At 40.6% G+C, this 72,089-nt stretch overlaps 3 protein-coding genes and 2 long non-coding RNA genes across 5 annotated transcripts in view; all 5 read right to left on the reverse strand.

The window, feature by feature from the left end:
• Positions 1-4,878, reverse strand: part of LOC138975941 (uncharacterized) — an 18,418-nt gene extending 13,540 nt beyond the window's left edge. Inside the window, exon 1 of the mRNA XM_070348746.1 lies at positions 4,719-4,878. Coding sequence (XP_070204847.1) covers positions 4,719-4,731 — 13 coding nt within the window. The 5' untranslated portion in view covers positions 4,732-4,878. The remainder of the gene's footprint in view (positions 1-4,718) is intronic.
• A 6,304-nt stretch (positions 4,879-11,182) lies between these two features.
• On the reverse strand, positions 11,183-15,597 carry LOC138970954 (uncharacterized). Its single transcript, XR_011457123.1, has 3 exons — positions 14,605-15,597; positions 13,722-13,812; positions 11,183-12,728 (listed from the first exon to the last, which is right to left on the reverse strand). It is a non-coding gene; the product is annotated as an uncharacterized lncRNA (long non-coding RNA).
• A 2,634-nt stretch (positions 15,598-18,231) lies between these two features.
• On the reverse strand, positions 18,232-34,602 carry LOC138970967 (uncharacterized). The gene is made up of 6 exons (XM_070343556.1): positions 34,498-34,602; positions 29,229-29,352; positions 27,456-27,567; positions 26,928-27,108; positions 23,030-24,904; positions 18,232-20,456 (listed from the first exon to the last, which is right to left on the reverse strand). Exons 1-6 carry the CDS (start codon positions 34,508-34,510, stop codon positions 20,194-20,196), a joined length of 2,568 nt encoding a protein of 855 aa, XP_070199657.1. The 5' UTR covers positions 34,511-34,602; the 3' UTR covers positions 18,232-20,193.
• An 8,732-nt stretch (positions 34,603-43,334) lies between these two features.
• LOC138970961 (uncharacterized) lies at positions 43,335-45,624 on the reverse strand. The gene is made up of 3 exons (XR_011457125.1): positions 45,265-45,624; positions 44,546-44,721; positions 43,335-43,983 (listed from the first exon to the last, which is right to left on the reverse strand). It is a non-coding gene; the product is annotated as an uncharacterized lncRNA (long non-coding RNA).
• A 12,642-nt stretch (positions 45,625-58,266) lies between these two features.
• On the reverse strand, positions 58,267-65,817 carry LOC138970976 (uncharacterized). The gene is made up of 4 exons (XM_070343564.1): positions 65,704-65,817; positions 65,175-65,355; positions 61,230-63,128; positions 58,267-60,605 (listed from the first exon to the last, which is right to left on the reverse strand). The coding sequence occupies exons 3-4, from the start codon at positions 62,965-62,967 to the stop codon at positions 60,343-60,345; spliced, it is 2,001 nt and encodes a 666-aa protein (XP_070199665.1). The 5' UTR covers positions 62,968-63,128; positions 65,175-65,355; positions 65,704-65,817; the 3' UTR covers positions 58,267-60,342.
• Positions 65,818-72,089: the final 6,272 nt, after the last annotated feature.

Genomic DNA, 72,089 nt, shown 5'->3' on the forward strand with positions numbered 1-72,089 from the left:
GCTACGACCGGTATCGATGAAGACTCCTCTCGTCTAGTCATCTGCGCCGAGGTGGTCCCTTGCTTCCACCGTCGTCTAGCGCTTCTCTCGTGTAAGGTCCCTCCCTTATACGCCATGGAAATCCCTCATGGAAACTCCTAAAGAATTTAACCAAGTCTTAATACAACATTCTCTAAAACCATCTCTTCTTCCAAACGTTCATGTACCACTCATACATTCTCGTTCATTCCACGTTCACATTCCGTACAGATTCAATATCCAAACTAACACTTAATCAATGAATAACACTCCCCATACAAAGCATGACCGTCTTAAACATAACATAAATGCGTAGCAATTATGTTCAAGAAATTCCCCATGAAAAACCGTGAAACAATTACATCAAGAATTCTCTCAACGCTTCACACTAAGATTGGGTGCACTTTATACACACTAACCTTTACGCTCCAGCTATGTATTCCAACGTCAATAATATACAACATAGTAAATCATTTACCTTAAGAGACCCGTCTCTTGAAAGAGTACTTGTTCCCAGAACAAGTCTGACACACGCTGAACAACCTTCCCGGTTGGAAATCTCACACGCTGTGTCGTTATTTACCCCAGACCAGCTACATGTCTCAAACACAACTCACATCAAGCTAAGCCAGTTTTGCGTGCAACACCCGAAACACGTGAATAACGCCAGTCCGGTCAGCTACCCTCGCCTGTACAACATTTAGGGAGGTTAAAAACACGACGTGGTTTCACCTCACAAGTATGCTACTCACATCTTTGTGACACTGACCGAGTAAAACTTTCTCACTGGCACCTTTGAAGCATTGGCGAGCAAGGCAAAAGCTAACTGATGTGCAGCTTTTAATTGCCATCATTCTTGAAAAAAAAAAGGATTCCGATTTTGTTCTTTTCACGGGGATGAAGATTGTACTGTTCACTTTATTTTATATACCAATCATTAAATGCATTAATTGAAATGTATAAATGAATGTTTGAGGAATACGGTTTGTCTTGTACCACACCAAACCAGCGCAATTTAATTCGTTGTGGTTTTGAGCAAGGGGTTAACACTGAGAGAGACAACAAAATAAAACAAGACAAACAAACATAGAGCTAGAGCAACTGAGACACAGAAAGAGAGAGAGAGAGAGAGAGAGAGAGAGAGAGAGAGAGAGAGAGAGAGAAAGAGAAAGACAGAGAGTGTGTGTGTGTATTTGAAAGAGAGAGAGGGAGAGAGAGAGAGAGGGAGAGAGAGAGAGAGAGAAACAGACAGATAGACTGACAGACAGACGACCGACAGAGAGAGACAGAAAGACAGACAGACAGAATACAGACGACCGAGAGAGAGAGAGAGAGAGAGAGAGAGAGAGAGAGAGAGAGAGAGAGAGAGAGAGAGAGAGATAATTAAATTAATTAAGTTGAATATGAAATTTCATTTTGAAGCGAAATTTCATTTTGAAGTGAAATTAATTTTTCGGGGATGACGGAATAAGCAAAGTATACATGGTTTTTTTTTCTCCATCCGGCCCTCGCCCATTGAGAGGTAACACCATTACAAGAAGAAATAGAAGTTAAATACAGTACAAATGACAGAAATAAAATGTCCAGCAACCAATAAGGTATTTCAAGATGCATTCAGATTTTGTTTTAGCAATGTTTGAACATTATATATATCACAGAAATATATATATGTTATATTTATAATAGAAAAAGAGAGAGAGAGAGAGAGAGAGAGAGAGAGAGAGAGAGAGAGAGAGAGAGAGAGAGAACTGATTTTCATTGCTGTAAAGAATGTGTAGAGAACTGACAAATCCCATTACTTTTAATAGATTCACTACTAATATGTTCATAAAGCAAATGTATGAAGATAAGTCTGTGAGTTTCTGTCTGCATGTATAGTCTTTTTTGCTGTCTGTATCTCTTCAAATACTGCATGAGCGCCTGTGAAATAGTTTTCACATGCCGGAAACAGTACGACCAGTCTGTTATCTTAACAAAAACAAATATAACAGTCATTTTGATAGTTATCTTAGCAGCCGAAAACAAAAACCGTCCATCACTCTTCTATTCCTCCTTGCTCCGGGGTAACGTTTACTCGGTCAAGCCGTATAGAGCTACTGTATGGGCGGGGCCGGCAGCTGGCTTCACTATCGCGAGTAATGCAAAGAAGGCAGTGCTTCCTCTTTCCGTAGGGATACACTCTTTGGTCACATGATGGTTCACATGTTGGTTTACATGATGGTTCACATGATGGTCACATGATGGTTCATGCTTCACTCGGGAAGAAGGTTGACGGTTGCCTTCAGAAGGTCCTTTAAGGGGACACCAACCCAAATCATCGTTCAACATCGTTATAAAATCACAAATAATTGTAATTGCCTATTTTCTTTATGAAAATTGGTATGTCTGTGTGAAATTGAAAGCTCTTTTTCATGGAATTGTCATAAAGTGCTTTAATTGTAAACAATTAATTATCTAATAAAATACAGGTTTTAAAGGGTGTCAAAGGTTACTACACTTTTTTTTTTACAATGTTGAATCCACCTCTGGCATGATGTTTTTGATATTTGGTGTTCATGATAAACAATGTCTGGCGTCTGAACCTCCAGATTTGATATTGCTTTAGTTTTTTGGAAATCATGATTTTTTTGTTCTTTGCAAATAAGGGAAAGTCCCCAAATACCGAACACTTAAAGAAATCTGCCATTTTCTCAAAAACAACAAATTTTTGTGAATGTGAATTGTAATAAAGAAAATAATCAGCAACATTCATACCACTTTTTGTGGAAAGAAATCAACATAAAAGAAAGTTATCTCAATTTCAAAAAATCTAAAATATGTTCGGATTTACAACACCTGTTACCTAAATCCGAACAAAGAGGTTCAAAATCCAAACAGCACAAACCAAAGTTACTTTGACTGAAAAACAGCGCAAAAGTATGCTCGAGCTCTTTGGCTTTCTGTTATTCCAGCACAATCCACATGTACCCATTTTGAGCACATCTAACACATCATGTCCTCACAGGTGTATTCTCGGCACACACAAAAACAGAACCAGTTAGCATCCTGTTGATGACTGACATTTCTAACCCTCTTGGTTTTAGCTTTCTGTTTCTCTGTTCTCTGTGTTTTGCTTTGATTTGCTTGTTTTCTTTGTTTTTGTTTTTTTGTGCCTGCGACACTTCAAGTTTACGTGTGTAGGGCCTTGACGTGATAATGTCAGCTTCTGTATATATAGTTCGGTATTTGAACCATAGGGGTGTTCGGTAATTGAAATCTTCCTAACAGTTTTAAAACCACATGGTGCTCAGGCACGATTAAGACGAATGCTTTGAAACAAACATATTTGGTCAGCAGATAGATCACACTGTTCATTTCAACCATAACTTTTCACTAAAAGCAACTCAAATTCATGCTATGATTAGTCTTCTATCGGTCGAAAATAGCTTTGAGGGTCATACAATCCTAAAATCACTCATTGTTTTCTTGTGCAGCCTTTCGAAGCCATAATTGTTCGTACAGGATAATAAGGGACGGTACTTTATCACCTCGTGCAGTCAAATGTGAGCAGTCGTCTCTTGTTTTCGAGAAATCAGATGTTCGGTATTAGTCGCCTGTTCGACATTTGGGGACTTTCCCCTTTTATTTTTATTTCCAAAATCAGTTTTTCAGAACAAAAAATCATAATTTCAAGAAAACTAAAGCAATATCAAATGTTCAAAGCAATATATTTCATCCTGACAAGTACGCTTTCTTTTCTATTCTTGTTTATTCTATCGATTACAGGGGCGCATCAGTTCATTTTATGGGGGGGTTTCCAAAAGTATATTGTGAAGATATGGGTGTGAAGGCGCGAAGCGCCGAGCCGACGGCGCGAAGCGCCTAGCTTGTTAGGGGGGTCCGGGGGCATGCCCCCCCGGAAAATGTTGAAAAAAAGGACGCAAAATGGTGCAATCTGGTGCATTCTGAGGATGATCATTACCAGTTTCAGACAGCAGATTTTGTCACTGATTAATTAATACCCCCAAAATTGAAACTCAATGTAAAATAAAGAAATGCACCATACACATTTTTAATTTTTTTTGGCTGGGGGGGGGGGGGGGGTCCGGAAACCCCAGAACCCCCCCCCCCCCCCCTCCCCTCGTCCGCCCCTGGATTATGTTTACCTGACGTCCTAACCGACTTTTCCTACGTGTTCTCTTCTCTGAACAGATGGCCGAGTTTTTCTTTTTCTCTGTGTATCTCTTTTAACGTTAAATTGTAAGATTTGCATAATCGAAACCGAAGAGAGAAAGAAAGAGAGAGTGTGAGAGAGAGAGAGAATGAGAGAGAGAGAGAGAGAGAGAGAGAGAGAGAGAGGGAGAGAGAGAGAGGGAGAGAGGGAGAGAACGAGAAAGAGAGAGAATTGAATTGAAGTGGGGGTGGATTTGGGGAGGGGTATTCGAACACTCAATGGAAGAGAGAGAGAGAGAGAGAGAGAGAGAGAGAGAGAGAGAGAGAGAGAGAGAGAGAGAGAGAGAGAGAGAGAGTATGTATACAATTCTAGTTAACCCTATTTTGTTATCATGTTACTCCATTCCAACATGTTCTTCTTTTTCTTTTTTTATATTTAGTCAAGTTTTTCTTTCTTAGGAAAAGGTTTCGTGAAGTAGTACAGACGTTTTGTAACGTAGCAGACAAAACAAAACATATATACCGTGCAACGAGCTAGAACTACCAACCTTCAGATTGCATCGTGCCTTTACTTGATCAGCAACACACGCATACACAGACTGTTGTGCTAGGTGTCAATGTTTTTCCAGTGCTAAAGAACGCTCCCAGTTTTATACCAATCTCAAAGTAAAAGTACACCGGCACTGGCGAAGAACCAAAACCGAAAACAGTTTCGTGGAAGTCCTGGTGGACTAAAAATCGGCCAGGGTCATTGAATCATTCCGGACACCTTAAAAGTTGGCTGACATGCAGAGGGAAATGGGTTATATGAATTAGACTGAAAACAGGCCTGGCTTGTGTCTGGCTGTTTCTCTCTATCTCTCTCTGTCTCTGTTTCTGTCTATGTCTTTCTGTCTCAGTCTGTCTCTGTCTCTCTGTCTCTCTATCTCTCTGCCTCTGTCTCTGTCTCTCTGTCTCTCTCTCTCTCTGTCTCTCTCTCTCTCTGTCTCTCTCTCTCAGTCTCTCTCTAAAATAAATTAGTGATCGGTTTGTATTGTACAGTTCCTTTGAACATTTTATTGTGCGAGAAAAAATATGTTAATTATATAACCTCAGTTGTGTTGACATGTGCCTTCATTCTTCTTCTTCTTCTTCTTCTTCTTCTTCTTTTTCTTCAGCGTTCCAGAATTTTCTGGTTACGTGTGAGCTCGTTTGCCCATTTGGGTTCCCCAAACTATACTCTGAGAGCATAGTCAGCTTCACTCCGCTTTTGTTCAGTTGGCATGCTGAGTATTTTCGTGTTTCCATAACCCACCGAACTCCGACATGGATTACAGGATCTTTTCCGTGCGCACTTGGTCTTGTGCTTGCGTGTACACACGAAGGGAATTAAGTCACTAGCAGGTCTGCACATAAGTTGACCTGGGAGATCAGAAAAATCTCCACTCTTAACCCACCAGGCGGCAGCGATCGGGAATCGAACTCACGACCTCCCGATTAGGAGGCCGACGTCTTACCACCACGCCACTGCGCCACTGCGCCCGCCTTCATTCGCTTCTGATAAGGCGTTTCCCCAATCAACAGTCAATAATTCCGTTATGCTCGGCCAGCACAAGGAAGTGCATTTTACCATTTTGTAAATATAAAGAAGAAGACAAAAATCATTTTCTATAGGCCCATTGCAGAAACTCAAGTTAACAACAGCATTTCTACTCGGCGCGCGCGGTATGAGAATCACGGGTCGTAACTCTCTGGAATTGGTCATCCGCCGCCATGTTGGATGCCTTGCACGATCTCTGACAGTGCTTGAGCGTTGGGTGGCGACTCGCCAAAAGTGAAAATGACACGTTGTGTGGCCAAAAACTGCAGTCAGCAGGCACACTTTAGGATCCCTAAAGTTGTTTACCATCAGGGTGACAACTGGAAGGAAGTTACTGAGCGGAGAAGACGATTATAACTGGTTATTTTTTGCTGTGTGCAGTGCGCTAATCAACAATTGTCCATCGGTTGTGCCTTTAGAGTGAACACTGTGATAGGATGCTTTGAAAATTATACTTTGCAGTAGTTACCTGAGCTGCATTGTACCTCATTTGCCTGTCTTGAGAGCTTTATCTTGTGAATTTTGGTGCACTGTCTGCATGGTAATTTGAGATAAAGACTGAATAAATCAATGAATATAATAATGTATTCTTGCTTTACTTTTTATTTGTGCTGTTGTGTTAAAAAGGCAGATCCCCTTTGGACTCATGCATGCACAGTTTTCTTCATTTTGTCTGCATACACAGTGAAATACGCAAAAAGAACAAGAGTGCAATGAAGAAAACTAACAAAGACGGCATCCAATATGGCGGCGCGAAGAGAGTATGAGCGGAGTTGTGCCCCTTAGGGCTAAAGCTAGCCGATCCATTTGATAACGTCACGCCGAGTAAGAAGAATGAATTGGACCTATATGACACGTACCGGCCCATACTACAGTTTCATATATATATATATATTGTCTTACAGTTAAGGGCTTTACGCTTCCCATACTTTTTTTCTTTACTTGGCAATCCTTGAACTTAAATAAAAACTATCTTTTAAAAACACTATGTCCCGTTTGATTACTTGTTTTCTAGCGTAGACTAAAAGCATGTTTTCAGTCAAAATGGGTAGGGGTTGTCAGCACCACAGTTCGATAAATCGAGGTTCTTGTGAATTTTTCGTTTTCTAGATCATTTACACGTTCTATCACATAGTAAATGTTTAAGTTTAAAGTTGTTTGATGGTATCTTATAAGAGATTGATTTGGAAATACTGATTTAACTATATCTTTGAACACGAAAATATTCTCTGTTGTACAAGACTATGTTATGTTAACTAATCGCTTCGGCTGATATTATATTAACTGTGCAATTGATGTAGCCAGGCATTCTCTCCCTCCCTCTCTCTCTCTCTCTCTCTCTCTCTCTCTCTCTCTCTCTCTCTCTCTCTCTCTCTCTCTCTCTCTCTCTCTCTCTCTCTCTCTCTCTCTCTCTATCTTTACCCTATTTGTATAAAATATAATTAAAGATTATCAAGATAAGTGTTGAAGCTATCACATGTTCGTCATGTTTTGCTATCTGAATGTGTATTGATTATAAGTTCAAGAACGTGTCCATAAGCAATCTGCTTGTTAACGTTCTCAATGTTGTTATTGTTTGAAACGTGTGTATCAGAATTTGAATAAACACGCTTAAACCAGAAGAGCTGTTGAAATATAAAATCAAAACTTGACTAAATATAAAAAGGAGACAGAAGTCATTTAGTACATTACATTTTGTGGGAGGTAAAGTTGAATAATAGCATTAGTAGAATTTACGATAGCGACAGTTATAAAATATCAAATAATAACTCCAACTATCTGTGTCTATTAGTACAACAAATGTCAGATGATAACACCCACTCTCTTTGTTCATTTATACAATAAAATGTCAAATGATCAGCAGATTGTGAACAGTTTAGAACAGCCCTTACATATCACTCAACAAGTGTATTTTTCTGACTATGATCAATGTTACCTCTTGTGATGCCATTTTTCAGAATAGGGGGAATGGTAGTATTAGGTAATGGTTCATTTTGCAGGTCGGTTTGTTTCAATGTTTGTTTGTTTAACGCCCAGCCGACCACGAAGGGCGATATCAGGGCGGTGCTGCTTTGACATTTAACGTGCGCCACACACAAGACAGAAGTCGCAGCACAGGCTGCATGTCTCACCCAGTCACATTATTCTGACACCGGACCAACCAGTCCTAGCACTAACCCCATAATGCCAAACGCCAGGCGGAGCAGCCACTAGATTGCCAATTTTAAAGTCTTAGGTATGACCCGGCCGGGGTTCGAACCCACGACCTCCCGCTCACTGGGCGGACGCCTTACCACTAGGCCACCGCGTTGCGGTTTGCAGGTCGGTGTAAAAATGACACGGTCAATTATTTTAATTTGTTGATACAGTGGAACCCGCTTATAAGAAAGTCCAGGGGAAATTATGGTTTTTTTATATCCAAGTTTTTTTTTATCGGGAGACTCCGGATATAAGAAATAATTTTTCTTATCCGAGAAAATTCCTGAAACATGAACATCTAACATATGTATGTACATTTATTGATTTCTCTAATTCTCTGGTTGTGCACTTTATTGGCGGTTCGCACGGCATCATATTCGAACGAGTTTCAACCCTAATTTGCAGTAATGTAACATCCGCTTTGTTTTCTGAAGAGAACTTACTACTGCAGGGAGACATCAATATAAAACTTTTGCAAGTAGTGAAATATTAGGAGGTAAGGCCTGGCGCTCAACTATGTAACTTCAGCAGGACCGACGACGCACTGCAGATTATCCCAGCCTGCTACACGCTGCATGAAAGGTACTCGTCTTAATCCCTATCGCAGCAACAATAATGTGCAGTGCGTCGTCTGCGCAGGTATATTCTACCCTTAATGAGTCTCGTAATAAACTGTGCATGTTCATATTTTTACCGCGCCGGTAGTACCCTAGTTTCTTGCAAGAGCTCAAAAAAGGTTGTTTGGAGGCACTGGGGGTATAAGGATCTGCTGTTGAAGTAAACCTTTTCAAAGGAACAAGTTCTTTTCAGAATCAGCTAGGCGTGTCAGCTTACAACACACCCTGCACGTTTCTTTCAAATCAGTAACTCAATGCCGTCTTCAGTCTGACATGCGTCATGTGATGTAATTCAAGATCCTATCTTTTCATCTGCAGTAATGCGAGTCAAGCTCATTTTAAGCTGAACAGAATCTCTCCTTTTAAACTTGTACCGCAGGATGTAGAGCAGACTGTAATCAACGAGGGGTCTCGCAAAAGAAAGATGTCTTGTGTGTGCACTGATAATTAATTACGTATGTATACGACATTGCTTGGTAGCCACCAGTTTTCTGTACACTTCTTCATATGCTATGATAGTAGGAAGCAATAAGCAGTTTTCAATCACACAAGGAAAACCCAGAGATTCCAACCAATGTGTTCTGTTAGTTGATTGAAGATACATTCGCGACTTATTACAAAGCATCAATTTCAATCACAATGTTGCAAGAAATGCACTGCATACCTCGAATTCACAATGGAAATTTGTCTCCATCAAAAGATATCTGGCAGGCACAAAATGTACGGGTCTGTTTGCATCACATGCAATTAAGCTATACCTTTCTTGTTCTCAGGCGCTTTAGACGTACTGCAAAGATGACGGGAACTTGATATTTTGAGGAAATCATAAAGAGAGAGAGAGAGGGACGTAATCACTTCTCAGTTTTTTTCCCAAGCTGAACTGAGTGACTGGGAGTCTGTCGCTGTCTCTGCGAGAAAAATAATCAGAAATGGTGAAACATGTTTCCCACGCGTTTTAGCATGTGAGAATCATATGCGAGGACGTTTCACTGAGGAAATACTTTTGCAAAGTGAGTGGCTGTAGCTGGGTTATGGTGTACATGGGTTCTGTGTGCTGATCAGTCTTACAAAGCAAGCCATGTGTAAAGTTCCACGTGTTTTTCCCACGTGTTTTCTAAACGGAAGTTCTGGTACCCCCCCACAAACCGAATGGCCTTTACCTTCGGTCTGTCAATCATTGCTGGGTCAAGCGGTGCTGCAAGTCGTGAATCGAGAGATTGAATGAACAACAAACTACAACAATCGAACAGGAGGCTGAGTTGCTCATGTACAACAAAGAATCATGCACGCACAAGGACGAGCACACAACCCCGAACATGCACGCATTGGGAAGGCAAGTAGGGCCTACTTTGGAATGTATTTTTGTGAATGCATAAGCAGCCAGCGAAGCACCCTCCCCCCCCCCCCCCCCCCCAGGAGCACAAATGCATGCACGAACGCACTCACCGACACATACTCAAACCAGCCAGCGAAACACCTCGATCCTCTTTACCAACACCCACCCCAACCCCCCATCAATCACACCCACACCCTCACACACACACACACACACACACACACACACACACACATACACAAACACACATACACACACACATATACACACACATACACACACACACACATACACATACACACACAGACCAGACACACACACATACACACACACATGTATACACAAACACACACACACACACACAAACACAAACATACTTAACTCAAATGGGGTATAGCCTTGTTAGTCGGCAAGCGATACACCGAGCACCGTACATTTGTCGGTGCGTCAGTGTCTGTGTGTTCTCGAAAACATTTCTCAAGATCTGTAAAATATCTGTAGATGGTTGGCAAACCTTTGGGATAAATCCCATCGCATTGACATCTGCAGTTTAGAAGAGTGTTATGTCTTCCAAGGAAGAAAGGATGGAGTGTGAGGATCAGAAGCACCGAGACCGGAGGATATCTAATCACGATTTCACTTCACTTGTTACATTGTCGAGCTTGAAATTAAATTATTAAGTTGTATTGTATTGTATTGTGCATGTATGGTATTGTATTGTAATGGATGGCCCTATTAGTATTATCCAGAAACTTTAACCTGAACATTAGTGGATCTAACTTTTGCACTGAGAAACATGTGATACAGATCTAAAAGTGTTCTTCATTGAGACAAGTGAAAGACTGGAAGACTTGTGGACAAATGTCATGATATTAACTGTGTTAGAATGTACTCACCAGAAAACCACTGCACAGTTCGTAGCAGGGTACTTTTGTTGACCAGTTCATGTAGTTTTTATTCGAAATAGTGTTCGTATCATGATAACGCGATCGATACGAACACAATGGAACCAAAGAAACTACAATGGGAAGAAGGATAACTTCCTCATTGGGCATGCTTAGAAAAGAGAATGGCTAAATACGAGTTATTCCCCTTTTCTACATGCTGACCTGGCTGTCGCCTGCTTTGTCATGACTAGTACAGTCGATCTTTCTCATGCTGTGACTTGCTTTATTTTCACATTTTCGGTATTTAAAACAGCAAACACACACACACACACACACACACACACACACACACACACACACACACACACACACACATACACTGAAGAAGTTTCCATTCTGATTCGGTTATTTTATTTGGTGCTATATGTTTGCTTCACATTGTTTCTTCTTTTACATTGGCTTTAGGTATCCCAATTCGCTAAACACATCCATAATGCATGCATGGCTCATTCGAAAGAGGGCAACTGAACAACTGATGCCCAATAGCAATAAATACTGAACAACTGAACAATAAATAGCAATAAATGATGACAGTGCCAAGTTTTTAAGTACAAAGTGAAATCATGTGACTGGACAAAGGCACAATTACAAAATACAAATAAAAAAATCGAGGCCCATTTTAAATTAAGTTCTCAGCTCATGGGGAAGCATAAGGTGACCCTAGAAACCGAAATTAGGAGACCTCCCGCCCCCAGGGCAGACTACAAACAAAAAAAGGGGGGGGGGGCTAATTTGTGAAAAAGTATAAAAGGAATCAAAAACTGTATACATGTATTTAGTTAATACCCCAAAAATTGTATAGTATATACAATGTCAGACCCTAAAGAAAGTTTGTTAGTCATTGCTTAGGCAAAACAAAGCAAAATAGTCTGTTTACGGTATCCCGACCAACCCTATTTTCCCCCCGCCAACCCTAGACTTTTTTATTGGCATTTGGAGAAAAAGAAAAAGAGAAAAAAATCAATTTTGTTCCTGTTTTTTTGCAAAATAATTTAAAAAGATGGTTATAAAAAAAAATTAAGAAAAGCCGACCTACCGACTCTCTTTTTGTGTGCCTATGCTACTGTAAACAGACTAAAAGGTACATCACAAACAACACACCAGGGATGCTACTCCCCCCTTAAAAATAGCCATGAGTCATAGGTGTGACGTTTGAATCTTTTAGCTAAATAAAACCATAGGCAATTGATCGGAAATATCAGGAAAAATCTTAACAAGTTTATTATTTGTTTGCTTGGACCAATCCTCTTGCCGAAGAGTTTTACAGTAAAAATTGATTTTAAAAAAATATCACAGGAATAGCCAAGTTCAAGAATAACGGAAGGTGACTGTTGAATATTTTTGAAATGTATAAAAAAAATTAGATGGTAGGCAATTCAAAATTAAAAAAAGGACTCTCGGAGCATGGACTTAATGAGTCAAAAATTAAAGAAGGCTCTATGAGCCGAAGTACATGTTTTGTCTATTGTCTTTTTTTATTTTGAATTCTCTACCATCTATATTTTGATACAATTTTGGACCCTCTTTGTACGGAGAGAGTTGGCAATTGTTAATCACATTCTCTCATCTCATTGACTCTCCTTCGGCTCCTTGGTAACATGCGTTCTGCCAGGATTGGACACAGCAGCAGATAACCGGTAAATATGTAACAGGCATAAATGGCAAAATAGCTCGCCTCGCCTGATAATATATGAGACAACTGTTCTATTACAAAGTCTTTCTTGGGAGGCTTGGCTAATTTACTCGCTCGTTTTCTAATCGGAAAACCTTGCTCCTCAGTTTGTTGACCTTCTGCCAAAGTTCCGCTTCACGAGGGGATGGGGAGGATGACGACTTTGATGCTTTACATCCTATGTCCTCCAGGATCGCCTGAATGTCATCTAAAAAAGAAAACACACACACAAAACACACATAAAATAACATAACCATAACAAGCTACAACCTGGAAGAAATTAAAACACGTGTAATTAAATCACAAAATGAAAATAAACAATAGCGTAGGAAGGCAGGCCAGAAATGAAGTGTATTAGCAACTATGGATACGATGTGGAACAATGATGGGATTGACCTTGTTTGGTACTGAATGGGTGAGGCCATTAGAACTGTACCCACGGAATACGCGCTATATAAGCTTCATATTGATTGATTGATTGATTGATTGATTAGGACAACAGTACCAGGTAAACTCCTCACACACCATGCCTCTTTCTTTCTTTCTTTATTTGGTGTTTAACGTCGTTTTCAACCACGAAGCTTATATCGGGGAAAGGGGGGGGAGATGGGAATAGAGCCACTTAATTGTTTCTTGTTACACCATGCCTCTAACAGGATATGTTTCCCATCTTTACGTGTGGGAACTACAGGTACAATTTCATCCATCCATGCATCCGCCCTATACAGCTTCTTCTTCTGCGTTCGTGGGCTGAAACTCCCACGTGCACTCATTTTTTTTTGCACAAGTGGAATTTTACGTGTATGACCGTTTTTACCCCGCCATTTAGGCAGCCATACGCCGCTTTCGGAGGAAGCATGCGGGGTATTTTTGTGTTTCTAAAACCCACCGAACTCTGACATGGATTACAGGATCTTTTTCAAGTGTACTTGGTCTTGTGCTTGCGTGTACACATGAAGGGGGATAAGTCACTAGCAGGTCTGCACATAAGTAGACCTGGGAGATCGGAAACATCTCCACACTTAACCCACCAGGCGGCCGCGACCGGGATTCGAACCCTCGACCTTCCGAGTTAATAGACCGACGTCTTACCACCCCGCCACAGCTCCCGTCACCCTATACAGCAATTATCAACTATGTAATGGATGGGTTTAAACATTTTTTGATGTCAGGGTGTTCTTCATGGTTAAAAATCTCTTACCTGGTTGAACAATTTGTGCATCAGGCGACAGGTCGGTGCTGGCTTCATTTGTAGCTACCCTTTGCGATGGTGGCTTCCTCCCACTAGCAACCTGCAAATGCACAGCTCTTTAACTGACAAACTCACAACCAACACCCAGTCACAATGAAACAATTCTCCCAATTTCATGGCATTGGTCTTAGGCCACACAAAAAAGTGTATGTTTCTGGTAAGGCAAAACAAAAAATAATCTGTTTACAGTATCCGGACCGACCCTATTTTTTTCCCACCGGCCCTAGACTTTTTTGGGGCATTAAAAAATAAAATTAAAATATTCAGATGGCTAAAATACAAAAATAAAAAGCCGACCTACCGACGCTATTTTTGGGGGGCCTACGTTACCTTAAACAGACTTTTTTTGTGGCCTAACATGACTAAAGGTGGAGATTTTTTATCTAAACTTTTTTTTTCAAAACCATCTTTTTAACTTATTTTGTTGAAAAACAGGAAAACAATTGATTTTCGAATACCCCTTTTATTTTTGAAAATGCAAAAAAGAAAGTCTAGGGTCGTCGGGAAAACATAGGTAGGGTCAGGTGACCAGAAGAAACATACAACTTTTTTGTTGTTGACACCGACCCTATACTTTTTTTGCCATTTGGGGCTGTTTTTTGGCAAAATAAGTTCATCATATCATCATAATCAAGACGTCGATCCAAAATAAGTAACTTTTTTTTGTTGGCCTTATCATTTTTTTGCGCTAAATGCAAACAGGCATTATTTGATGGGAACAATGCTGTTTTTTTTCAATTCTTACATCAGCCTCAAACTTGTCATTACTCAACCTGCATTTAATAGTGTGCTTCTTTGGTTTGCAAAAACCTAAAACCAATAAATAAATAACCTTCGGTGGTGGATTGGGCACTGCAAACAATGTCGGGACAGCATTCCACACAAGTGATCCTCTCTGCAGGATTGTTTTACTGGTTGGCCTCAAAGTGATCAGTACAAAGCTTGAGACCTTGAACATCAGCTGGCTGCAGCTTTTCAAAGTCCTCTCGCCTTGTGAATTGCACCCATATTCTGCACCTAGTTTGACAATAAAAACAACAATGTTATTGTTAAACTAAGCAAAAAGGAAAGACAAAAAAAGCTAAATCAGATCTTCAGTCTAAATCTAACGCTCTGCCTGAACGCAAAACGGATGAGTGATGTACCTTTGTACTGTAGTTTTCCCGTAAGCAAGGTTTGATAAAGGATTCGGCAAATATGCCCACGGGTAGTTTGTCATCAAGTGTAAACTGTTGTTTTGTACTGACTGCTGACTCACACTCACAGTCGTAAGTACTCGCTGACGCTGTAGTCTACTGAGTGAGTTGACTCGAGCCATTGCATTCTCATTCTGAAGAAGGTAAACCTGATGAAATAATCACTGCACAACCCACCTTTTTATATTTAGTCAAGTTTTGACTAAATATTTTAACGTAGAGGGGGGAATCGAGACGAGGGTCATGGTGTATGTGTGTGTGTCCGTCTGTCTGTCTGTCTGTGTGTGTGTGTAGAGCGATTCAGACTAAACTACTGGACCGATCTTTATGAAATTTGACATGAGAGTTCCTGGGTATGAAATCCCCGAACGTTTTTTTCATTTTTTTGATAAATGTCTCTGATGACGTCATATCCGGCTTTTCGTAAAAGTTGAGGCGGCACTGTCACGCCCTCATTTTTCAACCAAATTGGTTGAAATTTTGGTCAAGTACTCTTCAACGAAGCCCGGGGTTCGGTATTGCATTTCAGCTTGGTGGCTTAAAAATTAATTAATGACTTTGGTCATTAAAAATCTGAAAATTGTAAAAAAAAATAAAAATTTATAAAACGATCCAAATTTACGTTTATCTTATTCTCCATCATTTGCTGATTCCAAAAACATATAAATATGTTATATTCGGATTAAATCAAGCTCTGAAAATTAAATATATAAAAATTATTATCAATTTTTGTTTTCGAAATCAATTTAAAAACACTTTCATCTTATTCCTTGTCGGTTCCTGATTCCAAAAATATATAGATATGATATGTTTGGATTAAAAACACGCTCAGAAAGTTAAAACAAAGAGAGGTACAGAAAAGCGTGCTATCCTTCTCAGCGCAACGAATACCCCGCTCTTCTTGTCAATTCCACGTGTTCTGTGAGTTCGACAGCTACTTGACTAAATATTGTATTTTCGCCTTACGCGACTTGTTTCTTCTTTAGGGAACTTGTGGAAAGTTTTCCCGAAGCAGCTCTGTTTGTAACGGGCGTTCTTGCAACAAAAAGCCGAGCACAATTTACCACCACCTCGCACGCGATCGGTACCTACGCGATCCGCCATTTTGTTTTCGCCGCCAGCATGTGACTAGGGACGATAACCCACAAACACTTTTTCGCATTTTCTTCGCAAGTTCCACGTCTTCCTTTTGTACAGTGTTTGATGGAACATAGTTTTCTCTTTGATGACGCCATTTTGGATGACGTGTTATTCGAGATCTCATCGAAGAAGAACGATAAGAGAATATTATGTTATGAAATGTGCATGTGAATATTACTGCATGCATTTTAGAATTGATTCATTATTGATAAGATAATGATTGAGTGAAAGGAAACAGAGATTTAGTTTAGTTAGATAAATTGTTTGTATGTTGTTAGAGGTTACCTAGAGAAACGTAAACAAACACTTTTTGGTCGCTTTGACTTGAGAAGGTGTTATACGAGATCTCATCGAAGCAGAACGATGAGAGAATATTATGTTATGAAATGTGCATGTAAATATGGTTATGCATTTTAGAATTGATTCATTATTGATAGGATAATGATTGAGTGAAAGTAAAATGGAGATTTAGTTCGGTAGGATAGGTTGTTTGAGCATTGTTAGAAGTTACCTAGAGAAACGTAAACAAACATCCTCGATCGCCTTGACTCTAAGACGATCGAGAGTGTCGGTTCGTTGCTAAAGGTACGAAACAACTAAAGAAAGGAAGGAGAGACAAGGTATGTTGTTTATGTTGTTAGGACATGGATTGGGGTAACGTAGACAGTCAGGGGAGATCGTTATAGACGATCGAAACGTTAGTGGTAGCTAGAGGTAACAGGTAAACAAACAAGGAAGGGGATAAATAGACAAGGGAAAGGAGAAAACGGGGTTCTTTTGGCTTATGCGATGTGGTTCTAAGGCGATGTTGTTCTAGTCGGGTTCTACGGAAGGGGTTCTAGTATGCTTCTTCGAGACGGGGCTTTTGAGGTTATTTGACAGGAGAAAGTGGGGCTATTCGACAGGAGAAATCGGGGTCTTTCTACGCCAGGATCTTGAAGGTTGTTCTACGCTATGAAATCGGGGCGGCTTCTTCGAGACTGGACGAGGAGGGATATAATATTGAGTTAGAGAACACTAGGTTCTAAGCTACACGAAGGAATAGCAGTCTACAAGAAGAGAGGGGAAAAAGAGAAATCAGAACCAGTCTACGGGAGAAATCGAGGTCTGCAGTAAAGAAGATAGTCCGGAACAAAGTTATCATATGTCATGCCTATTTTCATATGTCATGAATGAACGATACACTGATATATTGAAATTCGATACGAATTTGTTCAGATGAATAAATCTGAACATTGAATCCCGGAACAATTTGTGTCTGTTTTATTCTTCATTAACATTCACACACACAACAATCAACAACGAGAGAGAAACAGCGATACGTTACAATATTGTATTGTATTGTATTGCATGGCATGGCATTGTATTGTATTGCATTGAGTTGTGTTGTGTTGTGTTGTGTTGTGTTGTGGTGTTGTGAGGTGGTGTGGTGTTGTGTTGCGTTGCGTTGCGTTGCGTTGCGTTGCGTTGCGTTGGTTGCGTTGCGTTGCGTTGCGTTGCGTTGGGTTGCGTTGCGTTCCATTGGATTTGATTTGATTTGATTTGAAAGTTTCTGAAATGTACCACCCATGTAGGGGCACAATCATTCCTTAAGCGTGCAAAGTTTCATGCATGTCACATTTGTCTCTGTGGCGTTACGCACCTTCACAACATTGTATCGGAAGACCATTACTGCGTTCAATTTCAGGTTCTGTTTGTTTTAAGTAATGACATGTATACGAGAAAGAAGTAAGTTGGAGATGCTGATCCGTGTAGTTTTAGATTTATCGCACATCTACATCAGCTACCCAGGACAAACATCTTCAAGAACCAGTATTTCTTGCTTAAGGTCTTTCACGCTCTATAACAGCCTGACTACGCGGCAGATTTAAACGAAATAGGTATGCCCTGTAAAACAAGACTCTAAAACAATCCTCTCTGATGTGAAACATGTAAAATATCGTTCAGTTTCAGTGACCAATACCACTGAAAAATGTCTACTTTTTGTGTTCAGTGTATGTACAGTATGCATTAAACAAAAGCACAAAATGCTAAACAACTGAGTAAAAACTTATTTACAAAACGGATACAACAACTCAGAGGTAAGTGTCTCATTCAAACGTCCGTGAGATATTTCCTGAAAGCACAGCTGAATGGTTTATTTACTCCATAACAAACGTTAACAAAATCCCCCGGGCTTGTATTTCCAATCAGATTAAAAAGAAAACAAAATCTGATTATCTTATAAAGGAGACATTAAACAGAAAAACATGTCAATAAGCATGTTATAAAAAAGACACTTTCACAATCATAGTTGTAAACGTTGTTCCATAAAATTAAAACAATAAAATACAAATGATAACACCCACTCACTGTGTCTATTAGAACAATAAAATGTCAAATGATAACACCCACTCTCTGTGTCTATTAGTACAATACAATGTCAAATGATAACACCCACTTTCTCTGTTAATTAGTACAATAAAATGTCAAATGATAACACCCACTCTCTGTGTCTATTAGTACAATACAATGTCAAATGATAACACCCACTTTCTTTGTTAATTAGTACAATAAAATGTCAAATGATAACACCCACTCTCTTTGTTCATTAGTACAATAAAATGTCAAATGATAACTCCCACTCTCTTTGTTACTAAGTAAAATAAAATGTCAAATGATAACTCCCACACTCTTTGTTAATTAGTGCAATAAAATATAAAATGATAACTCCCATTCTATGTGTCTATTAGTACAATAAAAATGTCAAATGATAACACCCACTCTCTTTGTTAATTAGTACAATAAAATGTCAAATGATAACACCCACTCTTTGTTAATTAGTACAATAAAATGTCAAATGATAACACCCACTCTCTTGTTTAATTAGCACAATAAAATGTCAAATGATAACACCCACTCTCTGTGTCTATTAGTACAATAAAATGTCAAATGATAACACCCACTCTTTGTTAATTAGTACAATAAAATGTCAAATGATAACACCCACTCTCTTGTTTAATTAGCACAATAAAATGTCAAATGATAGCTCCCACTCTCTGTGTCTATTAGTACAATAAAAATGTCAAATGATAACTCCCACTCTCTTTGTTAATTAGTACAATAAAATGTCAAATGATAACACCCATTCTCTTTGTTCATTAGTACAATAAAATGTAAAATGATAACACCCATTCTCTTTATTCATTAGTACAATAAAATGTCAAATGATAACACCCATTCTCTTTGTTGATTAGTACAATAAAATGTCAAATGATTAGCAGATTGGGAACAGTTTAAAACAGCGCTTACACATCACTCAACATGCATATTTTTCAGAATAGGGGTAATGGTACCTTTTGCAGGTCGGTGTAAAAATGACATGGTCAATTGTTTTAAGTTGTTCATATGTGATTGTGTGGACTCTGCACGGCATTGTGTCATTTTGTTGGTTACAATTGCTCGGTTGCTCCAGGAAATATGTTTATACGAATCGAGAAACTGATATACTTTTAGCCTACGTCATAAAATTACGCTATTTCCAGCCATATCGGAAAGACACGTTACAATAATTCAAATAGAAACACATCATCACAACAAACGTAAACCAGGGATTAATACCACTTCCAAAATACGACCTGTGGTTGTAATTGATTGGAGAGATACCCCATTCAATTAATCAACCCTCGTTTTTATGATTCTTGGCATGTCATCATATTCACAATTCTGTATCATAAAGTCTGTCTGATTGATTTCTAATATTTTTCACATTTGTTTCAACCCACTCTGAAAATACCACAGGCAACATATTATTGAAATCAATTCTATTGCTCAATCGCTGACCGATCTTTTTAAGTGAAAATAAGGCTTGTTTGTACAGGGCATTTTTAAAGGGAAGTAACCCCTTGTATAAAGAAAGCAGATGACGTCAAAAAGCAAGGGAAGTAACTTGAATTCACTAGTAGGCCCTTGATTGACCTTCAATCGAAGACTTCCGTAGCGAAGCAGGTGACGGTGGTAGTGCTGGTATGGTAGCGTGGGTGGTGGTGATGGTCGTACTTGTGGTTCATGGCGGTGATGACGTCATCACGAATATACCTCCTCACTCAAATCTCACCACTGCCCGACTCCATGGGAAGACCCACCAGGCTACAGAAAAGCTCGAAGACGGCGCGCACCCTGTCCTCTGAACTTGACCCCTGCTGACCTTGACCCAGCAGCTGCGAAGAACAGGTAGAAGAACGATGACCTCGAAGAGTTTCAGGCAGAGTGGCGGAGTTAAGGGTCAGTGAGAGTAGGTGGATGGGACGTGGTCCAGAGGCTTGGCGCCGGGCTTGGTCAATCAGCGCTGAAAACTCCTGTGAGATACCTGTAAACAGCAAGAGAGACTGTTGTATCGTGATGTGGTGGTGGGTTGGTGTTATGGTGGTGTGAGTAAACAGAGGTATGGGGTTGTTGGGGTCGTGGGAGGCGGGGTTGGGAAGGTGGTGGTGGTGGTGGTGCGTGTGTGTTATTGTGTCTGTGTTGGGAGGGACGCAGACGCAGACGCAGACGCAGACGCAGATAATTTATTCAATAGGCCATAGCCCCTTATGAAGGATCGGAGTGTGAACAAATGATTAACGTTGCAAATAATTTAACTCATCAGGTGCAAAAAAGGTACAACATAATAATCGCACAACACTACGGATTAAAACATACATTACACGTTATTTAACTCGTCGCGATATAACCTTCGTGGTTGAAAACGACGTTAAACACCAAATAAAGGAAAGGAACGTTATTTAACTAAGTGGTTAAAACATCTCTTAATTTAAAGGCTTTATACAAATACAAGGATACATTTCTAACAACAGTTTCTTGAGGGGAAGCCAGGAGCAAGCTGAGTCTAAAAGTGCTTGGGTTTTTATAATATTTAAATGGGATAAATTTTTCTCTTAATCTGTTTAAGTATGGACAACACAAAACAAAATGGACTTCATCTTCTTGCTTTACTTTACAAAGGGGACACATTAACTGATCGGCATCATGCTGTTTATATCGGTTAGCATGCACATTTATTTCTGAAATACCGAATCGAAACCTAGTCATAATAAACTTTAGATGTCTATCCACATTCAACAAAAGGTAGGGTTTAATATACGTTATTTGCGTGTTTGACCAAAATATGACATTTTACACAGATCGAGACAGTCATTGTTCTCCGAGACCGCGCTAGCGGTCGAGGTGAACAATGACTGTCGAGATCTTTGTAAAATGTCATATTTTGGTCAAACACGCAAATAACATTTATGTATCGATCGAATTCCTTTCAGGTACTATGACTTTGTTGTTGTTTTGACGATTGAACGAGCACACACACACTCCTGTGCACACACACATGCAATCAAACACATCAGCTTCATATTTGGGCGTTTCAGGTTGACCGAAACTTCAAAAGAACTACAAAACACACGTCATGTACTGACTTTGTTGTTGTTTTGACATTGAACAGCACACACACATGCAATCAAACACGCATTATGACGTGTGTTTTGAAGTTCCTTTAAAGTTTCGGTCAACCTGAAACACCAAATTATAAAGTTTTGTCGGCCTCTGACGTCACATGGCTCAAAGAAGGGAAATCCAATCTCCAATCGATACATTATGTCATGTACAGTACAAAATGTCCGATAAACAGCAAATCTATCACTATTTTGAATATGATAATCCCACTCTTGCCATCTGCAATCGACCAACCTTTCCCTAAAAACACGCAAAAACTCTTTTTCATTAACAACGCCCTGATTCAACCACACAAAACCAAAACCGTACTCATACAATTTACAACGGACACTTGAGGCCCAGTTCTTTTTACCACTCTCATCCATTTTATACAACATATCATATGATTTACGAGGAAGTCTGTGCGCCTCCATCTTTAACAATTTCATCCAGTAGCTAACGCATCTTAAAATAGAATTCAAATATATCGGATATCTGTATGTTTGTCTCACCATATACCAGGTCATTAGGTGTTCGCATACGAACTCCCAAGAACTTCTTCAATGCAAATAAATGGACTTTTTCACACTGCAGAGTAGCTTTATCAAATCCCCATATCTCAGCACCATACTGTACTATTGGTTGTACTTGGGAATCAAACAACTTCAAAAAGACATGCAAACTATTATTATTAAGCACAGAATAATAATCTTTGTATAATACACATCAGAGCATTTTTGGCCCGGCTTGAGAGATCACTACAGGCAGCAGTGAAACTGAGTCGAGTTGAAAACAATATTCCTAAATACTTATACACGTTTACAACAGGTAAAATATCAACCCCATATGTCCATCTTTCCCTTGCACTCAAATATCCACCTTTCCTAAACACAATAATGTTACTTTTACTCATGTTTACCTTTAAATGAAGTGTTGGGAGGGAGAGAGAGAGAGAGAGAGAGAGAGAGAGAGAGAGAGAGAGAGAGACAGACTGACAGACAGACAGACAGAGAGACAGACAGAGAGACAGACAGAGAGACACAGAGAGACACAGAGAGAGAGAGAGAGAGAGAGAGAGAGAGAGAGCGCATATGTGTACACATTGAATACAAACGCGAGCAGAACAGGGCCGAAACAAAAAGAAAGAACACATGACTTATCAAACGCACAGAAGAGCTGAATGAAAATATATCTATTGGATGATACTGATAGCTAGATCCTTTATTTGCACAACCAACAAATCTGCGGGTCATACAAGCTATTTACAAGTCGATTCATCCGAAAAATGACTATACTTCTGTTTTCTCCGATCCTAATCCAACAGACCCTTAAGATAAGAAAGCGCTATAGTTAAACACGTCAGAAAGTATTTTTCAACTTCACACATAACAGAAATTCACAGATTTAATCTGTTTTATTGACAGGTAAACGGGAAAATAAGTATGAGCTGAACCTCACCTTTGTTTCCCACAACGACTAGCATCAGCTGTGCTCCCTCGTCTGACGACAGCAGAGCCTCGTCTGTAACGACTGACGTCATCAGGCCGCAGATCTGCTGCAGTATGTCACGGAGAGTTGTGACGTCACGCGCCGCTTCTTCGTCATGATGATCATGCAGTAAACGTATTTTCACCGTCTGACTGACGTCATCATCCAGCTCTGGAGACGAAGGATCGTAGGGAATGTTCTCGGGCGGAGGAGACAACAGCAGAGAGGAGAAGGGAAGACCATCCACCTCTTGCACAGCATGGTCTTCGGTGGTCGATGCAACTCTTGGACTGAAGACGTTGTCAAAGACTCGCTCAAACAGCATTTTTGCCGCAAATGTGTTCATGTCCTCTCCCTTAGGGTCCTCTCCGACGCATTTCGTCAGACGATCTTGAGCCAGTAGCAAGTGCGCTCGAAGGTCCAGGTCGGCCATGACCCTGTCATCCAGCTGGGGGCTCTGCTGTGTCAGCTTCAGCAGGCTCAGGAACAACATGGCGTCTGCGTAACGTCGGTCTCTCACGTATCCCTCCACTATTGCCTTCAGCTTCCCAGCGTCCTCGGCTTGACTCTCGGTGAGGTGCGACAGGTCTCGGAGGACTGGGAGAGAATCCATGTTTTTCTTTATGATCAACAGCAACACGCGTTCGTCGCTGAAAGTCTTCGATTTCAGGCTTTGGAAAGGTTCGCGTTTTACAGTTGTGTACAGGGAGTGCAGGGAGAACCAGAAATCCGCATTGAGTCTGGTTGTATCTTTCGTTTGCATCAAGAAATAGCAACGGTTGATCAGGGTCAGGCTCAGACAGAAGTCGCTCAGCTCCTGAAGATTTCTGCGTTTACTGCTGTTCTCCTCCGTCTCTGCCATATTCTTCCAGGCTAGACTGGCGTGCTCCGTGGCCTGGCTGATGTTAAGCACGGTGACAGGAGAAAGGGGTAGGATCTGTAAAGATCTTGACAGCGCCTCATCGTACTCACCAAGAGCAATGTGAAGCAAGGCAAGGTCATTGAGAGCAGGAAAGTTCTCCCCGACTGAAAGCTCTAGCGCCTTGTGAAAGTGATTCATGGCTTCCTGGACGTACCTGTCGTCCCTGGAAAGGCTGGGACCGCCTGTTGCTGAGGTTGACACGTTCCTCCAATTCCTGCCTCCATTGCTCCAGTTGCCTTGGTTACTTCCCCATCCTCCCCCTCTGCCTCCACCTCTGTTAACACTTCTGGAAGGTTGTCGCCAGTCGCCATGTCCATGCGGGCTAGCTTCACTTGCCCGGTCAGACTGCGGACTGCTTCTCTTTGCTTGCAGCGCTAGCTCTTTCAACGTGGCTCCCAGCCGGTAGTGTGCCTTGGACTCTGGACGGATGGACACAGCTTTCTCCAGAAGCTTCTTCGACCTTGGAAGATCTCCTTGAAAGCCGTAGTATTTGCCAGCTTTAACGAGAATCTCTTGGTTGCTGTCAGCCAGACGGAGAGCATCTTGGAAGCACTGTGAGGTCTCCAATCCCAGACATCGTCGCTCCTTCTCTACGACAGCCCTGAGGATTGTATTGCTCTGCCAGCTCAGGATCTCGCCTAGTTCTGCAGCCGCCTTGCCTCTGAGGTCCCCGCTGAGGGCTTCCCGGTCCTTGATCTCAACCAACAACTTCATGGCACTGCGGATGGCCGGACTGAAGTCGACCTGAGGGTGTCGGGCCATGTAGAATGGGTGAGTATAGCGTTTAAGAGTGAGAGCCAGGTAGTACTTGAAGTGCGCGTTGTCCGGCCGTCGCTGCAACAGCTTCTCGTGAAGCTTGCTTATGGCGTAGGGTTTGAACAGGTGTGCCAGCTTGGTGAACAGGTACAGCACCTCCGACTGGGCTGCGATGTGAAACTTGCATATAATATACTATAACAAAAAAGTATCATAGTTTGTTGAGAAACAATCCTTTTTGTTCTTGTTTTTATATTTAGTCAAGTTTTGACTAAATATTTTAACATCGAGGGGGAATCGAAACGAGGGTCGTGGTGTATGTGCGTCTGTGCGTGTGTGCGTGTGTGCGTGTGTGTGTGTGTGTAGAGCGATTCAGACTAAACTACTGGACCGATCTTTATGAAATTTGACATGAGAGTTCCTGGGTATAAAATCCCCATACGTTTTTTTCATTTTTTTGATAAATGTCTTTGATGACGTCATATCCGGCTTTTCGTGAAAGTTGAGGCGGCACTGTCACGCGCTCATTTTTCAACCAAATTGGTTGAAATTTTGGTCAAGTAATCTTCGACGAAGCCCGGACTTCGGTATTGCATTTCAGCTTGGTGGCTTAAAAATTAATTAATGACTTTGGTCATTAAAAATCTGAAAATTGTAAAAAAAAAATAAAAATTTATAAAACGATCCAAATTTACGTTTATCTTATTTTCCATCATTTGCTGATTCCAAAAACATATAAATATGTTATATTCGGATTAAAAACAAGCTCTGAAAATTAAATATATAAAAATTATTATCAAAATTAAATTGTCCAAAACACTTTCATCTTATTCCTTGTCGGTTCCTGATTCCAAAAAACATATAGATATGATATGTTTGGATTAAAAACACGCTCAGAAAGTTAAAACAAAGAGAGGTACAGAAAAGCGTGCTATCCTTCTTAGCGCAACTACTACCCCGCTCTTCTTGTCAATTTCACTGCCTATGCCTTGAGCGGTGGACTACGAGTATACGGTCTTGCTGCGTTGCATTGCGTTCAGTTTCATTCTGTGAGTTCGACAGCTACTTGACTAAATATTGTATTTTCGCCTTACGCGACTTGTTTGTTGTTGTAAACCACCCATTGTTTTTCACGACTTAAACTGCGTAAAGACTGATAATGAGAATACAATGTTATTTGCATATGTATATAACATGTATAACATAATATATGTGTGAATAATATTAATTATGCAATCAAATTCCATCCAAAGACGATTTGCGAATTTGCACTATAGAAAGATCTTAATTACTAGTATCAAGTAGGGAAAGGGCCCCGAATATGGACCACTTTTCTTCCATTTAGTTGTTCCATCTTTATATAACCGTTAGACCTAATTAGAGCAAATTCCCTTTGATAGACAATCAGCAAAAATAAATATAGAAAAATGCACAACTGGTCCATTTTGGGAGCCTCAGTGCCTAATAAGGACCAGTGAAGAGGCGTTCACGAATCATGGTAAAAAGCACCATACACTTCAAAATAAAATGACAAAACTAAGGGTGCGATTCAGACCAATTCAAACATGAATCAGTTTTGATGTTGTTGTTTTTTTTTGGGGGGGGGGGGGGGGGGGTTCCATAAGAACATTATTTGAAGCATAACAGTAAACTAAAGAAACTTATCAAAAACACAGAAAATAAATGAAATTATCTACTTTCGCACAAAGAATACTGTTTGGCATGTTGCTTTTCATGCTTCAGGTTATTTTTACTGAAACCAGTCTTTATGTTTTATTTTCTTGAACTTGTTGAAGGTGGTCCATATTAGGGGACATACACATACTTTGAGATTGTGCCTTTTCTTTCTTTTGGGCTAGAAAAAACGGGGCCAACTCTGCTAAAATGTGACACTTACAGTCTTAGCTTTCATGCATAGCACACTTTGTGTGTTAACAGTTGTGTCTATTGACAGAAACTAGTCCGTTTTAAGCGTCAAATTTAGAATGAAGCTGCTAAAAGTGTTAGAAAAGGGGGGGGGGGCATTACGGTTTTGTGGTTTGTATACTAGTCTGCAACTGTTTTGACATGTGTAAGTTGTCCAAGCAGGGTACATGCAGCGAATGAAATTGTTTTGAGCGCTCCAGCACTGTTAGTTTGAGGTGGTTCATATTAGAGACCCTCTCCCTACCACAATACAATAGTTGTTACCTGCTATTTCAAGATCCTCGTAGATCAGCGGATCACCACCTCTCAGTATCTCCAGCTTCTGCAGCTGTTGTGTGGCCTGATTTGTCTCCCCTCTCTGCCACAGAATGAAGGCCCAGTTGGACAGTGCCAGAAGGCTGCTGCCTTCATCTTCCACTGCTTTCACCGCACTTGTTTTTGCTTCCTGAGAAGGTGAACAAAACTGACTGGTTTGAATACAAAATTGATTTTTCTTTCCAAAGACATGCAAAACTTGTTCCGTTTTAGCTGTTCTGATTTTGTGTCGATTTTAACGCGGGGCCTTACTTTTGTGAATTTGATTTTGGATGGTGACTTTGTTGTAGGTTCCATTTGTACAGACACTACCTTATGTAAAACCAATCTGTTTTCTAAATATTATAGGGGAATGAATGGCCTTTTCAGTCATATAACTGGTTTTACAAAAAAACGGCCTCATCACAAAGATCGGCACTTAAACGTATCTGTCCATTTGTTTGTGACATGAAGTACGGTCTATGAAGAGCAAATTACCTGTGAGTCACCGAGGATCCAATGGAGCAGGGTGGCAATGTTTTGCGAGCGATGGTCGTCTGCTTCACGCCGACTCTGCTGGTCAGTGATGGTCAGTAGAGTGGCCGTCAGTCTGTGGACCACAAGGCACACCGTTGTTTCATGTCCACCAACCCCCGACCCCCTCCTCTCCCTCCATTTCCCCTAGAGTGACCCTACTCAATCAAGCATGTTAAGTTAATTAGATTAATCCTTCTCTTGTGACTACTTCTAGAGCATCGAGCAGGCGTATGCCATTTTAAATCAATAAAAGCAATATAACCTTATTTGAAATAAATTAGAGGAATGAATCTTTCTTTTGTGACTGCTTCTAGAACATCGAGCAGCCGTATGCCATTTTAGATCAATAAAAGCAATATAACCTTACTTGAAATAAATTAGAGGAATGAATCTTTCTTTCGTGACTACTTCTAGAACATCGAGCAGGCGTATGCCATTTTAGATCAATTAAAAGCAATATAACCTTACTTGAAATAATTTAGAGGAATGAATCTTTCTTTCGTGACTACTTCTACCACATCGAAAAAGCAAGTTGCAGTTCAAAATCAGTAACATTAACCCTAATTTTGTGTTCACTTCTGAAACATCGAGCAGGCGATTGTAGAAATTAAACCTTTCTTTTGTGTCTGTTTATTTCTCGTGTTTTAAAGACATACAATATCGATTAAAACAACAACAACAAGACGTCTCTTTTGACCCTCCTTTTCAAAGTGAAATCTCTGAAGTCAAAAGCAAAACAAAGTTGAGTTTGTTTAAAGGCACAGTAAGCCTCCCGTAAACCATCACAGATACTGTCAGGCTTTTGCACACAGTACAAACACCCTTCCATTTGAACGCTCACCAAACGGGATAATCCTAGGTGCCCTACGTAAAGAGCGAGCAATTTTCAAAGAATTTATTTTTGCGTGGTTTATCTTACCCCTGAGCCATCGTGAACCCGTGTGATCCAGTTTCCCTTTTACACAATGCAGTCGGCAGTTTGTAATTTGAATGCGGCTCGCTGTGAGCTTATCTGCAATAGCACGTTATTATGTACCTCTGACTGTTCACGAAACAAACGAATGTGGTTCATAAGAACTCGAGCGATGGCTTTTGACTGCATATAAACCGTCGTCTGCTACGAAAACCATACCTTGCGTGACCCTGCTTCCGGGCTTTTCTTTTTTCAAACTTTCAAAACTTCGAATTATACTGATCTTGTCTTGATGAAAAAATAATTCTTCTATGATTTAAGAATGTTTGTGTAACAAGCTGTCAATTTATTATTTAGATTTTAAAAGTTAGGTCTAGCGCCAAAACGCACAATCATTGCTCAACGGCTATCGCCAGTTGAAGGGAAGTAACTCATTTTTGACCTGAGTTCAGGATGGGTCCGATTGAGATGGTCTCAATCCGAAAAATTAATTCTTTGAAAATTGCTCGCTCTTTACGTAGGGCACCTAGGAAGTTCCCGTTCGGTGAGTGTTCAAATGGAAGGGTGTTTGTACTGTGTGTAAAAGCCTGACAGTATCTGTGATGGTTTACGGGAGGCGTACTGTGCCTTTAAGTCATAATGTAAATAATGGTGTCACGTAAACATTCTGACACTTCTTCTGCATGTCCGACTCCCGAGGAAGTGACAAGGATGTCAAGAACAAAGTTTGGCTCGGTGACTTCAACATATCAGCCGTAGAAAATTAATCGTAATGTCACTGCCAGGCTGTGCATGCATCGGTATCATTTATCATTAATCACTTTTTCTTCGACGCTCTCTTGGCGCAGTCCTGGAAGAAGAGGTTGGGGAATGTTTGCAGGCGTTCCATGAACTGCTGCTCTTCGCACGGCCCTTGGTCGGAGGCTGTCCCGCTACTTGCTTGTTCTGTTGGAGAGATTAAAGATGTTGTATAAAGGATGCCATTCTGGAGACGATTTCTGATGATTTTAACCTTATGAAGTCCAAGATAACAATGAAAATGTACTCACGAACAATAAAATACGAGTATTCTTATTCCTATTTTTATTGTTCGTGTTTTTGGACAGTACATTTTCATTGTTATCGTGTTCTTGTTCTTCTCACCTGCAGTCTCTTGTTCTTATTCTTATAAAGTCCAAAAGACATTTTCTGTCCTGTACTTTAGGCACGCAGTAAAGCAGGGATAAAGTCCGCTAATCAATGAAATCAACATAAATAGGGAAGCAAGATTTTTAAGGAAGCTCTTCTTCGCCAGTGTTCCGCTTATGTTCTTCGATTTACGGTGGTGATTTTGTTTTAGTGTTGGCAGCTATATATCCGGCTGACTGAACCCGTGCTAAAGTAGCTGCTCAAAGCTGTAATCTAGCAATGCGTGCAAGGTTCACCGCTGTCAGAGGCGGAAAAGTAGGAAAACGGGTAAACTAAGACGGAGAATTTACAGTCTGCAAAAGACTAGCCAAATACAGCGTTTTCCATTTGAATAACCATATGTTCAAACCAAACATCGGTTTTTGCAAGGTCCTGCATGGTGTGCTGTGACATAATTTCAGACCCGAAATCTAACCTGTGTAGACGGATTTGAGACGGATTTTTTTTTTCAGAGTTTAGATTAAATCGCTTTCTGTAATGGAGATTCGTTTCATAATATAATCACACGTCTGTTATGGTAGTATCTGCATGGTAATCAGGTACTGTCCGGACCCCCCCCCCCCCCCCCCGCGGGTTAGGGGGAAGAATTTACCCGATGCTCCCCAGCATGTCGTAAGAGGCGACTAACGGATTCTGTTTCTCCATTTACCCTTGTTAAGTGTTTCTTGTATAGAATATAGTCAATTTTTGTAAAGATTTTAGTCAAGCAGTATATAAGAAATGTTAAGTCCTCTGTATCACAGAGAGCAAGCTAAAAAACAAAGGCAGTTTCACGCAGAGTGTGGGCGCTGCTTGGATAAATCTCACACAACAGCAGAGTGCCCCAACCCCATCAAATGCTGCCAGTGTCTAAAAGACAATCATCAAGCTGGCGATCCCATTTGTGACATGACCCCTGACATCCCCCCCGAATTCATGCCCCCTCCATCCTCCACCTCCCCCCCCCCCCCCCCCAAACCCCGTCCAGAGCAAACACACCGACGAAGGAACCAGAGGCCCCCTGCAGACAACAAAGTCCAAGCCCTTCTACCAGTAGAGGTAGGCTAGGGCAGTCAAGTCGAAGCAAGTCTCTGAGCAGAGCACCCTGCACTTCAACAAGCGAGACAGCAGCTCAGTAAAGCGATTGCGTTCTCGATCGGTATCACCGAAACAAGACAGCAGCCCCAAACAACAGGGCAGCAAACAACCGAGACTGACAATGCCACAAACACCCGATAGCGACGGGAAAGAGAACACGTGCGACACGGAGACGCAGCAACACGGAGACACAGCAACACACACAGCTTAGGCAGTCTTTTGTGCTGAACCCTGACTGTACTTCCTGTTGACTGGTGACTTTCACGTGCTACGCGACGACGGCGATGGTAAAGGACTATGAATTGGCTTTGCGACTTAATTACACTCGGGTTTAATGAATAGCGTCTCGGTATGCTCTCTTAATGTAAGAGGATTACGTAACAAAAGAAAAAGAAGATCTATATTTGATTTATTAAAAAAAAGAAAATATGATTTGATATGCTTGCAGGAATCATATAATTATTACGGACGATGTGAAAGATCAGTGGGAGAGAGAATGGACGTTATACATTTTGAATATATTTAAACGTTTTTCCAACTTGGAAGTGAATGTTAACAAAACGGAAGCCATGTGGATAGGGTCCAAAAAGTTGTGTACAGATCAGTATTTTGGTCTTAAATGGAAACATAAAGTAAAAATTGTTGGAATTATTTTTTCAAACAATATACCCGTATCGTCTTTAGAGGAAAACTGGTCAAAGAAAACTCAACGAATACAACAAATAATCGCCAATTGGTCAAAAAGAAATTTAAGTATACAAGGTAAAATTTGTATTTTTAAAACCTTTCTTATATCTCAATTCGTTTATATTTTCCAGTCTCTGGCAGTACCTCATCATGTTTTACATCATATTAATTCCATTTTGTTCAGATTTATTTGGAAGAAAAAGTATTCAAATACGCGCGCATTTAAAAAAGTAAGACGAACAGTTATGTGTAAAGAAAAAGATTATGGTGGTTTGAATATGATAAACGTAGTAGATATGCACAACTCATTTATGATTTCCTGGCTTGTTAATTTGCAAAACTCCACACAAAAGTATTGGTCTGTTATTCCAAGATATTGTCTGGCATGTCTGGGCATTGGTTTATCGTGCTTTGACTCAAATGCATCTTCGAAAACGATAAATGGACTCAATAGTTGCAGATCATTGTTTTGGAAACAAGTGTTATTGACTTGGCTAGACAATAAAAGTGTTTTCTGTTAAAAGTATGATTTTGCACCAGTATTATTGAAGGACCAATGCATTTGGAACAATATGAATATTCAATTTAAACATAAATGCCTATTATTTAAAGATTTTATAAAACATAATATCTCATTCGTAAAGGATGTTATGAATGAAAATGGTATTATTATTTCTTTTGAAGACTTATGTCAAAAAGTGGGTTATAAACCATCCAGACAGTTTGAATACAATGCATTATGCACAGCACTTAAATCCAGACGTACAGACACATTACCATATCAATATTTTACATTGCAGGATTTCATTGTTAATGGTGGTAATATAACAGCAAAGTTTATTAGAAAATGTTTAGTTGATCTTGATATCCAGATTCCGAGTGCCTGTGATTTTTGGAAACGAAAACATAATGTAGATTTGGATAAGAGAAACTGGTTACTGGCTGTTAACAGCACAAAAGAAGAAAGATTACGTCTGCTGCACTGGAAATTATTACATAGAATATATCCAACCAATATTTTATTAAACAAAATGGGAATACGAACATCGAATAAGTGTGAAGTTTGTAATGAAGTAGACACGCTTGAACATTTCTTTTTTAGTTGCCAAGAGGTGATGAAGGGTTGGAAAATATGTTAAGATTTTGTTTATAAGAAAATACATGTTGCCATCATTTTGAATGAAGAAAATGTATTTTTGGGTTATTTTAGGGAAAGTTTGAAAAATGATTATATTTATTTTGTGAATTATTGTATTTTAATTACCAAAATGACCATTGGGAAATTTAAATATGGGAAAAAGTTAGATTTGGGTGTATTATTGGAAACTGAGCTGAACATTAGGAATAAATTTATGTTATGATAATATTTATGTATTTATCTATTTAAACATATTAGTTTACTGATAAAGTTTGTTGATTTAAAAATGTACACATTTGAATGAGAAAAGAAAAGACCTATGAAGAACAAACAAACAAACTGTGTGAAGAAGTGTGTTTTAAGGTTTGATTTGAAGGAACAAAAAGTTTGGTAGTGTCGGATTGAGTAAGGGAGAGAGTTCCACGCAACGGCTGCAGAGTGGGAGAAGGCTCTCTGGCCGTGCTGTTTGCGACTGAAAGAAGATAGACGGAACATTCTAGTGTCTACAGAGGAGCGGAGGGATCGTGAGGGTGTGTATAGAGTGTGAACAGGTCCGACAGGTAGGATGGGACTGAGCCAGATATGATTTTATAGCAGATACAGCAGCACTTGTATTGGATTCTCAGCTCTACAGGGAGCCAATGAAGTTTCTTAAGCAAGGGGGAACAGGACTGAGACCGAGGGGCTTTGCAGACAAGCCGGGCTGCAGAATTTTGAACGCGCTGCAAAGGATGGATGACAGACTGAGGACAGCCAATGAGAACAGAATTTCCGTAGTCTAATCGAGAAAGAATGTAGGAAGAAACAAGGGTCTTGGTGGCATCTTCGGGAAGGTATGGGCGGATAGAACCTATTCTCTTAAGCGGTAAGCGATGTAAGCGGACTGACAGACTTTCATAACATGGTGTTTCATGGAGAGATCGCTATCAAGAAAGATACCAAGATCACGGACGGAGTCTGAGAATTCAATAGTGCTGCTGCCTAAAGTGATAGAAGGAGGGAGAGAGAGAGAGAGGAGGAGAAGGAGGATTTGGTGAAACGAATGGCTTCTATTTTGTCACAGTTAAGTTTAAGCTTGTTAGTGGACATCCCGAGTTCAACGTCAGCAATGCAAGACTGAAGGGAGGTGGTCATCTGGGCGTATTCTGAGGGAGTCGCTGAGTTCTGAAGCTGATTGTCGTCAGCAAACATTTCGTGGGAAACGGAATGTCTGTCGACGAGGTCAGTCAGAGGGGAGGTGTACATGATGAACAGCACGGGCTCTGAGCCATCGTGAACCCGTGTGATCAAGTTTCCCTTTTTCACAATGTAGTCGTCAGTTAGTAATTTGAATGCGACTCGATGTGAGCTTATCTGCAATAGCACGTTATTATGTACCTCTGACTATGCATGAAACAAACGGCTGTGGTTCACAAGAACTCTAGCGATGGCTTTTGACTGTTCAGAGGAACTGGCGATAGGCATAAACCGTCGTCTGCTACGAGAACCACGACCTTGCGTGACCCTGCTTCCGGGCTTTTCTTTTTTCAAACTTTCAAAACTTCGAATTGTACTGATCTTGTCTTGATGAAAAAAGAATTCTTTTATGATTTAAGAATGCTTGTGTAACAAGCTGTCAATTTATTATTTAGATTTTAAAAGTTAGGTCTAGCGCCAAAACGCACCACGGTCCGATTGTCTCTGAGAAAATCTGCAAAATTAATTCTTTAAAAATTGCTCGCTTTTTACGTTGGGCACCTAGGATGATGTTCACGTTTGCAAATGATTTTTCGTCATTTTCAAATTGTCGTAAAATATGAACCAGACAAGGTACATCAAAAAGGAAGACAGATTCGTGGAGGATACGTGCTAATGTTATCATGTTACTCCATTCCAACATGTTCTTCTTTTTCTTCTTTTTTTCTTTCTTATGACAATATTTAGTTAAGAAGTACAGACGTGTTGTAACTTAGCAGATAAAATTGAACATTTTAACCGTGCAACAAGCTAGAACTACCAACCTTCAGATTGCATCGTGCCTTTACTTGATCAGCAACACACACATACACAGACTGTTGTGCTAGGTGTCAATGATTTGTTCCGTGCTAAAGAACGCTCCCAGTTACCTTATCAATGTGTTATATAGATCTCAAAGAGAAAGTACACCGGCACAGGTGAAGAACCAAAACCGAAAACAGTTTCGTTGAAGTACTGGTGGACTTGAAAATCGGCCAGGGTCATTGAATCACCGGCTCACACGTTGATACATATCCTTGTTGTCAATGTTTTGCCTTCTTCCGGACACCTTAAAATTAGGCTGACATGTAGAGGAAAACGGGTTATCTGAATTAGACTGACATCTGACATGTAGATATGTTATTTTTGGATGGAAAAACAAGCTCAGAAAGTTAAAAAGAAGAGATATACAGAAAAGCGTGCTATGCAGCTCAGCGTAACCACTAACGCGCTAAACTGGCTCGTCAATTTCACAGCCTTTTCCACGAGCGGGGGACTGACGATGCTATACTGTCTTGGTGACAAAAAAAATGCAGTGCGTTCAGTTTCATTCTGCGAGTTCGACAGCTTGACTAAATGTAGTAATTTCGCCTTACGCGACTTGTTTTTTAGTGTTGGCAGCTATATATCCGGCTGACTGAACCGGTGCTAAAGTAGCTGCTCAAAGCTGTAATCTAGCAATGCGTGCAAGGTTCACCGCTGTCAGAGGCGGAAAAGTAGGACAACGGGTAAACTAAGACGGAGAATTTACAGTCTGCAAAAGACTAGCCAAATACAGCGTTTTCCATTTGAATAACCATATGTTCAAACCAAACACCGGTTTTTGCAAGGTCCTGCATGGTGTGCTGTGACATAATTTCAAACCCGAAATCGAACCTGTGTAGACGGATTTGAGACGGATTTTTTTCAGAGTATAAATTATATTGCTTTCTGTTATGGAGATTCGTTTCATAATATAATCACACGTCTGTTGTGGTAGTATCCGCATGGTAATCAGGTACTGTCCGGACAAATGGGTCAAAAAAGTCATTTCTGCGTTTTTGCTTCTGGTTTACAAAACGATTTAAATCTTCCAATGAAAAAAGCAGTTCTAACCTTATGGAACACACGTGCAATAGCATTTAATAGCATTACTATTTAGATCGCGTAAACTACACACCAGATTTCGTGGTTTATCTAACCCGGCCCTGAGCCATCGTGAACCCATGTGATCCACTTTCCTTTTTTTCACAATTTAGTCGTCAGTTTGTGATTTCAATGCGACTCGCTGTATCTGCAATAGCACGTTATTATGTACCTCTGAATCTAAAGTGCACCAAACGACTGCGAGTCACACGAACTTATCGGCGGCGATTGGCTTCAAATAAGCAAGGGCTATGCAGAAAAAATGTCTGCTTGGGCAAACACTACCTTGCGTGACCTGCTTCCGGGCTCCCCTTTTTCAAACTTTTAAAACTTTGAATTGTACTGATGTTGCTTTGATGAAAAAAGACTTCTTTTATGATTTAAGAATGTTTGAGTACCAAGCTTTATTCCCCCCTCTGCTTCTTTCTCTCTGTAAACTTGTAGGGCTAGTTATTTTTCGGTAACTTACCCAGCAACCAAAATCACTTACCCAACAACAGGCCTGAATCCTCGATAGCACACATGTTTAGGAGCTAGACTTTGTGGGATTTGCGATTGAAAAGTTCCGAACGCTCTAATGTACGAAATGTACATCTCTGGAGCAAACAATACAAAAATACCGCATTTATTCTTGTATCAGCTCTGTGTACGCAGCCCACTTATGAATGTATTTGTCATAACTCATTGTAATCTGATGTACTTGTTTGTCTATTTTGTGTACATATGCAAGTTCTCTTCCTGCTTTTATATTCAAAAAACCACTTTATTTTCTGCCATTGTATACATAAGGTGTTTTTGTTAATGTCATAATATTCTGAATTGCCTTTCCCATACTGTGAACCTGAATGCATGCATGTAACCTTTTCTGAATAAAAAAATTGTGAAGAAAAAAAATACCGCATTTAAATTAACAACTGCAGGCTTGAACACATGAATCTCCATATAAAATCTATGAGTTCGGTTGTTTTCTGAATCCAGATCTTGCGTGCACAAACGTTCAACACAAGCAAATTCCCGAGGCAAGTAATTCTCATACTTTGTCTAGCGAAAAGACTGTAGTTCCCCTTTCAAATTTCTTTTCACTCAGTTTCTTTGACAAAAGACTGCAATCCGACGGTCAGTTTTCAACAATATTTCATTTTATAAACAGATCACACGCAACCAAATGCACACATCTCATCAATTTAAAGAACATAAAGCGTTTTCATACACTATTTTCCCCAGAAAACTGAACTTCATACAGTTTTTAACGTTGGAACACGGGTGCAAAAGTTCGTCTGCTAGTCCCATTCTACGAAAGAACATATCCCAAGCGATACCAAAACGTGAACAGAACACACGATATCTGCCGTTACCGCCACAACAGAATAACAACATTTCTGTGTACTTGATTTTAGTCCAAAACAGGGAAACTGACAAGAAGTGTCAACAGAATGGAATGATTTGCACGGAACTTTTCAACCGTGCATTAATCGATCGCCTGCGCATGTTGACTGGTTGAGTGAATAGGATTCGATCAAACTTTCGCACAAAAACTCCTCCTTTCTTTGAATAACTGAAGAAAGGAGGAATAAAGAGGTTACACACCTCGTCTCAGTCATTATTAAAAATAATGGTCTCAGTTCGCGGTCATGAAAAAGCTCGCTGAAGCTCGCATTTTTCAAGATCCGCTAACTTCGCACATTATTTTTAATAATCACTGAGACTCGGCATGTAACCTCTACGTCAATTTATTATTTAGATTTTAAAAGTTAGGTCGGGCGCCAAAACGAGGCTTCCAATTTGTCTAATGCAAATGGTAAATCCGTTCTGACTGCACGAAATAAATTCTTTGAAAATGTCTCACTCTCAACGGAAAGCAGACAGGATGTTCCCGTTCGGTGAGCGTTCAAATGAAAGTATGTTTGTATACTGTATGTAGAAGCTCGGGGAGCTCAGTGATCAGAAACGGATAGATTGCGGGAGGCTGAGTGTGCTTTTAAGTCAAATTTAATGATGGTTTACATGACGGTTCACATGATGATTCACATGATGGTTCCCAAATACCGAACACTTAAAGAAATCTGCCATTTTCTCAAAAACAACAAATTTTTGTGAATGTGAATTGTAATAAAGAAAATAATCAGCAACATTCATACCACTTTTTGTGGAAAGAAATCAACATAAAAGAAAGTTATCTCAATTTCAAAAAATCTAAAATATGTTCGGATTTACAACACCTGTTACCTAAATCCGAACAAAGAGGTTCAAAATCCAAACAGCACAAACCAAAGTTACTTTGACTGAAAAACAGCGCAAAAGTATGCTCGAGCTCTTTGGCTTTCTGTTATTCCAGCACAATCCACATGTACCCATTTTGAGCACATCTAACACATCATGTCCTCACAGGTGTATTCTCGGCACACACAAAAACAGAACCAGTTAGCATCCTGTTGATGACTGACATTTCTAACCCTCTTGGTTTTAGCTTTCTGTTTCTCTGTTCTCTGTGTTTTGCTTTGATTTGCTTGTTTTCTTTGTTTTTGTTTTTTTGTGCCTGCGACACTTCAAGTTTACGTGTGTAGGGCCTTGACGTGATAATGTCAGCTTCTGTATATATAGTTCGGTATTTGAACCATAGGGGTGTTCGGTAATTGAAATCTTCCTAACAGTTTTAAAACCACATGGTGCTCAGGCACGATTAAGGGGAATGCTTTGAAACAGACATATTTGGCCAGCAAATAGATCACAATGTTCATTTCAACCATAACTTTTCACTAAAAGCAACTCAAATTCATGCTATGATTAGTCTTCTATCGGTCGAAAATAGCTTTGAGGGTCATACAATCCTAAAATCACTCATTGTTTTCTTGTGCAGCCTTTCGAAGCCATAATTGTTCGTACAGGATAATAAGGGACGGTACTTTATCACCTCGTGCAGTCAAATGTGAGCAGTCGTCTCTTGTTTTCGAGAAATCAGATGTTCGGTATTAGTCGCCTGTTCGACATTTGGGGACTTTCCCCTTTTATTTTTATTTCCAAAATCAGTTTTTCAGAACAAAAAATCATAATTTCAAGAAAACTAAAGCAATATCAAATGTTCAAAGCAATATATTTCATCCTGACAAGTACGCTTTCTTTTCTATTCTTGTTTATTCTATCGATTATGTTTACCTGACGTCCTAACCGACTTTTCCTACGTGTTCTCTTCTCTGAACAGATGGCCGAGTTTTTCTTTTTCTCTGTGTATCTCTTTTAACGTTAAATTGTAAGATTTGCATAATCGAAACCGAAGAGAGAAAGAAAGAGAGAGTGTGAGAGAGAGAGAGAATGAGAGAGAGAGAGAGAGAGAGAGAGAGAGAGAGAGAGAGAGAGAGAGAGAGATGTATACAATGCTAGTTAACGCTTTTTTGTTATCATGTTACTCCATTCCAACATGTTCTTCTTTGTCTTTCTTTTTTCTTTCTTATGACAAGGTTTCGTGAAGTAGTACAGACGTTTTGTAACGTAGCAGACAAAACAAAACATTTTTATCCTACATACGTGAGAGAGACACTCGTGAGATATCATAATAATCGTTCAAATCACATGTGTGTGTAAATGAGGTCATGTCAAGCAAGTCTGGCAGGGGCCTGTTTTTCCACTGCTTATGATGCCAAAGTCACCGAGACAAACGTCATTATAGATTAAAAAAAAAATAATAACAATATTGCGCTGGATAATTACCCTCGATGAAGTTTTTGAACTAACACGTCACGCCACACTTTCAGAGTGACGTTTCTTTAGTTTGACGTAATAGATTGCACGAGCCTTTAGAAGAGATCGAGGTTCCAAAACAAGCGTCTTCAATTTAGCTACCTCGAATGCAGGACATTTTCAGTAAAATACACGTAAGTACAGTATGTAGGATAAACAGAATACTACATGGCTTGCTGTGTCGTACCAGATTTACACTCGTTGCTTTTTCAAATAGTGAACAGCTCGCTTTCGCTCGCAGTTCAATACACCAGTTAACAGTTCCGCGGCCATTTTAGATCTCGCACATGCGCACTTTTTTTTTTTTATCTCGAGCAGATTCGGCCTATTTCCTTTACCGGGTGATGCGCATATCGTTTTTCGGCATGTTTATGTCATTTTCCTTTTTCGGTTGATTTCACCGCATGCGCAGATCGTGTTATTCGCCCACGTTTCTACGCAAGGGACACTACTCCGGCGCACTACTCCACCCGTTGAAAGGGAGAAACATTTTCTTCAGTACAAGTAGTCTTTATGAATAAACAATTAACAAGAAGGCGGTTGTACATTCATTCAATGCAGATAAAGTAAGAAATATGTTTGACGAACTTGTTCTGTTCTTATTCACATGACAAAATATGTGAAGATCGAGAGATGTTATTAAAAAACCGTGTTCCAGGCAACTCTCAAACAGATAACCGCTGTGTATTTCACCACAACCCAACGCAAAGGAAACATGACACACTACTATTTGGCATACCTTTTTGCATTCATTGAACTTTCCCCAATAAATTCGGCTCACATCAGTCGTACTAAAAGTTTGTCAAAACACGACACACAGACGATAACAAATGCCCACCTGAATGGTGATTCGCAACCACACACTAACGACCGTCGAGGCACGTAATGAATTTTGCAATCATCCGACCACCATTTTTTAAGTCGGTTACTCCCATTACTGCAACCAATAACACAGCATGTTGACGCCATCGCTAAATTGGATGTAACGTGAGGTTTTTGTTATAACGTAGAGGAAAACACACCGTCCCGTTCAATTGCTACCATCACGTTGAGCAGACGATGCAGCGGTTGCTCGTCGAAATTTCTTCGTCCAACCAGAATCGCTTTGGGTATCACGTGAGTTTTCCTTCTTTGTACCATGTAAGTGCCGAAACTGTTAACTGGTGTATATTAAAAAAAAACAAGAGGCGAAGCCTTCAAGGCTCACGTAAGAAATAGACAAACAGTAACACAAACTCACTACACGAAGCTTCGCAAAGTCTTAATACCAAAAACCCGCAGCTACGGCGTGGTACTTTGACCCCAACATCGCTTCTCAAGTTTTGACATGCGAAGCTTCGCCGTAGCTCGCAACGAAGTTGGGTTTTTTTGTAAGAAGAGTGCTTTTCGATTCAAGACGGACGACGAAATCACACCCAATACCATAGTGAAGAATGCATTTATCGACTTTGGTTGACCCAAAGTACAAGAACTAACCTCCTACCTGTATTATTTCATACTGCGATGCATTGACATGTCGAATGAAACTCGTAGACCTTTTTCACTTAAATTTTGGCGCATGCGCTGTGAAGTTTATTGTCAGATCTACCGGAACAAAGGGGCAAAAGGAAAAATCGACAACGAGGCTTGGTGCAAAGTAAAGTGCGGAGACGACGAGACAAACTGTTGTGTTTACAACTGCAAGTGCAACAGTGGAATCAATGAAGAAAGAGAAATACGGTGGACAGAATTTGTCATTGTATGGCTTTCCGATGGGTGCAATTGCGAAGGCGCAACAGCGAAGGACGCGATGGGTGCAAGCAATCCGACGACAGGGGTTTGTCGTGCCATTGAAAAGTCTGCTCGCGTCACTTCGTGTCTGGCAATGGCACGGCTATCAACGATGCCAACTCCTTTGACTTCGTACCCACCCTTAATCTTGGATTTGAGAGAACATCAAGAACAAGTGACTCTAGCAGAAGGACAAGGTACTGGTCGGAGACGTGACTTTGTCCGCTCAGTGAAGACCGACGACAAGCAAGCGGTTTTGCTTCCACCCCCCAGTGTCAACGCTGAAAATATCATCGGATCTGGAAGAGACTCAGAGCCAAGTAAGCTTTGTTTGTTTTTATCAATTTATGATCTGCTGACTTCAAATTGTCTTCCTACATCAGTGTATAAGAAATTTAAAATGAATCGGCAGCCCAAAACGGATGCATAAGAAGGGTCACGAAACAATTGCAAGATTTTAGAAAACAAACAAACAAGATCTAGACATATGTCGACAAGCCGCGTGCATGCAATCAACCAGAGATCTGTTGCTACAGTATCTCTGAATCAACCGACTCTTGAATCGAGAAGATTAAGGAGGTTACTTGATACAGATAGTGATGCAGTTTTCAAGACATCGATAAAGCTCATGCTGAATCATTTTTTTATTCCCAGAAATGTACCATTGAATTGATGCAACAACAAAAATAGCACTAGATTTCTACAATTTTGATTTTGCATAGAACACTCCAAAATAATTTCCGGGGAGCATCTCCCGCACCCCTAAGTTTTTTTCAATTTCAGGAGTTATTTCCCTCAGGTATTTTCATGCTTAAATGCTGTGAGTGTGATGCATGTGTAATCTGATAACAAGATCATTGATGCTAATTATATTGCTAATGTATACATTTGATTTTGTATTTACAGAAGCAGCCATTCCTTTGCCCTCCGCATCTAGTGAGAGCTTAGGACCAGGGCCAGATCATGCCTTTGCAAAGAGGGACACGACTACATGTGAGGGTATTGTTATTGGAACACAGACTACCTCAAGTTGGCAGAGCTGCAGATGACAATTACATAACAGGCCTCTGTGATTAATCGTCTGACTGAAGATGTTTCTGGCTTGAAGAAAGACAACATGAAGGTGAAGGAGAACATACGCTCTTTTTCTGTTGATTCTCTACTGAAAAATGACACTGCAGTATGGTTTCACACATATGGTGATCTTTCGGTATGCATGTACCTACTTCGTAAAAAAAGGCAGGTCTACATTACTGGTTCACATCACTCCAAAGAGCAAGAAGCTTATTTTGTCATGTAATGGTTTATATAATTTACTCTGGTACTGTATAGAATAAAGGGCCCATTATCAATCAAATCTCTGGTCTGGTCTGAGTTTGTTTCATCAATGATTGTATGTGAGCTTACGAACAAAACGATTCCCACTTTAAATAAATGCGATCAAGATAATTAGGTAGACAACATGTCAAGAGACGTTTATTCCTTATTTCTTGTTATAATTGAAGGATATTATTATGCAATATACTGCTTTGTTTTTTAAAATGGCTTCAAATTGTCTCCCTTGTTCCGACACTTTAGTACACAATTTGTGCATTCACTTGAGTTATTTCTTAAAGAAAATTACCCCCCAAAATTATTCAAAACAGTCTTTGACATATCTACAGTTTAATTAAAAGAAAAACTGTATTTTATTTTAAGTGATAAATAAATATAGACAAATCTTGGGACTGTGCACAAACTGATCGGCTTGAACTCAAAAGTCGCAGCCAAGAATTTTCTGCAACTTTTGAGTTCAAGTCTGTCAGCTTGTGCACGGTCCCACAATCAGTTCAAAAAGAATTTTCCTTGATATAGCCTTGAAAAAAAAAAGTAAGTAACAAATTTTGTACAAACAAATTTGTTCAAGGGAGACAATTGGAATCATGTTTTTTAAAATCGGTGAATTGCATTATAATTTCCTCCAAAAAATAACAAATAACTGTGAAATGAATTGGAAAAAAAGTGCTAACATTATTACCTTGATCAGATCGATGTGTATGACAAGGAATTTCTATGTTTGCTGATTTGGTTGTCCGGTAATGACTTTCATGCACAGGGCTTCTAAATTCACTCGCTCAAACGCTCATGTCTGCACCAACATTCACACACGTCCATATTCATAAGGGATGGTGACAACACGCTCTTGAACAACAAACATGGCACAAAACGAATGAACATTTCAAACATTTCGCTATTGAATGAAATCATCAGTACATGGATATCAAATCATAAAACATCTCACAAAATACCTCCTTGCCATTCCGAAGTTGAAGAAGAATACAGTCCGGCATTACACACACTACACTTTCATCACTGAGAATCGCTGTTCACAACACATGTCCTCGGCTCTGATACGTTCTCCGAATAATACACACAAGTCATGGATGATGGTATAGTCCGTACGAAGCCGAACCACTTCTTACTATCCTCTGACACAAGTTCTTATCAGCTTCCACAATCTTCTGTCTTAACTGCAGGCATTTAAAAAATTAAACCTGAACTCACACACAGAGGTGACAGCACTACGTACCCTCCCTCGCTGTAAACAAAGTACTGATTTTACCTGTCCATATTGAAACTACATACATTTTTCACTTGACAGAACAGTTAACTGTTGCTACCAACTTAATTAACTGGTATTGGAAAAAAATATCACACCTTGAAAACCCTAGTTCAGTATATCATAACTATATACAGCCTTCAAACGGTTGGTACCGGTTGTTGAAGATCTCTTAGTCGCGCTTCCTTGCATCCGGACTTCTTGATCAAAATTGAGGCCTTGAAGAGTCGTCCGGGGAAACTTGTCTTGTCTTGAAGCATACCTGAAAATGAAATCACGCTTCCCTGTGTTTAAAACAAATCTGTTTAACTTTCTAAGCTTGTAGCCCTGAAAGTCAAAAAATTATGCACTAGCCTCTGGCTAGTGATTCTGAAAACGTACCAGCCAGAGAGCAAATTTTACGAACCAAACCAACAATTTGATTCAGCATCTTCACTCGCATTTGGCGAGTAGATGAACACTTCTACTCACCAGTTGCATGCTTCTACTAACTATGGCGAGTAAAATACTTGCCACTTTCACTGTTTCAGGGCTGGTTTGTTTTTAACCTAAACATAATGTTGTAGTTTTCCAGAAATTGCTCTACACACAAACATACACCACCGCCCTGGTCTCTTGACTAAATGTAAAATGCATAGTTTGTTGATAATGCACTTTATAAATATCACTGTTTCTCTTTCCCCAGTCTTGTAGCTGTTGTAGTTAACAAGCTCTATATTTTAACTTTGAGACTTATGTTCTGAAAAAAATAGATCACACTCTGATGTAAACCTCTAGGTAATGCAATCCTAATTTCCTTAATATTAATTATTATACACACTTACTTAACAATTTGTATGTCATCGAGAGCAGCTGGTGCAGTTTTCATGGCAGCATGCCCCTTCCACATACATTTGTAGTGTGTACAAGTTTTGTCTGCTGGCACAGTGTCGATTCCTTCAGCCATGTAGTGTGAAGCAGCAAAAAGTGTGGCGGCCACATGGTTGCAAGACTGTCCTTTCTGGGTAAAAACAACAACACACATTCAAATTCTGTTTGTGTCATCTTGATTTTCCTTAGCCTGCTAATAACAATTAACTTTATCTTTCCTAGGAATTCCTACAGAGAGCTTGTAAGCGCATGCTGTTGATATAGATATATTTTATATAGATATATAAAATATATACCGGCTCAGAATGGAATTTGATCTTACTGCAGTGATAACCTTCATTGACAAGAGGATTCACAAACACATGTGTACGTACACATTAAATAAAACTCCGCACTCAGGTACCTGGTATTCTATTGAACATGCCTAGCCAACATGGCATGGTCTCCTGGAGATACTGATTGAAATTACATTAACATGCTGCTCATAACTTTGTCAAAAATGACAGCTTTTGCATGCAGACATTTTCAGTAGAGAATTATGAATCTCTGTGTGTGTTTGTCACTTTGTGTGCCATGCATTATATGACTGAGTATGAAAACTGATTGTGTAAGATACCAAGTAACGCAGCCATCAAGTTAATCCCACAAAACATACAAGGCCAACAACACTTACCCAGCAATACACTCGCAGTAGGCTCCAAGTGCCTGTCCGGTCAGCGTCCCCCCACAACAGCATACACTTCGTTGCGAGTCTGCTTCATTGACGTCAGCACACTCGCTCTGAGTCTGATCACCACAGTTGCTTACTAGCTGTTGTGCCATGCAGAAAGACATTTTATGCACACAGTATGTCTATCGTTTACCCCAAGGTTTTGCATTCTTTGCGCTGGATGCGTCGTATAACTTGTCGAACCAGAGATCTGTAGATCTGTGGTCGATCACCTCTGCTTCGCTTATGTAGGGGAAGTTCGCCAAGTCTTTCGTCCATATACCACCAATAGCCGTTTCAAACCATACCTTCATGCATGTCCTTGACTTTTAGTTCATGATTTTGGACAAGATAATCCGTTTTCTTGCAGAATTTCTCAAAGTAATCCTCTGGCAATAGTACTTCGAGCCCCGACAGTGAAAGAGGTATTTCAGACTGCCCCTTATTTCCGGTTATCAGAGAGAGGCTGCCGTGCCCTAAAATCTGATTGGTCGAAACGCTGGGGGCAAAGGTTATACGAAAAAGGTCTCTCCCGGCCGTGCTCAGTCAACGAAATAGAACACATACAATTAACTTACGTCATCATCAAGTACGTAAAGTACAATTTGTGACGTAAAGTACTCAGAAAGAAGCACACCACGCGCTGGTCGAGACTACGTGCATGCGCTTTCTGACTAATAAGATTTGAGACGCCAAGACATGAAAAGAAAAAGATAACTCTTGGCAGGTTTCACAGTATTGTGTTCAGCAATTTACTATTTACACACTCAAATTCTACAAAATAAATGTTGGCACACAATTCAAAGGACATGTTTTTCCAAAAAAGTGAGTTTGTTACCACTAAAAACAGTAATTCTTTTTATAGTCCTGGTCCTTATTTATATCTAAACAAGTCGCGTAAGGCGAAAATACAATATTTAGTCAAGTAGCTGTCGAACTCACAGAATGAAACTGAACGCAATGCCATTTTTCAGCAAGACCGTATACTCGTAGCATCGTCAGTCCACCGCTCATGGCAAAGGCAGTGACATTGACAAGAAGAGCGGGCTAGTAGTTGCGCTAAGAAGGATAGTGCTCACGCTTTTCTGTACCTCTCTTTGTTTTAACTTTCTGAGCGTGTTTTTAATCCAAACATATCATATGTATATGTTTTTGGAATCAGGAACCGACAAGGAATAAGATGAAAGTGTTTTTAAATTGATTTCGACAATTTAATTTTGATAATAATTTGTATATATTTAATTTTCAGAACTTGTTTTTAATCCAAATATAACATATTTATATGTTTTTGGAATCAGCAAATGATGGAGAATAAGATGAACGTAAATTTGGACCGTTTTATAAATTTTTATTTTTTTTTACAATTTTCAGATTTGTAATGACCAAAGTCATTAATTAATTTTTAAGCCACCAAGCTGAAATGCAATACAGAAGTCCGGCCTTTGATGAAGATTACTTGACCAAAATTTCAACCAATTTGGTTGAAAAATGAGGGCGTGACAGTGCAGCCTCAACTTTCACGAAAAGCCGGATATGACGTCATCAAAGACATTTATCAAAAAAATGAAAAAAACGTTCGGGGATTTCATACCCAGGAACTCTCATGTCAAATTTCATAAAGATCGGTCCAGTAGTTTAGTCTGAATCGCTCTACACACACACACAGACACACACACAGACACACACACAGACACACGCACATACACCACGACCCTCGTTTCGATTCCCCCTCGATGTTAAAATATTTAGTCAAAACTTGACTAAATATAAAAACCAGGCGCAAAGCGGCATACCCTGAAAACGCAAAAAAAGCAATACGGTCATCCTATGCATGCATATAGCTCATATAGCCAAAACCGTTGAAGATAGAAAGACATTTATTGAACAAAAAATATGCCCCACATCATTCTTAACAAGTTTTGTTCTTGTATGTATATCAAAATATTGATTCTCAAATGAATGGTTTGAAAAAATACGACTTCCGGCAGACCTAGACCGTTTTGAAGGGAAAAACCGTCTTTTTTTTCAAACCATTCCTTGGCCATCAATATTTTCATATACATGTAAGACCAAAACGTGTTAAGACTGGTGTTGTGCATCTAGTTTGTTCAATAAATGTCTTTCTATCTTCAATGGTTTTGGCTAGATGAGGTAACAAGAGAAGAATATGGGCATTGGAATTACGTCAATATTTCAAGCATTGTCACAGATGAAACATTTACTGCAGGATGCTCCTGATTAACAAACCGAGCAAAACTGTGAAAATTATTGAAGAGAAGACATGTCTGAACAGTTTTTAAAGAGACAAGTTTTCAATCATTTGTGAACACCATTATTGTATGGAGGAGTAACTGTTCCCCTACCCCCTAAGAAGGTATTTCTGTCCGTCAACCACGTGAGCGATCGCCACAAATCGAGGCATCACTCGCATTTCAGTTTGGACACACCGGCTGATTGCAAATGCACAGTACGTGTTTCGACACTGAAACGTGACGATTGAGCGTCAAAATAGTTTCTTAAAACAGTCGAAAATGGAGTTAAATGTGACTTCAACACTCAGTGGCGATCGCTAGAGTAGCGATTGTTACTAGACGGACACTAGAAAACCTCAGAAAATGTAATTACTTTGCGATTTTCTTAACTGAAAAACTGTTGCGGTCTTTTTCTGTCGAGCGCGAGCGTCAACGTAAAACAACGTGACGTCACTTCCTCCCCAAACGGTTAGTTTTTGAATGAAAAGAAAAATGTGGCGATCGCTACATTGTTTAGACGGATTGGATCGCAACTTTGAAACTCGGGTCACCGTGCGGCGATCAAGGGCAAATTGACCTCGGCAACATTATAACTCACTTCAAGGGTGCACAAACTTGTATTTACAGTATACAAAATTAGGTAAACTTGTGTTTTTGTCCTGTGAAATCACAATTAGTTTCGATGCTCTTGATATCGCTATGCCGACGGACATATCCGAATCCCCAAACATTTTTTTTTTGCGGAGCTAGTACCTATACGTTAGAATTTGTGTTATGGATATCGATTGTTGTTGAAAAACAATCATTTCAATGTGTTCTGGCACTCTTATCCACCACAGCATTGATACTTGTGCATGTGTGTGTTGGAATTTAGTTCTTTGTTTAGTGATGCTGTGGCAAAAGTAAATTCATCCGTCCGTATTTTGACGATCGCCACCATTCACACGCACATAAATAAACACATTATCAAAAATTTCAACTTTTATTTTCAAAAAAGTATTTAAACAACAACTAGTTTGCATGTTAATACAACAAATACAGCAGATTCTCACAGATATGGATTTAAAAGACTAAGCAAATCTGAGACTATCAAAATGGCCTAATACCATGAAACCTGCCACCTGCCTTCCAACTAGTCTCGGCCCGCTCAAAACCGAGAATTTCAGTAATTCCTTCGCGTGACGTCTAACCCTCTTACGCCATAATGTGACGTCTTCAAATGACGAAATGTTAAAGTTTCTACCACAGACATACACACGCACAAACACACACACACACACATACACACGCACACACACACGCACAAACGCACAGACAGACAAAGTTACGATCGCATAGGCTACACTTACGTGAGCCAAAAACTCGTGTAAATCTGGTACGACACAGCAAGCTAAGTAGTATTCTCTATATATACCGTCAAAGAAACTACAATGGGTTTGATACCGTGCAACGAGCTAGAACTACCAACCTTCAGATTGCATCGTGCCTTTACTTGATCAGCAACACACACATACAAGACTGTTGTGCCAGGTGTCAATGCTTTTTCCGTGATAATGAACGCTCCCAGTTACCTTCTAAATGTTTTCTACCAGTCTTAAAGTAAAACTACACCGGCGCTGGCGAAGAACCAAAACCGAAAACAGTTTCGTCGAAGTGCTGGTGGACTAAAAATCGGCACACGTTTTTTTTTTTTTAGAATCAGCGAGGCGTTGCCTGGCCCAGTCAGCTTACAACATACCCTTCACGTTTCTTTCAAATCAGTAACTTGAAGCCGTCTTCAGTCTGACATGCAGTCATGGGATGTTATGTAATTCAAGCTCCTTATCTTTTCATCTGCAGGAATGCGAGGCAAGCTCATTTTAAGCTGAATAACATCTCTCCTTTCAAACTTTTACCACAAGATATCAACGAGGGGTCTCGCAAAAGAAAGATGTCTTATGTGTGCACTAATAAATACGTATGTATACGCATACGACATTGCTTGGTCCATATAAAATTTAAAAAAAGCCACCAGTTTTCTGTACACTTCTTCGTATGCTAGAAGCAATAAGCAGTTTTCAATCACACAAGGAAAACCCAGAGATTCCGACCAATGTGTTCTGTTTGTTGATTGAAGATACATTCGCGACTTGATACAAAGCATCAATTTCAATCACATCGTTGCAAGAAATGCAATGCATACCTCGAATTCACAATGGAAATTTGTCTCCATCAAAAGATATCTGGCAGGCACAAAATGTACGGGTCTGTTTGCATCACATGCAATTAAGCCATACCTTTCTTGTTCTCAGGCGCATTAGACGTACTGCAAAGATGACGGGAACTTGATATGTTGAGGAAATCATAAAGAGAGAGAGAGAGAGAGAGAGAGAGAGAGAGAGAGAGAGAGAGAGAGAGAGAGAGAGTGAGTTTGTTTAACTAATAAATATGTACCATTGCTTATATACTTTTGGTAATGCATTGCATTATATGCCCGCAAGCAGGTGCATGAATGTGTATGTGATAATGAATGTTGATGTCTGTAATTTTATGTCGTTGGGATAAGTATGGGCGTGGAAATTAACATGTGTATTTTAATGTGCTATTCCCGACTTGTAGTAGGGTTTGGGACATGGTGGCCGCCATTATTAGTCTCGGCTTTCCCATGTGTGTCTAGATCTGGGGCCAGTTTCATAAGCCAGAAACACAGTCGACCGACTGCAGTTGTCCGAGATAACCACAGTAATCCGACGTAATCGGGTTTCACGAACAAAATTTCGGTCGACTGACTGCGGGTCGTCTCACCGGAAGTCGGCCGAACACGGTGAAGCTCTCCCCCCAACACTGTGTTCGGCTTACTGCGGTAAACCGAAAAAAATGTAATTATCCGCACAGTCAATGGCAGAATGCTCACACTTGTTTGGATTGTGAGCCAAACCTTGTGATTGTTCTTCGAAATGTATCTATTATGACGCAGTAATCCAGTAGACAAGTCAGGGTTATGTCTTGAAGACGTCACATTATGGCGTAAGAGGGTTCGACGTCACGCGAAGGAATTAACCATATCCACATATCGAGGCTCTGGGAGTTACTTCCCTTGTTTTAGGAAGCAAACACACACAAATGCCGCCTGACAAGCGCTGTGGTTGGGGACAATGTAAAACGGATGATAGGTATCCTGTACGCTGTGTTGGCGTGAAATTCATCCCATTTGTGAAACCGGGAAAGCATCTGTACCATCTAGATCGCTGCCTTCGCTGGATAAAAGCCTGCAATCGCCCAGCTTACCAGTTGAACGTCAACACAATCAAGTCGTACACGTACATTTGCAGCAAGGTCAGATCTCGCACGACTTTGATTCAAGGCCTATTGCTAATTTTTTGATGGTTTGGTCTCAGTGTCACAAAAATATGACGATCTAATCAATCACTGATTTAAAAAATAAGTATGTTGCCCTATATCCATTGACATTCTTAGTGAAATAGATCTATTTGAAATAGTATTTCACTGCCCCGACCGGCGAACTTGTTGCCGGCTGTATTGAGCTTGTGTGTTCGTGTAGGCTTACTCAAAAAGTCAAAATCACAGTCGTCTCCGAAACAAGCAATAATCAGAGTTGGGGGGAAAACATTTCGTTTGTTCAGTTTTGTTTTGTTCTTGATAGTTTGTTTATCTCTCTCACACACACACACACACACACACACACATACACACACACACACACATACATGTATACACAAACACATGCGCGCACGCACACACATTGCACGTACGCGCACATACACACACCTACTGAGATATGCCTAACATACACGCACGCTTGCAAACACACACATAATACGCAAACACAGTTTAATTTCCTCAATACAAGGCGAAAGGCACACACACACCACACACAAATAAACACACACACGCAGTCCCACACACACACATACACACACACACACACAACCCTCATACACACAAATAAACCCACACACGCAGTCAACCCCCACACACACACACACAACCCTCACACACACAAATAAACACACACACGCAGTCCACCCCCCCCCCCCACACACACACACACACAACCCTCACACACACAAATAAACACACACACGCAGTCCACCCCCCCCCCCCCACACACACACACACACAACCCTCTCTGACACACACACCCGCCCAACCCCAGCGTCCAACTCAACTTTCACCAACAACCATACCCTACTCTCACTGTCGCTCTCTCTCTCTCTCTCTCTCTCTCTCTCTCTCTCTCTCTCCCTCTCTCTCTCTCTCTCTCTCTCTCTCTCTCACACACACACACACACACACACACACACACAAGCTCACGCAAGCACAGCCACACACACACACAGCACGCGCATACACACACACTGACACACATCACACACAGCACGCGCATATACACACACACTGACACACATCACCCACACACACCTTTCGCAGTTCGCTCACAGTTCTCTTTTCCATCGTCGCCATCTTCGAAGCTTGCTTCGCTTTTCAGGGGAGATAACCCGTTTATCACATTCGCTGCTGACTTGTGGGTCAAGGCTATTACTGAAAGTCTCGGTAATTGTTATTTTGAGCGGGCCGAGACTTGTTTTTTCTTCGAAATCGGCCATTTCCACGTGCGAATGAGCAAACGGAAGTGGTAATGTTGCTAAATTTAGCCCTCGACTTGGCCATTCGGATTACTGTACAGTCGGTCGACTGCGGTTGTCCGCGGGTGACGGTGATTCGCTCATGAAACGCGCTTTTCGGTGACCCGGCGATCAACCACAGTCCATCGACTGAGCAGTCGATCGACTGTCAGTCGGTTCACTGCTATCTTATGAAACTGGCCACAGAGGCCTCAAACCTCCTGTTGAACAAGAAGAGCAAACGCTCGATCGAGTCACTTTCGCAGTTCTGAATATTATATGAGGCATCAGATGGACAGGAAGAAATTGCTATTCACAACACAATGAGTCACGTTCACATAAAATTTGAGCCCGGTCACTTTTATAGTTTCCGAGAAAAGCCCAACGTTAAGTTGTGTGTTGCCGAACAGAAAAGGCTAGTTATCTCCCTTGTTTTTCTGATAACGTTCGTAAAAGGCTACAGATGTAAATACTTTGATGTAAAGAATAATCCTACAAAGTTTCAATCACATCCGATGAACTTTGTCAAAGATATAAAATGTCTAATTTTTCCTTTGACGCTGACCTGTGACCTTGAAAAAGGTCAAAGGTCAACGAAACCATCGTTAAAGTGTAGAGGTCATTGGAGGTCACGACTAAACAAAATATGAGCCCGATCGCTTTGATAGTTTCCGAGAAAAGTCCAACGTTAAGGTGGTGTCTACGGACGGCCGGCCGGACGGCCGGCCGGACGGCCGGCCGGACAGACTAACACTGACCGATTACATAGAGTCACTTTTTCTCAAGTGACTCAAAAAACACGTGAAAAAAAACCTTTTGAAACAAGAATTAAGATAAGTGTCGTCGCGGTCGCGTCAAATGTATCATTATACGTCATGTATTTTCAACAAAGGGACGTTATTTCTTCTATTTTGTTCCCAAGCTGAACTGAGTGACAGTCTGTCTCTGTCTCTGCGGGTAAAATAATCAGAAATGGTGAAACATGTTTCCCACGCGTTTTAGCATGTGAGAATTATATGCGAGGACGTTTCACTGCGGAAATACTTTTGAAAAGTGAGTGGCTGCAGCTGGGTTACGGTGTACGGTATCGTTCACTGGACCACTACTTACATAGAAAGACTACAAGGTGCGACACTCAGCTTCGAGTAGTGCTCCACTAACTTCAGAAAAAATTATGCAAAAAATAATTGCCAATGTCAAGAATCTTTGTAACATTACAAATGCCGTGATAAATGAATGTTCTAACTATCTGTACCTTTTATATTTAACTGCCTGTCCGCTGCATGTTTTTAAACCGTATTTTGTGCGACCAAACGTGTCTCTCAACGGCATACCACTTGGACCCTGTGCGAATGATGATCGTCGTATGTCCGAGGAGATAGTAGTCCGATGCGATCATTGGTTAATAACCGGATATTCGATGATTCGTGGGTAGCTTCCCTTTGCTGCAATATTTACATATGTTTTAGACCAATGAGCACTGGTGCATATTCGGTGCGGGATGCATGATTTCTTACAAACTACAGGGTAGCGGTTCGCAAACGAACATTCGTCCAAATGATGGTTAAAAACAACCTGCAGATGACGGCAGCTAAACATTAAAGGTACATACAGTTAAAACAATCATTCAACTGTAGGGCCTATTTATTTGACCTCACACAGACTGTAGGAAGAGGCAAACCGTCTTGAACAAAAAAAATTGTCCGCAGGAAGCGACTCCAAGAACACAGACGACTCGAAGCTGAGTGTCATACCTTGTAGTCTGTCTATGTAAGTAGTGGTCCAGTGAACGATACCTTCGCCTGTGATCAGTCTTACACAGCAAGCCATGTGTAAAGTTCCACGTGTTTTTCCCACGTGTTTTCTAAACGGAAGTTCTGGTACCCCCCCACAAACCGAATGGCCTTTACCTTCGGTCTGTCAATCATTGCTGGGTCAAGCGGTGCTGCAAGTCGTGAATCGAGAGATTGAATGAACAACAAACTACAACAATCGAACAGGAGGCTGAGTTGCTCATGTACAACAAAGAATCATGCACGCACAAGGACGAGCACACAACCCCGAACATGCACGCATTGGGAAGGCAAGTAGGGCCTACTTTGGAATGTATTTTTGTGAATGCATAAGCAGCCAGCGAAGCACCCTCCCCCCCCCCCCCTCCACCCAAGAGCACAAATGCATGCACGCACGTAGGGGAGACCGGGGCTAGTCCGCCCCCGGGGCACATCCGTCTTTGTCTGTTTATTCTTACGTTTGCCACCTTTTAGTCTTTCACACCATGTGAGAATGGTGTCCCTACTTCCCGCCATATCCTGCAGAAGTTCAGAGGTTGCGCGCCCATATATCGTGAGTACAGATCACAAAAAGTTTTTCTTCATTTTTGTAACATGAATGCATAGCAGTTGACTTAGGTTTTGATGCATTACCTCTGAGAACAAATACTTAGTCTTGGTGTCGAGTGAAAGTGCGTTAATTAAGGTCGAGTTCTGACGAAAGTTTTGCTTCTTCCTTCCCATTTTGTGCTCGCTATCTGGCACTCGAGTTGCCTGCCCGTGCGGGGGCAAGTCCGCCTATTTGTCATGGGGCAAGTCCGCCATGAAGAATGTGCAGGTGTGGGGAACAGTCCAGTGTACATCTGCCATAACTGTGACTCTGATGGTGACTCCATCTATTCTCGATGGTAAAGATTGCAGATTCATGTCTAAAAAAACTGACGCCGATTTGTGTTACATTCTTTCGACATTCTTTTGTATTTTGTCATTGGCATTTTTGAACCTAAATATTGAAGGGAATTAAAAAAGCTTTCCCACTGATCGGGTGCTTGTTTGACTGACTGTGTGTGCGTGCGTGCGTGTGTGTATAAAGCTTGCCTACTACTAGTCTTGTACCTACTATGGGATGAGAGCGGCGGACTTGCCCCACCCTGTAGGCGGACTTACCCCGACTTGGGGCAAGTTCGCCTACGTTAGGGTAGGTCTACTTAAAGCAGTATGTACAACAAATGTTCATGCGCACATAAAAACTGTCTGCACATTGATATCAGCTACACATTTGTCTTGATGTAAAATAAAAAATCAGTCTTCTAGTTCATCAAACTCGCCAGTTATGCTACCAAAAGCATAAAAGTAGGCGGACTAGCCCCGGTCTCCCCTACTCACCGACACGTACTCAAACCAGCCAGCGAAGCACCTCCCTCTTTACCGACACCCACCCCACCTCCCCCCCTTCAATAACACACACACACACACACACACACACACATACACATACACATACACACACACACACACACAAACATACTTAACTCAAATGGGGTATAGCCTTGTTAGTCGGCAAGCGATACACCGAGCACCGTACATTTGTCGGTGCGTCAGTGTCTGTGTGTTCTCGAAAACATTTCTCAAGATCTGTAAAATATCTGTAGATGGTTGGCAAACCTTTGCGATAAATTCCATCGCATTGACATCTGCAGTTTAGAAGAGTGTTATGTCCTCCAAGGAGAAAGGATGGAGTGTGAGGATCAGAAGCACCGAAACCGAAGGATATCTAATCACGATTTCACGTCACTTGTTACATTGTCGAGCTTGAAATTAAATTATAAAATTGTATTGTATTGTATTGTATTGTATTGTATTGTATTGTATTGTATGGTATGGTATGGCATGGCATGGCATGGCATTGTATTGTATTGTATTGTATTGTATTATATTATTGGCTCACGTAAGTGTAGCCTATGCGATCGTAACTTTGTCTGTCTGTGCGTGCGTTTGTGCGTGCGTGTGTGCGTGTGTGTGTATGTCTGTGGTAGAAACTTTAACATTTCCGAGTCTATGTGTGAGTGGTTATCCAAGACTATGGATAAAGCTCGCATAAGATTACGTCACGGTCAAAAGTGTTTGACGTCAATTAATGCATCATGACTGCATGCCTCCCTGTAGTCTTTCTCTCTCGCGTGGTGTGTGTGGTCTCGGTCATTGTTATTTTGAGCGGGCCGAGACTATTTGGCAGTCGTGTCCCTGTAAGTAGGCTACATGCAGACACAGACAGATCTAGATCTAGTGTCTCTCTTTCTTGCACAGTCGTCACCTAAGCTTACTGTGTGTGTGTGTGTGTGTGTGACGGAGTGATTGAGTTTGTGTTACTGTTTGTCGATTTCTTACGTGAGCCTTGAAGGCTTCGCCTCTTGTATTGTATTGTATTGCATTGAGTTGTGTTGTGTTGTGGTGTGGTGTGGTGTGGTGTGGTGTGAGGTGGTGTGGTGTTGTGTCGCGTTGCGTTGCGTTCCGTTGCGTTGGGTTGCATCGCGTTGTGTTGCGTTGCGTTCCATTGGATTGGATTGGATTGGATTGAATTAGAAGTGTCCGAAATGTACCACCCATGTTGGGGCACAATCATTCCTTAAGCGTGCAAAGTTTCATGCATGTCACATTTGTCTCTGTGGCGTTACGCACCTTCACAAAATGGTATCGGAAGACCATTACTGCGTTCAATTTCAGGTTCTGTTTGTTTTAAGTAATGACATGTATACAAGAAAGAAGTAAGTTGGAGATGCTGCTCCGTGTAGTTTTAGATTTATCGCACATCTACATCAGCTGCCCAAGACAAACAGCTTCAAGAACCAGTATTTCCTGCCAAAGGTCTTTCACGCACGTCTAGAACAGCCTGACTACGCAGCAGATTTAAACGAAATAGGTATGCCCTGTAAAACAAGACTCTAAAAAAATCCTCTCTGATGTGAAACATGTAAAATATCGTTCAGTTTCAGTCACCAATACCACTGAAAAATGTCTAACTTTTTGTGTTCAGAGTATGTACAGTATGCATTGAACTAAAGCAAGAAATGCTAAACAACTGAGTAAACACTTATTTACAAAACGGATACAACAACTCAGAGGTAAGTGTCTCATTCAAACGTTTGTGAGATATTTCCTGAAAGCACAGCTGAATGGTTTATTTACTTCATAACAAACGTAAACAAAATCACCCGGGCTTGTGTTTCCAATCAGATTATAAAGAAAACAAAATCTGATTATCTTATAAAGGAGACATTAACAGAAAAACATGTCAATAAGCATGTTATAAAAAAGATACTTTCACGATCACACTTGTAAACGTTGTTCCATAAAATTAAAACAATAAAATGCAAATGATAACACGCACTCACTGTGTCTATTAAAACAAAAAAATGTCAAATGATAACACCCCCTCTATGTGTCTATTAGTACAATCTATATATATATACGACTAGTGTCTGTGTGTCTGTCTGTGTATCTGTCTGTGTGTCTGTGCGCGATGCGCGGCCAAGGTTCTCGATGGATCTGCTTCAAATTTGGTGGGCTTATTCAGAGAGACCCCGGACACAACCTCATCGATGATATATTTCAACAAGTGCTCTCAGCGCGCAGCGCGGAACCGATTTTGGTTCCACCTCAGCTATTTTGGTTCCACCTCAGCTTACCCGGGCCCCCATACCGACACACCATAGCCGCTACACCACATCACAACGCCAAAGTTCTCGGTGGATCTTTTTCAAATTTGGACACCGTATTCAGCTACACCCCGGACACAATATCATCGATGAAATATTTCAACACGTGCTCTCAGCGCGCAGCGCTGAACTCATTTTCGTTTTTGCGTTCATTTCACCATTATAAGTAACTCTTCCTTATCTTCTCCAGTGTTTGGCGTTTATCTCCCTTCCTTCGTGTGGCTTTCCCGTTCAGTTCTAAGTTACTATTACTATTTTTAGAATGTCACTGCGCTGTCCACTGCGCTGTCCAGAACGCTTCCCTTGCACCCGTAAGTTGTTCTTACTGTCAAAGTGAAAAGGTCGAATCAATTTATAGCCACGCGAAAAATACACTCTCACCTATCTCTATATATTTATAGATACAGATATGCATATATATATAATACGGCTTCTCTGTGTGTGTGTGTGTTTGTGTGTGTGTGTAGGCAAAAACCTATGTATTATAGAGTTCTGTTTGTGATGGGGTCTAGCGGCTTTTGTCTGTCTGTATGTTCTGGCATGTGAGAAGCCACAGCAGATAATATAGGGCTAAGAAATAATCTCTAAAATTCTCAATCCCGTTTGACAGGACTTCGCCTTTCAAAGGTGATTGTGGTGAACCGCCACGCTGTCTGTCTCTGTCGCGCCGTTCACCCCAAATTCCCGTTTCTGAGAGTGACTATTTTTAGAATGTCACTGCGCTGTCCAGAACGCTTCCCTTGCACCCGTAAGTTGTTCTTACTGTCAAAGTGAAAAGGTCGAATCAATTTATAGCCACGCGAAAAATACACTCTCACCTATCTCTATATATTTATAGATATAGATATACATATATACGGCTTCTCTGTGTGTGTGTTTGTGTGTGTGTGTGTGGGAAAAAACCTGTTGATTGTAGAGTTCTGTTTGTGATGGGGTCTAGCGGCTTTTGTCTGTCTGTATGTTCTGGCATTTGAGAAGCCACAACAGATAATATAGGGCTAAGAAATAAGCTCTTAAATTCTCAATCCCGTTTGACAGGACTTCGCTTGCAGAGGTGATTGTGATGAACCGCCACGCTGTCTGTCTCTGTCTCGCGATTCACCCCGGCGAAGCCGGGTATTCCTCTAGTACAATATAAAATGATAACTCCCACTCTCTGTGTCTAGTAGTACAATACAAATGTCAAATGATAACACCCCCTCTATGTGTCTATTAGTACAATACAATATAAAATGATAACTCCCACTCTCTGTGTCTAGTAGTACAATACAAATGTCAAATGATAACACTCCCTCTATGTGTCTATTAGTACAATACAATATAAAATGATAACTCCCACTCTCTGTGTCTATTAGTACAATTAAAATGTCAAATGATAACACCCACTCTCTTTGTTCATTAGTACAATAAAATGTCAAATGATAACAACCACTCTCTTTGTTAATTACTACAATAAAATGTCAAATGATAACTCCCACTCTCTTTGTTCATTAGCACAATAAAATGTCAAATGATAACACCCATTCTCTTTGTTCATTAGTACAATAAAATGTCAAATGATAACACCCACTCTCTTTGTTCATTAGTACAATACAATGTCAAATGATAACACCCACTCTCTTTGTTCATTAGTACAATAAAATGTCAAATAATAACACCCACTCTCTTTGTTCATTAGTACAATAAAATGTCAAATGATAACAACACCCACTCTCTTTGTTCATTAGTACAATAAAATGTCAAATGATAACTCCCACTCTTTTTGTTAATTAGTACAATAAAAGGTTAAATGATAACACCCACTCTCTCTGTTCATTAGTATAATGAAATGTCAAATGATTAGCAGATTGGGAACAGTTTAAATCAGCGCTTACACATCACTCGACATGCATATTTTTTCAGAATGGGGGTAATGGTACCTTTTGCAGGTCGGTGTAAAAATGACACGGTCAATTGTTTTAAGTTGTTCATATGTGATTGTGTGGACTCTGCACGGCATTGTGTCATTTTGTTGGTTACAATTGCTCGGTTGCTCCAGGAAATATGTTTATGCGAATCGAGAAACTGATATACTTTTAGCCTACGTCATAAAAATTACGCTATTTCCAACCATATGGGAAAGACACGTTACAATAATTCAAATAGAAACACATCATCACAACAAACGTAAACCAGGGATTAATACCACTTCCAAAATAGGACCTGTGGTTGTAATTGATTGGAGAGATGCCCCATTCAATTACTCAACCCTCGTTTTTATGATTCTTGGCATGTCATCATATTCACAATTCTGTATCATAAAGTCTGTCTGATTGATTTCTAATATTTTTTCACATTTGTTTCAACCCACTCTGAAACTACCACAGGCAAAATATTATTGAAATCAATTCTATTGCTCAATCGCTGACCGATCTCGTTGAGTGCAAATAATTGAATATAAGGCTTGTTTGTACAGGGCATTTTGTAAGGGAAGTAACCCCTTGTTGGAAGCAAATGACGTCTAAAAGCGAGGGAAGTAACTTGAATTCACTAGTAGGCCCGTGATTGACCTTCAATCGAAGACTTCCGTAGCGAAGCAGGTGACGGTGGTAGTCCTGGTATGGTAGCGTGGGTGGTGGTGATGGTCGTACTTGTGGTTCATGGCGGTGATGACGTCATCACGAATATACCTCCTCACTCAAATCTCACCACTGCCCGACTCCATGGGAAGACCCACCAGGCTACAGAACAGCTCGTAGACGGCGCGCACCCTGTCCTCTGAACTTGACCCCTGCTGACCTTGACCCAGCAGCTGCGAAGAACAGGTAGAAGAGCGATGACCTCGAAGAGCTTCAGGCAGAGTGGCGGAGTTGAGGGTTAGTGAGAGGAGGTGGATGGGACGTGGTCCAGAGGCTTGGCGCCAGGCTTGGTCAATCAGCGCTGAAAACTCCGGTGAGATACCTGTAAACAACGCGAGAGACTGTTGTATTGTGATGTGGTGGTGGATTGGCGTTATGGTGGTGTGTGTAGACAGAGGTATGGGGTTGTTGGGGTCGTGGGAGGCGGGGTGGTGGTGGTGCGTGTGTGTTATTGTGTCTGTGTTGGGAGAGAGAGAGACAGACAGACAGACAGAGAGAGACAGACAGACAGACAGACAGACAGAGAGAGATAGAGAAAGAGAGAGAGAGAGAGAGAGAGAGAGAAAGGGGGAGAGAGAGAGCGCGCATATTTGTACACATTGAATACAAACGCGAACAGAACAGGGCCGAAACAAGAAGAAAGAACACATGACTTATAAAACGCACAAAAGAGCTGAATGAAAATATATCTATTGGATGATACTGATAGCTAGATCCTTTATTTGCACAACCAACAAATCTGCGGGTCATACAAGCTATTTACAAGTCGACTCATCCGGAGAATGACAATATTTCTGTTTTATCCGATCCTAATCCTTATGATAAGAAAGCGCTATAGTTAAACACGTCAGAAAGTATTTTTCAACTTCACAAATAACTGAAATTCACAGATTTAATCAGTTTTATTGACAGGTAAACGGAAAAATACGTATGAGCTGAACCTCACCTTTGTTTCTCACAACGACTAGCATCAGCGGCGCTCCCTCGTCTGACGACAGCAGAGCCTCGTCTGTGACGACTGACGTCATCAGGCCGCAGATCTCCTGTAGTATGTCACGGAGAGTTGTGACGTCACGCGCCGCTTCTTCGTCATGGTGATCATGCAGTAAAAGTATTTTCACCGTCTGGCTGACGTCATCATCCAGCTCTGGAGACCAAGGGTCGTTGGGAATGTTCTCGGGTGGGGGAGACAACAGCAGAGAGGAGAAGGGAGGACCATCCACCTCTTGCACAGCATGGTCGCCTTCAGTCACACCCACGGCCAGGTCTTCGGTGGTCGATGCAACTCTTGGACTGAAGACGTTGTCAAAGACACGCTCAAACAGCATTTTTGCCGCAAATGTGTTAATGTCCTCTCCCTTAGGGTTCTCTCCTACGCATTTCGTCAGACGGTCTTGAGCCAGCAGCAAGTGCGCTCGAAGGTCCAGGTCGGCCATGACCCTGTCATGCAGCTGGGGGCTCTGCTGTGTCAGCTTCAGCATGCTCAGGAACAGCACGGCGTCTGCGTAACGTCGGTCTCTCACGTATCCCTCCACCATTGCCTTCAGCTTCCCAGCGTCCTCGGCTTGACTCTCGGTGAGATGCGACAGGTCTCGGAGGACTGGGAGAGAATCCATGTTGTTCTTCATGATCACCAGCAACACGCCTTCCTCCCTGAAAGTCTTCGATTTCAGGCCTTTAAAAGGTTCGCGTTTTACAGTTGTGTACAGGGAGTGCAGGGAGAACCAGAAATACGCATTCAGTCTGGTTGTATCTTTTGTTTGCATCAAGAAATAGCAACGGTTGATCAAGGTCAGGCTCAGACAGAAGTCGCTCAGCTCCTGAAGATTTCTGCGTTTACTCCTATACTCCTCCGTCTCTGCTATTTTCTTCCAGGCTAGACTGGCGTTTTGCGTGGCCTGGCTGATGTTAAGCACGGTGACAGGAGAAAGGGTTAGTATCTGTAAAGATCTTGACAGCGCCTCATCGTACTCACCAAGATCAATGTGAAGCAAGGCAAGGTCATTGAGAGCAGGAAAGTTCTCCCCGACTGAAAGCTCTAGCGCCTTGTGAAAGTGATTCATGGCTTCCTGGACGTACCTGTCGTCCCTGGAAAGGCTGGGACCGCCTGTTGCTGAGGTTGATACGTTCCTCCAATTCCTGCCTCCATTGCTCCAGTTGCCTTGGTCACCACCCCATCCTCTTCCTTCGCCTCCTCTAATACCACTTCTGGAAGGTTGTCGCCAATTGCCAGGTCCATGTGGGCTAGCTTCACTTGCCCGGTCAGACTGCGGACTGCTTCTCTTTGCTTGCAGCGCTAGATATTTCAACATGACTCCCAGCCGGTGGTGTGCCTTGGACTCAGGGCGGATGGACACAGCTTTCTCCAGAAGCTCCTTCGACCTTGGAAGATCTCCCTGAAAGCGGTAGTATTTGCCAGCTCTAACGAGAATCTCTTGGTTGCTGTCAGCCAGACGGAGAGCATCTTGAAAGCACTGTGAGGTCTCCAGTCCCAGACATCGTCGCTCCTCCTCTACGACAGCCCTGAGGACCTTATCGCTCTGCCAGGTCAGGATCTCGCCCAGTGCTGCAGCCGCCATGCCCCTGAGGTCCTCGCTGAGTTCTTCCCGGTCCTTGATCTCAACCAAAAACTTCATGGCACTGCGGATGGCCGGACTGAAGTCGACCTGAGGGTGTCGGTCCATGTAGAATTTCTGAGTATAGCGTTTAAGAGTGAGAGCCAGGTAGTACTTGAAGTGCGCGTTGTCCGGCCGTCGCTGCAACAGCTTGTCGTGAAGCTTGCTTATGGCGTAGGGTTTGAACAGGTGTGCCAGCTTGGTGAACAGGTAGAGCACCTCCGACTGGGCTGCGATGTGAAACATGCATATAATATACTATGACAAAAAAGTATCATAGTTTGTTGAGAAACAATCCTTTTTACATTTAGTCAAGTTTTGACTAAATGTTTTAACGTAGAGGGGGGAATCGAGACGAGGGTCGTGGTGTATGTGTGTGTGTCTGTGCGTGCGTGCGTGCGTGTGTGTGTGTAGAGCGATTCAGACTAAACTACTGGACCGAAATTTGACATGAGAGTTCCTGGGTATGATATCCCGAGATGTTTTTTTCCTTTTTTTGATAAATGTCTTTGATGACGTCATATCCGGCTTTTCGTGAAAGTTGAGCACTGTCACGCTCTCATTTTTCAACCAAATTGGTTGAAATTTTGGTCAAGTAGTCTTCGACGAAGCCCGGACTTCGGTATTGCATTTCAGCGTGGTGGCTTAAAAATTAATTAATGACTTTGGTCATTAAAAATCTGAAAATTGTATAATAAAAAACAACAATTATAAAACGATCCAAATTTACGTTTATCTTATTTTCCATCATTTTCTTATTCCAAAAACATATGAATATGTTATATTTGGATTAAAAACAAGCTCTGAAAATTAAAAATATAAAAATTATTATCAAAATTAAAATTTCGATATCAATTTAAAAACACTTTCATCTTATTCCTTGTCGGTTCCTGATTCCAAAAACATATAGATATGATATGTTTGGATTAAAAACACGCTCAGAAAGTTAAAACGAAGAGAGGTACAGAAAAGCGTGCTATCCTTCTAAGCGCAACTACTACCCCGCTCTTCTTGTCAATTTCACTGCCTTTGCCATGAGCGGTGGACTGACGATGCTACGAGTATACGGTCTTGCTGCGTTGCATTGCGTTCAGTTTCATTCTGTGAGTTCGACAGCTACTTGACTAAATGTTGTATTTTCGCCTTACGCGACTTGTTTGTTCTTGTTTTTTGTTGTTGTAAACCACTCATTGTTTTTCACGACTTAAAATGCGTAAAGGCTGATAATGAGAATACAATGTTATTTGCATATGTATATATAACATGTATAACATAATATATGTGTGAATAATATTAATTATGCAATCAAATTCCATCCAAAGACGATTTGCGAATTTGCACTATAAAAAGATCATAATTACTACTATCAAGTAAGGGAAAGGGCCCCGAATATAGACCACTTCTCTTCCATTTAGTTGTTCCATAACCGTTAGACCTAATTAGAGCAAATTCCCTTTGATAGACAATCAGCAAAAATAAATATAGAAAAATGCACAACTGGTCCATTTTGGGAGCCTCGGTGAAACCAGAAACCAGGACCAGTGAAGAGGCGTTCACTATCCATGGTAAAAAGCACCCTACACTTCAAAATAATATGACAAAACAAAGTGTGCGATTCAGACTAATTCAAATATGAATCAGTTTTGATGTTGTTGGGTGTGTTTTTTTGGGGGGATGGGGGGTTCCATAAGAACATTATTTGAAGCAAAACAGGAAACTAAAGAAACAGAAAAAATGAATGAAATCATCAACTTTCGCGCAAGGAAGACTGTTTGGTATGTTGCTTTACAAGCTTTAGGGCCAGTTATAGTTATTTTCAACAATCTTTTTAATGCATTACTGAAACCAGTCTTTATTTTTTATTTTCTTGAACTTGTTGAAGGTGGTCCATATTGGGGGACACACACATACTTTGAGATTTTGCTTTTTGTTTCTTTTGCGCTAGGAGAACGGGGCCAACTCTGCTAAAATGTAACAATTACAGTCTTAGTTTTCATGCATAGCACACTTTGTGTGTTAACAGCTGTGTCTATAGACAAAAACTAGTCAGTTTTAAGCATCAAATTTAGAATGAAGCAGCTAAAAGTATTAGAAAAGGGGGGGGGGAGCCTTACGGTTTTGTGGTTTGTATACTAGTCTGCAACTGTTTTGACATGTGTACGTTGTTCAAACAGGGTACATGCAGCGAATGAAATTGTTTTGAGCGCTCCAGCACTGTTAGTTTGAGGTGGTTCATATTAGGGACCCTCCCCCTACCACAATACAATAGTTGTTACCTGCTATTTCAAGATCCTCGTAGATCAGCGGATCGCCACCTCTTAGTTTCTCCAGCTTCTCTAGCTGTTGTGTGGCCCGAGTTGTCTCCCCTCTCTGCCACAGTATGAAGGCCCAGTTGGACAGTGCCAGAAGGCTGCTGCCTTCATCTTCGTCTGCTTTCACCGCACTCGCTTCTGCTTCCTGAGAAGGTGAAAAAAACTGACTGGTTTGGATACAAAATTGATTTTTCTTCTCAAAGACATGCAAAACTTGTTCTGTTTTAGCTGTTCTGATTTTGTGTCGATTTTAACGCGGAGCCTTACTTTTGTGAATTTGATTTTGGATGGTGACTTTGTTGTAGGTTCCATTTGTACAGACACTACCTTATGTAAAACCAATCTGTTTTCTAAATATTGTAGGGGAATGAATGGCCTTTTCAGTCATATAACTGGTTTACAACAAACGGCCTCATCACAAAGATCGGCACTTAAACGTATCTGCCCATTTGTTTGTGACACGAAGTACGGTATATGAAGATCACAATTATACCTGTGAGTCACCGAGGATCCAATGCAGCAGGGTGGCAATGTTTTGCGAGCGGTGGTCGTCTGCGTCACGCCGACTCTGCTGGTCAGTGATGGTCAGTAGAATGGTAGTCAGTCTGTGGACCACAAGGCACACCGTTGTTTCATGTCCATCAAAAATAAATTAGAGGAATGAATCCTTCTTTTGTGACTACTTCTAGAGCATCGAGCAGGCGTATGCCATTTTAGATCAATAAAAGCAATATAACCTTATTTGAAATAAATTAGAGGAATGAATCCTTCTGTTGTGACTACTTCTAGAACATCGAGCAGGCGTATGCCATTTTAGATCAATTAAAAGCAATATAACCTTACTTTAAATAATTTAGAGGAATGAATCTTTCTTTCGTGACTACTTCTACCACATCGAAAAAGCAAGTTGCAGTTTAAATCAGTAACATTAACCCTAGTTTTGTGTTCACTTCTGAAACATCGAGCAGGAGATTATAGAAATTAAACCTTTCTTTTGTGTCTGTTTATTTCTCGTGTTTTAAAGACATACAATATCGATTAAAAACAACAGCAACGAGACGTCTCTTTTTGACCCTCCTTTTCAAAGTGAAATCTCTGACGTCAAAAGCAAAACAAAGTTGAGTTTGTTTAAGTCATACTGTAAATAATGGTGTCGCGTAAACATTCTGGCAATTCTTCTGCATGTCCGACTCCCGAGCAAGCGACAAAGGATGTCAAGAACAAAATTTGTCTCGGTGACTTCAACATATCAGCCGTAGAAAATTGATCGTAAGGTCACCGCCAGGCTGTGCATGCATCGGTATCATTTATCATTAATCACGTTTTCCTCGACGCTCTCTTGGCGCAGTCCTGGAAGAAGAGGTTGGGGAATGTTTGCAGGCGTTCCATGAACTGCTGCTCTTCGCACGGCCCTTGGTCGGAGGCTGTCCCGCTACTTGCTTGTTCTGTTGGAGAGATTAAAGATGTTGTATATAAGATGCCATTCTGGAGACGATTTCTGGTGATTTTAACCTCATGAAGTCCAAGATAACAATAAAAATGTACTCACAAACAATATAAATACGAGTATTCTTATTCCTATTTTTATTGTTCGTGTTTTTGGACAGTACTTTTTCATTGCTATCTTGTTTTTGTTCTTCTCGCCTGCAGTCTCTTGTTCTTATTCTTCTAAAGTCCAAAAGATATTTTCTGTCCTGTACTTTAGGCACGCAGTGAAGCAGTGATAAAGTCCGCTAATCAATGAAAACAACACAAATAGGTGTGACAGGGCGACCAGTCACCAATTATAGAGTAACGTTTTTGTCATTGTCCAGTCTAGTGTTTGTAGTTCAGGATTGGCCGACCTCGTTGTGAATTAATATTAGTCCATCAAACGAGTGAGCAGTGTATTCCCGGATTTGACGTTGTGTAATATTATACCTGTATATAGCTATTCTGATGAACACGTGGGGGAATTCGGGGGCTGTGATTGGATGGTCTCTTCCGATCATCAAAGCATAATGCTACGGAAGTCGGCCATTTTTCTCAATATCCAAAAGCATTATTGTCAATAACAAAGACGCATGGTTCCGGTTTACCCACCTGTACCACACGATGTTTCACTGATCGACAACAGCATACACTGACAACTTGAAATTCTTCCCGGGAATGTTTTTCAGCTTTACAAATGTCGATAGCATACCCTTTTCTGCTAACTTCCCGATGAAACAGGACTAAACCTATTATTTTCTGTCCCTAAACACCACAAAATGCCCAAAGTCGAAAGATGTAGTACAAACAGGGGAGTAAAACGGAACAGCCGTTTTTGTGTGCCTGTGAGCTTAGTTCACAGTTGCCGACTGACACAAATTTTCGCATTCGGCTTTTCTTATCTCGTAACTCCACACTAAATACCCCACTTCCCCTCTGAAGTATTGATGTACAACCCATGTTACTAACATGCATGTAGTCGTTTATAACTGAGGTTGAAAAATTCGCTTCATGACGAGACAAGTATAAATGCCATTCACCCAAACTGGAAACGTCGCTGCCGTCTGCTTGCTTTGTACGGATTAGCTGTTCTCTTTTCCTCCCCTTGTTGCATCCTAGTTCTTCAGTTGTTTCTAGTTTTCCGTTGATGTTGTGTTTTGGTCTTCTTCATAAGTAGTCTTGTTCAAAATCAAAAAAACTCAAACTTCTTTTTGTTGTATACGAATGAACTAATAAAAAGCTGTTTAACAGCTGTGTTGTCAAATCGAGTTTTTTTCCAAAGTCAGTGTGGCTCCTACCAAATTTGTTCAGCCAAAATTGAACACAGCAGGGTGGACTATATTTCATATCTGTCATAAAATTTCGAAAATCTCTAGCTTTTAACAACACTTTATCATTAAAATACAATTTCGAAAAAAAACAACCTCAAACTTCTTTTTGTTGAATACGAATGAACTAATAAAAAGCTGTTTAACAGCTGTGTTGTCAAAGTCAGTGTGGCTCCTGCGCAAAACTAATGCGCATAAGAAACGGCGTCTGCTATCAAAACCTGAGATCAACGCATCAACGCAAAAACTGTCATTTTGTAAGTTTGGAACAACAAATAAAGGTCAGAACAGCTATATAATCGCTATTGTGTTTACAGCGTAGCAATAGGGTCCGATATTTAGACTCGAACAAGTATAATGCGACTCGTCTTCGACTCGTCGGCATTATACTTGTCTCGTCTAAATATCGGACCCTATTGCTACGCTGAAAACACAATAGCTGTTAGTTATTCATCGTGTTCTGCTGAGGTGTGCATTATCGGACAGTGAGTCGAGTGACGTAGGTAACGGTTGAGCGCGTCTTGAAGTGACACGGTGAGGCATCGTCTTATGTTTGTTATCTATGTATTTCCATGTTTTATACATTGTGATTTTGAACCATGATTGATATTTTTGTTTCAAAGTATTGTGTCATGTACATTGTAGAATATGAAAGAGAGAATTATATCAGGTGTCTGTCATCAGTGTATTGTGTTGTGGTTTACACCCAACAAATCATGTGTAACTAACTTTGTTCGGCTTCCTTTTTGTGACAATATGTTTAAGAGTGAATACTTGAGTGATGTTGGATGACTGAGGATTGTTGTACGAGTGGCTGGGTTTACTTGATTCACTGTGTTATACTTTGATGCTTAGATGTTTCGTCAAGAGCGCTAAGTACGTATTAGTTGACTTCATGTCAGCATAGTATCTGCTTGATTTGCATGAAGAGTACGGGGAAGGTGTGGCTATTGCAATTTGTAGGTGTCTAGTTGCATAGTATTGGGTACCAGTTCTCTCATGTCGGTTTTTGTTTTGTTTATGCCATTTCTTTAGCATCTTGATTTTGTGGAATGATTCTAAGCATTGAGAGAGTTCATGTATTTGCACATTGTTACTGAATTGTGAGTGGAGTGAGTGAGTTGTTCTTTGCTCTGATTTTAGCTTGCCGTGTTTTTGTAGCATTGATATGCATCTCCCGTATCTTTCTTCGTGGTCGTGACACGAGGACGTGTGTTAACCCGTGATTTGTAAAAATGTAAAAACATTTTACAAATCACGTCGAACCTAAAACCGCGATTTGTAAAAATGTAAAAATATCGCATTCCACAAAGTAATGCATGCCTTTTATTATTATTAATATTTGTTGTTTAGAGCCTCTACGCTGAGTGGTGGGGGTGGTATGGACGAAATCACGCGGAAATAACGTTGAAAAACAACGTTGCATTTTACGTGACACCAACGTGAATGCAACGTGAATTATTGGTGGAGGTGGATTGTTCGTAAAAACATCACGTGAATTCTACGTTGTCACAACGTGAATGTTTGGTTGTGGTTGTGGTTTGGTTGAAATTGCGTTGCATTTTTACGTAATGTCCACGTGAATGGAACGTAAATTTTAGGTCAAGAATTACGTGAATTCTACGTTGACACAACGTGAAAGTTGAGTTTTGGTGCATTTTTCGTGATAAAATTGACGTGAATTACACGTCGACACAACGTGAATTTTTGGTTGTGGTTGTGGTTTGGTTTGATTTCGACGTGAATGCAACGTTGAGAGTGAATGTAGGTTTTGGTAAATTTATCCACAAACACACACCAACTTTCACACTCAGTCACAGATCATAAGGACTATTATATGTAACACCTTAAACTCCAGATACGATCAACAATTTTATTTCATAACAAAAAAAATGCATATTATGTTGCGGAGAAATTAAAAATGTACGCAGCTTAGCAGGGCAACAGCACAGCATATTCAATCGATTTCATTCTTTGTCCTGTTGGTCCTCTTCTCCCAGGCAGTCCTGGGACCGGGCAGTCCTCCATGCGCCGCTTTGATGCTGGTCGCTAAACAAAGCAAAGACAGCACATTAATATTAGTGACATAATGTCTGGAGTAGAAATACACATTTTTTCAACTAAGGTCACTTTTTAGTAACTTTCCACTGCCTACTATGTCTCTGGCCTACTGCCAACTGAGTGTTGACACTATTTCTTTTTAATATATAAAATAAAGCGTTATGTCCCTTCTTCGAGCCTTGTTATGTCAGATTTAGGCCGCAAGCCAAAACAACAAAAGACTGTCTGCCAGTGTGTATTCCTTCCATAAGAAATGAAGTATTTTAAACGAAAATTGGTCGTTTCAGAACAGTTTGGGGGTATTTCATTTGTATTTGCATCATTAAAAAAAAAAAAAAAAAAAAAATTCCATCTCACACGGCATTTAGTCTCAGGGCTTGGAAACATGAATACACGCATGCAGGAAAAAAAAAAAGGGTAGCGCCGTATACTGTATGGCAGCTCGCTTTCCCCAGGGAGAAAGCAGCCCGAATTTCTGTGAGGTTACCCTCATGGACTATATAAAATCTTATCCTTAATATCCTTATCCTATCCTTATTAAGACATTTGACCTGGAACAGTCTGGAAGGGAAACTGTCTTTAATCTGTGTACAATAAATAAATGTTTGTCCAAACACAAATAACATCCGTTACTGCTATATACATATATATACGAATCACACACACACACACACACACACACACACACACACACACACACACACACACACACGCGCGCGCGCACACACACACACACACACACACACACACACACACACAACACACACACACACACACACATACACACTCACACACACACTCACACACGCGCGTCACCTTATTCCCACTACTATGATTATACACAACAACTACAATAAGCAATAAACGTTTCATATGCTGATCAGGATGCAATGAACTTTGACACGCTCCAAAGCACATTATAGGGACCGGTGTCCGTCTCTCTCCTTGAGGATAAAAGGGCTCACAGCCTTTTCAACATTGTTATCAAAATCAAAGTCTTTCGGTATCCTGGAAAGCTCGGAGTTAGTACTGTCTCAATTATCCACCGATCGCCGTAGGTCGAAGTTGAAGACTATCAAGTGTATGTGTAGAGGTGGGAAGGTGCACAGAGAATGGAAGCAATAATTACAATCAAACTTCTTTTTTTTTAAATACACTACACCTTGTCATCGGAAACTAAAAGTTATTTGGTTTTGGCCTTTTTTTCACAGATTATACATTGTAAACGAAAAACCCCAAAATGAAGCAATACCAAATAAAAACAAAATGTTCAGAAACATACATGATACATGGGTAGTATCAAAACGGTTGGAAAAAAGGAGAACTTTAAAGTTGCCATCAAGCAAGAGAGGGATGGGTGGTTTCAACTTGCAAGGGTAATAAGAAAGCAGTGAAAGAGACAATTTAAGTGCGACATGTGCGATCAAGTTGAATTTGAAAGTCCAGCACCTATAATTACAAGTTTTCGACGTTATATTTCCAGTGTTATCCATGCCAAGAAGGTTCCTTTTTTATATTTAGTCAAGTTTTGACTAAATATTTTAACATCGAGGGGGAATCGAAACGAGGGTCGTGGTGTATGTGCGTGCGTGTGTGTGTGTGTATGTGTGTGTGTGTGTGTGTGTGTGCGTGCGTGCGTGTAGAGCGATTCAGACCAAACTACTGGACCGATCTTTATGAAATTTGACATGAGAGTTCCTGGGATTGATATCCCCATACGTTTTTTTCATTTTTTTGATAAATGTCTTTGATGACGTCATATCTGGCTTTTCGTGAAAGTTGAGGCGGCACTGTCACGCCCTCATTTTTCAACCAAATTGGTTGAAATTTTGGTCAAGTAATCTTCGACGAAGCCCGGACTTCGGTATTGCATTTCAGCTTGGTGGCTTAAAAATTAATTAATGACTTTGGTCATTAAAAATCTGAAAATTGTAAAAAAAATAAAAAATTTATAAAACGATCCAAATTTACGTTTATCTTATTCTCCATCATTTGCTGATTCCAAAAACATATAAATATG

The sequence above is a fragment of the Littorina saxatilis genome, linkage group LG1 (genome assembly GCF_037325665.1).
Source record: "Littorina saxatilis isolate snail1 linkage group LG1, US_GU_Lsax_2.0, whole genome shotgun sequence".
NCBI classification, from domain to species: domain Eukaryota; kingdom Metazoa; phylum Mollusca; class Gastropoda; order Littorinimorpha; family Littorinidae; genus Littorina; species Littorina saxatilis.

Coding starts and splice junctions, on each gene's coding strand:
- LOC138970976 (XM_070343564.1), bottom strand. CDS start 62,967: ATGGACCGACACCCTCAGGTCGACTTCAGTCCGGCCATCCGCAGTGCC. Junction 60,606..61,229: donor AGTCGTTGTGAGAAACAAAG/GTGAGGTTCAGC, acceptor CGTTGTTTACAG/GTATCTCACCGGAGTTTTCA.
- LOC138970967 (XM_070343556.1), bottom strand. Junction 27,109..27,455: donor GGATCCTCGGTGACTCACAG/GTAATTTGCTCT, acceptor TCACCTTCTCAG/GAAGCAAAAACAAGTGCGGT. Junction 20,457..23,029: donor AGTCGTTGTGGGAAACAAAG/GTGAGGTTCAGC, acceptor TGCTGTTTACAG/GTATCTCACAGGAGTTTTCA.